This window comes from Elaeis guineensis, chromosome 4 (assembly GCF_000442705.2).
Source record: "Elaeis guineensis isolate ETL-2024a chromosome 4, EG11, whole genome shotgun sequence".
In the NCBI taxonomy this organism is placed as follows: Eukaryota; Viridiplantae; Streptophyta; class Magnoliopsida; order Arecales; family Arecaceae; genus Elaeis; species Elaeis guineensis.
In genome coordinates, this window is record NC_025996.2 from 38,237,981 (window position 1) to 38,310,069 (window position 72,089).

The 72,089-nt window shown below is 37.2% G+C and overlaps 3 protein-coding genes across 3 annotated transcripts in view; 2 read left to right on the forward strand and 1 right to left on the reverse strand.

The window, feature by feature from the left end:
- The first annotated feature begins 890 nt into the window (after positions 1–890).
- On the forward strand, positions 891–3,901 carry LOC105042937 (probable xyloglucan endotransglucosylase/hydrolase protein 32). Its single transcript, XM_010920309.3, has 4 exons — positions 891–1,166; positions 1,270–1,370; positions 1,498–1,715; positions 3,195–3,901. The coding sequence occupies exons 1-4, from the start codon at positions 971–973 to the stop codon at positions 3,556–3,558; spliced, it is 879 nt and encodes a 292-aa protein (XP_010918611.1). The 5' UTR covers positions 891–970; the 3' UTR covers positions 3,559–3,901.
- A 3,546-nt stretch (positions 3,902–7,447) lies between these two features.
- LOC105042936 (uncharacterized) lies at positions 7,448–47,849 on the reverse strand. The gene is given in 17 exon segments (XM_010920308.4): positions 7,448–8,532; positions 10,207–10,388; positions 10,495–10,557; positions 18,418–18,457; positions 18,555–18,688; positions 18,812–18,867; positions 18,870–18,893; positions 18,896–18,920; positions 24,129–24,193; positions 24,367–24,469; positions 24,596–24,631; positions 40,237–40,272; positions 45,941–45,985; positions 46,061–46,150; positions 46,239–46,317; positions 47,240–47,372; positions 47,375–47,849. Coding segments are annotated over 17 exon segments (2,013 nt in total). The 5' UTR covers positions 47,787–47,849; the 3' UTR covers positions 7,448–8,042.
- A 22,956-nt stretch (positions 47,850–70,805) lies between these two features.
- Positions 70,806–72,089, forward strand: part of LOC105042935 (arsenate reductase 2.2) — a 10,726-nt gene continuing 9,442 nt past the window's right edge. Inside the window, exons 1-2 of the mRNA XM_010920307.4 lie at positions 70,806–71,008; positions 71,113–71,251. Of these exons, the coding sequence (XP_010918609.1) occupies positions 70,926–71,008; positions 71,113–71,251 (222 nt within the window). The 5' untranslated portion in view covers positions 70,806–70,925. The remainder of the gene's footprint in view (positions 71,009–71,112; positions 71,252–72,089) is intronic.

Below are 72,089 nucleotides of genomic sequence, written 5' to 3' on the forward strand. Positions count from 1 at the left end.
AATGTAAAAATTTATATTCATATTTATTTTAAATAAATAAAGACGTAATTTAGATACCAAAAATATGGATATAATTATAGATATAAATTAGATAATTAAACTTTATGATTACGGAATCAAAGATATTACTAAATATATGATAAATCAAGATAATAGTATTTTTATATGATAGTAATTTTTTTTAAAAAAAATTAATGAATATTATATAAAATTATATAGGATTACACATAAATTCATATATTCGGATATAGATTGGACAATTGTCTATCCATATTCATATCTTTTTTTTTGTTATGGATATGGATATGGATAAGGATATTAATTAGATCCTTAAATTTTTATCCATATCTACATCAGTTTGAGATATGAAAATAGATCCGGATGGATATTATCAATACTACTTTCACTTCTAATTATGATAGACAGGCAGAGAAAATGATTGGAAGTGGGTTGGTAGTACTTACTACTTGCTACACTTTAATTATCTTTCATGAGAATTTGATATTTTGTTAACCAAGTTCTTCATAAGAATTAAATATATTCGCAATATTAGTGAATTGGAGATTGTTTCTATATCAACCTCTTCTATGTTAGGACTGAATGACCTCTTGTATCAATCCCTACAATCTAGAGAAATTTCTTGTATCAATCAATTCCATTAATCAATTATTATAATCTCACATGTTTATAGGGAGCACCATGCAATGCCAAAAGGATTTTTACAGTTTTCCTGGAGCCTTGAAATTTAATCCTTTTTTCCTCCCCATAGCTAGCCATTTTTTCGGTTTGTCTCAATATAACTTCCCATCAACATCCTTACAAGTTCCAACCTAGTGGGACCACTCAATCTTCCTATATATATCACAAATGCGCCCATTACACTCCCTCGCTCCCACCCACAGTCACATTTCTTTCCTCCTACTAATAAATTATCTAGTCCCTTGTTCCCTCTTGTTGTCCTCAGCCTCCAATGGCTCTTCTCCTCCCCTTTCTACTCCTCCTCATGTTCCACTCTACCTTTTCCCAGCCTTCTCCCGGATACTATCCAAGTTCCAAGTTCAGGCCTATAAGCTTCTATCAAGGTTTCAACAACCTTTGGGGTCCCCAGCATCAGTCTCTCTCCCAAGACCAATCCTCCTTAACAATTTGGCTTGATAGCACCTCAGGTCTGTTACTAACACTTCATCTCCTTTCACTTCTTCCCTTCTATCTTCATTTAAACTTCTAAATGTGAATTACTGACCCTCTTCATGCCTAATATGTATATAGGAAGTGGATTCAAGTCGATTCGTCCATTTCGAAATGGATACTTTGGTGCATCAGTCAAGCTCCAAACAGGCTACACTGCTGGTGTGATCACAGCTTTCTATGTGAGGAAACTCAAATCATTTGTCCGGTGTAACATATTGCAATCCTGCACTAATTAAATTAAGTCATGCAAATTTCTATCAGTTATCATGATGTTTAGCTTTTACTTGATGGTTTGGCGATCTGTAGCTTTCAAACAATGAAGCACACCCTGGATTCCACGACGAGGTCGACATCGAATTCTTAGGGACGACACCGGGGAAGCCATACACACTGCAGACTAATGTGTATGTGAGAGGGAGTGGAGATGGGAGGATCATTGGTAGAGAGATGAGGTTCCACCTATGGTTCGACCCCACTGCCGGCTTCCATCACTATGCAATATTGTGGAACCCTGATGAGATCATGTAAGTGATTGCAATCCAGTATTGGGTAATTAGGATAGTGATCTAATGGCACTACCTCAACAGCCCTTGCATCATGCTTTTTGGAAAGAAATAAATCACATAAAATATGAGATCCTCATATCTAGCAGTCCAAAGGGACCTACTTCTTTTACCAACAAAGGGTGGCAAGTTTGATAACATGTCACTCAAGGAATCTGATTTACTTGCATGTGTATTGTAAAAGGAAAGAGAAAGTTTAAAATTCTTTTGTTTACAGAAGAAAAGAAATGAATGATCATGGATTCATTGTAACTCTATGCATGATATCTACATATATCTTATATTATTATTTGGTATGATAGGTGCATGGGAATAGACTATTGGAGGGGCTAAGTTCAGGAAGTGTCATAAAAGAGTAATATGTCCCACAAAATAGAAGGTTATTAATTAAATAATCAAAATGGACTAAATTGAAAGATAATTAGTGCTTTTACAGTAGTACAGATGTGCATGGCAGAGAAGTCAATAAGAAGTTGAATTTTTTCATAGATTCACAGTAATATATCATAATCAGATCATGTGAATTGGGTTTTAGCCCAGTGGTGATTCCTCACCTCCAACAGAGCGTTTCCCTAGGTTTTTGACATGGCTGATTTTATCATATGGGTCCCACTAAATACGTCATTTAATTGAAATTACGAATAAAATTTTGTTTATATATAAAACTAATGAAATTTTTGCTAGAAACATGCAACTTGTTCAATGGCTTTTTTAAATATGCTAGAGAGCAAAATATCACATTATTTTAATCAGGACATTTTTCTCTGTGAACCATGCAAGCCATGGACCCACAGATATCAATCATGAAGGAATTATGACTTGCACGCCATTATAAAAACCATTGCTCTCTCTTTCTCTATTACAAAGAGTATACAGGTACATGCAAAGGACTTGATAGATGTGGGGACTCCAGCAATGTTACTCCTAAGACTGCTCAGTCCGAATTGCTGCGGTATTGTACGGAAAGTATAAATGAACAGGAAGGATGAGATACTGACAAAAATCTTTAACTTAGCAATAATATTGTTTGTCTGCTTTTAATCTTAGAATGAATGGTGCAAAGTGATAATGAAATAAATAACCAAGTTATATTCTTGGATTAGTTAACAGATAAATCTCTTTTGATGTTGCCAAATAAAGAAGAATAGAGGAGGAGCTCACTAGAACTCTGGGGACTTAGATAGGTAATTATTGTTAATCTCTATCTTGGAAAACATATGCTAAGCTATTTTTTTCAAGAAATGTCATCAATGATATGATACACATTTTAAATCTAACATTCATGGTCCAAGCTGATTTATATTAGCTTACCTACTGATCAATTTGCTAAAGACAATTTCACTTCATTGTACAGTCATGGCAAGTTTTCAGAACTTGACCATGATGAGTAGTCTTGCATGACTGCAAAGTGGACTCAGCTCGATATATTCATCTGTGCAGATTCTTTGTAGATGATGTGCCGATTAGGAGATATGCGAGGAAGGATGAAGCGACATTTCCGGTGCGGCCAATGTGGGTCTATGGATCCATCTGGGATGCGTCGTCATGGGCTACTGAAGACGGCAAATACAAGGCCGACTACCGCTACCAGCCATTTGTTGCAAGGTTCACCAAGTTCATGATTGGAGGGTGCTCAGCCTACGCGCCATCCAATTGCCGTCCGATCGCTGCATCACCATCTGGCTCTAGGCTCAGCTCTCAGCAGTATGCTGCAATGACATGGGCACAGAGCAATTATATGGTCTACTACTACTGCCAGGACTCCAGGAGGGACCATTCCCTCACGCCTGAGTGCTTCAATTGATGCAGCTTACCATCACTTGGCCTGCTCTTGACTCTTTGTGTGTGTCTGCTTTTCTTGCTCTTCTTTGATTTTTTTTGTTGTTTCCTCAAAGTGAGGGCTGCCCTACTACTACATAATTCAGTAGTTGAGGCGTTTGGGGTCTTAAAATTTTATCAATCATTGAGGTGCGGGTGTTGGTATTGTTGTATTTGTAACAAAACAAATAATGTTGGCTTGGTCTATGTTGCGATATGGGGAATAAAAATTAGTGAAAGAAAATTTCACTAGTTTGCAGCGGCAGTTTAAGCCCTCTGTAGCTGTAAGCATTGGAGAAATTTAGGTTGAATGTGAATGGATATACTAGAGTTTAAGAGTTTTAGAGGATTGGAAATCTATGTCATCATCATTATCATCATCCAGGTCTTCTCATGTCAAGAATAAGTTGAAATATGAAGCAAAATTCCAAGATGATGAGAGGATTGAAAAGATATCTTTGCAAGCTGTCAACCTCACATCAACTCCCTAACAGTGACATAAAATTATCTAATCACGAAATCTCATAATTCTAGTTCTCCTCTCAATACTATAATCTTTTGGCAACCATCAAACTTTCTGAAGCTCCTACTAGGAATTTTAATTTTGAGTTCGATTTGCATACAACTCTTCATTTGTAACATGCGTTACTTGGCAGATAAAAATATATGGTTTGTGGAGGGGTAATTTACTAATTTCGGCATTGTCATGTCATTATGCTCTCATATTTTTTAAATGTATGGAAGAAGTTAACATGCTTTTTTTCAAAATTAAAAAGAAATCTGGAATCACAATTAAACAATGTTTAACATTACCATGTAGTGTTCTTGGTTCTTAATCCCCTTGGCTTTTTCATCTATTCTATTAAAATATACAAATCATAGGCATCAACCACAACAGATTGACAAGTGCATCTGGAAATTGTGGAAACCATAAATCCATTTCTTAAGATGAAATCCATGCACATCTTGGTCCACGAGGCACAGAACAGTTTGGTCGAGATGCGAGGAACGTTGAGATCGATTGAACTTTAGAGCAAAATAAGAAAAGGTTCATGGGTAGGGGGTGATTGAATCACGTATTAATCTCTCGCTCCTCTACAAACATTTGTATGCTGTCCAGATCTTGGCCGTTAATTTATAGAAAATAAATATTTGTTTGCTGTCCAGATCTTGGCTGTTAATTTATAGAAAATGACCCCGGGTTGCAACTGCAAATTGAGGAAATCCATTGAGCAACCAAGAAAAATTAGCCAGGTCTTCACACCTTGGGCTACACCACACCCAAGACTCGAACTTGGAACCTCCCAAAAAAAAGGAGAACAATGACCACTAGGGAATTGTCTAGTTCACCACTTGACATGAGTACGCTTGGATGCCACAATGGATGGTAAAAAAAAAAAAAAGGTTATCCATAATAAAATTATATACATTGTAATAGCCATCTCAGTTTATCTTGACCAGATGCAGCCAAAATAGACAAGAACCTAAAATAATGGGTTATCAAACCTAAAAAATCCACTTATCCAGCTTTATTTAACTAAATGAAACCTACCAATAGAGTTGAAATAAGAAAAAATATTTTGGAAAGTCAGAATAAAATTGCCAATAAGCACTTTAGGGTACCTATTCCTCTTTAACCTGGTTAAAATTATTGATCCATTTTGATCTCTCTTGATTGAGTATTATGGGAGTGCAACCCCCTTGTAGATCAGAATACCCACAGGCGACCTTTTTTTTTTATTTTATTTTTTTTTCCTTTCTTTTTCAAAAGAAAGAAGAAGACGATGACTGGTGCAACAAACTTTTTGTTTGGCTTTTTTTCCATGTTCCTACAAGCATGTGGAAATGCAAGGCGGAGCTCCACTGTTGCAACTTCAGCTATACTTATCCTTTCTGAAAGGTCCATGCATGAATGCATCGCCTTGAACATGACAGGGTAGCTACCAATCATGCGAGCCACGCTAATGAATTATAAAAACAAAACGATAAAAGCAGGGATGGAATTCGTCGAGCTCTCTACTGATAAACATATTTTCCTATTCAAAATCACAAGCTTATGCATTGGTTGCGTGGCACCAAAATATACTGAACCTATGCATGGCCCTGCTCAAGATGTGCCGTGATCTTTCTTCCCTCTTTTTTTGGACTCCTTTGGGTGGTCCTGTGATGGGATGTATCATGCTATCTCTTTCTCCTTAACAATTGAATAGAAAAATTTGTCGAGAAATTTCATAAGGAGTCTTTCTTTAAACGAATATAGGAGAATTTCAATATCTTTATGGCACAAATCGACCCATACCGTGCAATTTCATCATTGAAACTATTGTATCAAAAATTCTGATACCATCTGCGACTATTAGAGTATTACTAGTACTCTCGATGATAAAATGTGCTCCACCAAAAGCACTTCTTTTCTTGTACATTGCTCTTAAAGTTAAACGTTTAGAATGCAGGAGGAATTTAGTACCCAACACATCATTTTAACAATTAAAATGACATCTCTATTAACCAACACATGATTGGGGAATCTAGGGTCTTCACGACTGACTTCCTAATGTCGTTTTTTGCGTTTTGGTTGTAGGGGTGGCAGAGAGGTCATAATGATGGTGGGCCAAGGGGATTGCACCGTCACAAACATCTCATCTATCTTTGTTACATGTGTTGACTTCTGACGCAGAGGCTACGATGGATATCTGAAGTCTCCTGTCCTGTCCCTGACAAGATTGAAACATGGCCTGCCTTGCGAGGAGCAATACCATTGGCAAACAACCTGGCTAAAGCGAGATGGTCCAGTATTTTTGATGTCTGGTCTCAAAAGTGCCTTGAAGTTTACAAACCTGCCAAATTTCTTCTGTAAGGTCCCAAAAGAATTTGCTTGGCTACGTCCATCTTTGTGGTTAATTGGAGAGTGAAATAAGTGGAAGTAGACACGTAGGAAGGAGCATGGTGGGCATGATCCTTTATTGGTTTCTCGGAAGGAAAGAGAATAACGTTCAACATTCCCTCTCCTTTGAGGATTTGTCAGGAAAACACTTCAAATAGAGTAGAAAACAATGTATTTACTTTTTCCTGGTTGGTTCCCTTGTAATTGCTTCTTGTTGTTCAATATCTTCATCTCATTTCTCATTCGAAATAGCTCTCTCTATCCTCTTATTTTCCTACTAAAACCATCAAGCGTGATCCCATCTATTTCAGGTCATCTTTGCTCTTGCCTTGAACTAAATCTCATGTAAGTTTTTATGCCCTTCCTGAACTTCCATCGACGTAGACAGGTCCTTACCTTCTTGCTTGGCTCCCACATTTTTAATTAGTTCCTTCTACTCATGGTGTGTCACACGGAAAAAACTTATAATAAGGATGTCTGCAAACGATGGAGTCTGATGGTCCCTAGGGGATCAAAACCTACAAAATGTCTAATCTTTAACTTTAATACGATATGAAAGCCTTTCCATCCAACAAGCATGGCTATGAACCTTACTAGTACCTCCGTGTAAAATATATGTAGGTATTCCCTAATGGTCATAATGTAACCTACTTATAGTCTGTTTTTTGCTCCTAAAAAGGGGAAACAATACAAGTGCACCAGCTAAAATGAGTATATTCGTCAACTAACATCAATAATCAAAAACCTCTGAAACCATATGGGTATATCACAGGCATTCTGTCTCCTCTCACATGCGGAGAGCTAGAACGCAAATTCTCCCGTCCCCTTCATTAAAGCATTAACAAAGCACAGTTGCATAATTTTACAGTTTCCCTACATCAGAATGAATACAGAATTCATCAAAAAGAATGAAGATCAATCGACCATAGTGTTGCCACAAGCAAAGACTTAATCTAGAATATAAGTAGAGATATAGAGAGAGAGAAGTGAATTGATAAAATTTTTCAAGTGCATATCAAAATTTTCTTTTATTTTGCTTTCAACAAAAACTTTCATATCACCCACTAGTTTTGGACGACGAAGTCCAGGTTTTCAGATGATTCCACATCAAGGTGTTGATTTTCAAAACCCGAGCTGAAAATAGGATTCTGTTCCCAAAAAATAGTAAGCTTGTCATCAGTTGCATTGCCACAGTTGCCATTTTCTTGTTACGCAAACTAGAAACACAACCCACCTTCACTTCTTAAAATTTGAACTAAAAATGAAAGAGAAGTGGTACGAACAATAATAAAGATTATCACAACAAGCCAGCATGGACCAGATAATACGCATGCTGCTAAAGTCCCATTAGAGCGACAAGTTAATTATACCCTTCTCATCAGTTATTACTGCACATATGTTGATTCTCTGCATGATTTAGCCCTCCCTCATACTCTGTACAGGTATAATCTCTATACTTTGTATAGCGCCACTTACAATTTGAGCAATAATAACATTAGACTATGCAAAACTTTTCCATGTAGTCTCGTGGTGAAGAGACCCCTGCAACAGCCTCAGCCACCAAAAAGAGTATAAGACATCATAGATCAATAACAAGTGAATAACTGCAACCTGTCCTCACTTATGCAGCCAAGAAATCCAGGGCCTGTGGAGTTTCGTTGATACTTCAAATCAAGAATTGGGTGCTGATGTGGCTTCAGACGGGTATGGACTTGGAAAGAAGGTAAATCCCAAATGCACACCCCATAAGTTGACTCATCCCCATAAGCAAACAACGGGTTCTTGCCATCTCTGCATATGATGGCAGATTTTGACATCCGAAGTTCACTTACATTTCCATAGCCAATCTCATGTCTCCGAAAGGATGAACCATCAACCCTTTTCATGAGGACATGAGAACCTAACTTTCCTGAATTAGAAAGAGTGGGTGAAGGTGACAGTGAGGTCTGAGAAGCGATGCTATCACTAGGGAGCTCAACCTTGGGGCGAAATGAAGCAACTATGTCATTACATGAACTGCCACAAGCAAGAGATATGCATACACCTTGATTCTCCATTTCAGGTAACAAAGTTGGTCTGCAGCAAAAATTTAGTAAGGGATCATAATCAAGTATAATTTAATGAAAGCAGCAAATTAAGTTTTCAAAACTTTGCTGCTTTAGCTTGTCAAAAATATTATATCCTATAAAGATGGGAAAAGGTAAAATATTCTGACAAAGCGCATTAGCAAATGTCAACACAAATTAGAAAACAATAGTTAAAATATATTCAGTTATCAAAATCAAATCTAAGTCAACTTCTTCAATTCAATTAACTTGCATGATACAAAAAGCATTAGGAGAACACCAAAGCACATAAACTAGTAGTATATATGCTTTTCCCAATCAAGAGAATAGCACATCTAATTTGGTCTTGCCATGTTCCTCATGAATTTGCATAATTAAAAGGTCAGGCTGATCCTGATGCAGCCATTTTTAGAGCTTAGATGGAGTTGTTCAGTTTGGGCATCAGGCCAAGATTAGGTAAAAGACCAGTAGAATTAGAGCAGGTCCAGTAGTATATCATAGCCTGAAGGGCATTTGAAATAAATGTTTGAGAGATCAAAGATCATTGAATTTATTTAGCGTTGGGCGAAGAAGAAAAATCATCCTGGTCTGCTAAAGAGATGTTTTTCTGAAGAAAAGAGATTCAGGCAAGGAAAATAATACCAAACAACACCATTTGTTCAATGATGTTTTAATTTTGTCATACCTGGCCAACAATTTTCAGATTCAAGTATGATTATATCTTGAATGAATAATGAAAGTATGAGTTATTCCTGTAGGTGTTCTAACTGTCATTAGATCCCCATCTTTTAATATGTTCTTCATGTTTTTCTACTCTCTCTCTTTTTGTTTCTTGAGAATTTTGCCACAAAAATTTTATAATTGGACTTAAAGTGCTTAGCCTGGACAACAATACCAATACACCTATATATATATACCATTCGAAGTTGAATTATAATGAAAATTTGAAACAGGTTATAATAGACTTGGACTGGCTGTTGTATGCTGTTCTTTTGCTATTTAACTACAATAATGATACAAAAGAAAACAGCACCACTTTTAGAATGTAATGAATTCAGGAGACAGATGAGTTAATGCATTAAAGAATTTTCAGATTAATATTACATTCATGTTATTATATTTAACGAAAAAATCTTGATCTGGAAGAACAAAAAAACAATGTATCGACAATGAAAATAAACAATAATGGAATTGGGAAGCATAATATCATCTAAATCAAGTTGCCGAAGGAAAGACGAGTCAGAACCTGTGGATGCTGTTAGTTTTGCAACACTAGTGATCTGCAGAAGTTCAATTGATTTGAGCATGGTAACATAGTAAGAGTCAAGGATCATACTTGGCAAGAGATGGAACTAATATGGACAGCACATGAAGAACAGAAGAGGTCGAGAAAAAGAAAAATGTGAAAATAAGATCAATTATCGAACGAATGAATCTGCACAAGCAATTCTATATTTTGCTGCCATATATGGGAGGGCTTCCTAACTGAAAAATCAAAATAAAGTTTGCAATAGATGCAGAGCAATAAGCATGATAACAGAACAATTTGATTTATTTGGGAAGGAAAAAATATAACTAATGGCATTATAGCAAATGAAACTCAAAAGAAAGCATTCTCAAAAGCAATAGCAAACTAAAGAGATTGCACACATCAGATAAATGTATCAAGTGCACTACTACTGACCTTCCACTGCCAGCAACATTTTCCCATGTACAGGGACCTAATGATGAAGCAGTGAGCACTCTCTTGGCTCCATTATCAAGACCAATAGAGTGCACAGTATGAACTGGTTGCCTGGACAGGCCCTCTATAGAGTTCATTGGTTGTGCAGTTTGACGAACATCAAACACTAAAAGCATGCCATTCTGTGATGAGTAAAGAAATCAATCACTTTAAATTTACAACTTAAAACATGCTGCAAACAAAAGCAAAAGCTTATAAAGGAAGAACAAGGTTATAAAGGAATAAGACCTGCAATCCAGCGTAAATATGATATGGACTGTTGATATCCCTTGAGCATGACCAGGCAGGACCCTACAAAATATTAACATTGATATGTAAGTTTTTTGTTACAATGCTATGTGATTTGACAAAGAAGTGCAGAATGTTTTAAGTCCATTGTAGTGGATCAAAAGTAACTAGAATTTTGTTAGTTCCAGAAAGTACAATTTATCAAGTTATCTTTAGATGCAGTGAAAAGCCATCCCTAATGAAATGAGAAAAAGGGTGGAAAAGGCAGCAAAATTTTCTCAACGGAGCTCAATAAACCCATATGATAAATCTGTAGATACCAAACCTGAATCCAATATGAAGAAGAACCATGAACTGAAAATTGTTTTGGTATCTGTTAGTCCAACCAAAGCTTGGAATGTCTTGGTAGTTGGTATGATTCATACAAAACTTCATGTTGGTTTTTGTTTTATTTTCACATCTCTTGTGATTTGTTTGAGGGATAAAAATCAGGGAAAGTGTTCAGAGAAACTTGACCGGTCTAAAACTATAACTATAGAACTCGACCAGAAAATCCTTTTAATCAGGAAAGTTAATATTTCAGCTAAAAATTTGGTTAGTTCATTTCTGTGAACAGAGTCTAAGTATGATAATAGGCTGGATTAGGGTTCTGAATAGATAAAGATTGCCCATTAGTTTCAACTAGGTCAGATTCTATAAAGAAATATGAGACCGGCTTTAGAACTTCCACAGAGGAATTTAAGTAGCAGGAAACTTCTAGTTAGGGTGCTGTACCCACTTCATGAATTCATCCCAGCACCTGCTTCTTAAGTATTATCTTATTCCCTTTTTTTTTTTTTGGGGAGCCATTTGCATACTGCATCCACACCTGCATCCATTACTGCATCCACTACCGCTTCCACTAATTGTGGATTCCATCTCCCCATCATTCTCATTTCTTCTTCAATGTCTCCCATTCATATCTTTTCCCCTTTCTTCTTAGTTTGGAACCTTGAACCCTGTCCTTGGGTTTGCATCATTTGAATTATCACTTATGTCTTTCATGCAGTGAACAAGATGGTCATCCATGTAGGGAACATGGAAGACCAACCTAGGGATGCTCAGAAAAGATCTCCCAAATACAATGAGATCTTCATGATGTCATGTTGAAATAGATCTAAATGCCATTTTTGGTTACTCCATGCCTTCAAGAAAAGCTCTGTTGGTAACTCTAGAGAATTAGCTAATCAAGAAGAGACTAGTATTCAGGCAGATAATGAAACAAAGGAATCAAATGTGGCATTCAAAACCTCATACTCACAGAGTTGGCCATGACAATCCCATCACAACAAATGGACAGTCACAGATGCAACAATTGCAAATCCACTAGATGAATGTTCTTGCCATCAGACTCACACACAAGCCATGGATTTTATGGTTAGAGTCTTAAAGATTCATCAATTAAAGATCCAGAGCTTGAAAACATTATGAAAGAAGAGCTGCCAATTGTGGAGATAATATTCATTTCAGAACTAATCACTGATTCAAAAGGGTACCTGTCACAAGATTCAACAATTGAGGGCCATATGCTTGAGGCAAAACTGACCTGAACCACCCAGGGCATACCATACTGAACCAGTGCGGAACTAGGTTAGTTTGCATGTTCAGTTCAGATTTGATGGGAATCAGTCAGAACAAAGTGGAACCACCTGTTTCTACTGAGTATGAGTCAATTTGAGTTGCATCTGAGCCTCCAGTGATTAAAAATGGAGGAGAAGGTATCCTGCTTTCTTTTTCCTCTCTTTTCTGCTAAGAGCATGGAGGATGGGAAAGCAAGGAAAACCAGGGGAGAAAGATGTTTTCATGGTTTTGAGATCCAATCCAAGCTAAGATCAAGCATAATCTCCTCCCTTCTCTTCATTCTCCTCTTTTTTTAATACCTAAAAAATAGGATAAAAAGTGGTAAAATAAGGGACAATCACGCCAAGATTTTGTATTTTGGAATGATGTCATCATATACTATAGGTCAAAGGACAATCTACCATGGAAGAAGAAATCATAATTTTTCATGGACCATGTAACTTTTTAGATTAAAAGTATATTTACAGTTAAAAATAATTAAGAAAAATAATGTTTGAAAACTAAAAAATGGTAACATGTTTGAGGATGGGCATAATACTTGCTGTGTTTTTTTCTGGTAGTAATTTGCTTAGATCTTGAGCATAATTATGACTATCTAAACCTAAGCCCAATTCAAATAAATTTCAAAATAAGTGGTGATTAAGACATACTCATGGACTATAAAAATATATGTAATATTTTTGGTAGGATTCTAAATTAATTCAAATTAAAACTTTATATATTTCTAATTAAAAATAATTTTAATTAACTAACTAAATATTAAAAAATAGAAAAAAAATCAGAAGTTAGTACTCTGTATAGATAATTAGAAGTATTTTCTAAAGTAATTGAGCCATTTTTTAATGTAAATTATCAAATTTTTAAGTGTTTATCACTTAAAAAATCATTACCTCAACAAAAATAATGAAAACAATGGCAATGTGTATGGGTAATTCAGCCATATTTTCAGGAAAACACACATAATATTTACATTATTTTGTACATTACCATAGTTATTAAGTGAAATTAGATTATAAAGTCAATAATATGTCTAAAATACATGTTTTTAAAAAGTATAGATCCACTCATGTAATTCGTAGTAATGAATGAGATGGTTTACGAAGTGCACTATCAAACTTGTAGAAATAGATTCAAGAATGAACCATAAGGATGCAAACATTGATTGGTTGCATGGTATCATAATCTCAGTCCAGCATCATTGGAGGTGCAAGCAGTACACTGCAAAGTGGAGAGTGAGTGGGATAACTAGATTAAGGCAGTATTTGGCTGGCCGTCATCCCAATGTGACTACGAGCAAAAGATGTCTCCAAGAGGTTCAATGTTTGATGAAGAAGCACTTTCATGACCTTAAAGAGGCCAAGAAGAAAAACATCGAGAACAAGAAAAGATTGATCATCATGTAACTAGGTTATCATTATATCACTCCAGGGCTTAGGAGGTCTATGAGGTATCGGATCCAAATGACATGGCGAAGGCCCAGAGTCAAGTTGCCTTACTGAATGATCCAAATAATCAGTGGCAGAGGAAGAAGGCTACCACACACAGGATACAGTATAGGCCCCCATAGATGAGAGGGTTCTAGCTTCAAGTCCACCAAGGCTCCAGGCTACATAAGGAGCCAATCAGCGAAAAATTGCTGGTATGGGTGACAACCAGATAGCATTTAGTTTGGGACTTCTAACAAGAAGAAGAGAAAGAAGCCCAAAGATATACAAGCAGTATTCATGACTTAGATTCACATGCCTTATCAGCTAAGATTCAAAGCAATAGAAAATTAACTTCATACTCATCAAAGGTTGAGAAAAGAGGCGTGTGGAGAGGAATTGCTTCTTAGTTCCATTACAGCCACATTCCTGTAAATACTACAGACCACTCCTACCACCATTTTATCTCTATTCGTTAAACCAGTCAAGGAGTTGATCCTCCTGTATTGTCGGAGACTTACGGTGAGTTGCCTGATCATAATAAGGGAGAGTTGGAGAGATGGATAGCCTCCTAATGAAACAAGTGGAGCACATACAAGTTGGCATTGATATGTGATGGCTCGACAGGGCCCAGCAGGCGAGCATCATCAAGTTTTTAACATTCGTGATAAGAAGAAATTGTTCCATAATTCAGTTGATTCTTCTAACAAGGCACACAATGCCCGGTACATCTTAAGCTTGATGGAGCAAGTCATTAATCAAATGAAAAAACGGCATGTTGTACAGGTGGTTACTGGAAATGGATTATAGTATAAGGCTGTTGGAGATATTAAGATGATCAAGAGGCTACCATTATCTACAGCCCATATACGGCCCATTGCTTAAACCTGACACTGAATGATATAGGAACAAGGTGAAGCAGGTGCTGGAGATAGCCCAGAGGCCCCAATTCTCTTTCTTTCCTCAATCGTTCCAATCATTTCTCCATTTCATTCCCCTTTGGTTGGGGGCCCTGGGTTGGTTCGTTTCCTCCTCCTATCTACGCAATTCTCTGTCTTCATTCGTGATCATGTTAGGCGTAGTTGATATCCGATCTTTCTTTTAACTGTCTTCAAGCTTGTTGGATAAGTGAACTGGGACCTATTCTCTTAATAGGCGGCAAGCAAAGCTGAATAGGAAAGGGGGCGAATGGGATGTGCTTGAGATATAGAAAGTGTACCGGGGAAGGTAATGCCAAAGGTTCGAATCGGATTTCGTTAGCTCTTATTCAGACCCGATCGAAGATCGAGAAAGAAGACCAAAGAGATGCTTCCTATACCGGACATCCAAAGACGTAAGCCCTCATTGCACGAAATTGCTTTCATCGACCAGAGTGATGGCAGTGGGAATGGTATCGCCTCTTTTCTTTCTGCAATGGAATCGGCTTAAGCTCGACCTTTTCTTTCAATCGTTGGAGGGAAGACAAAGCTCATTCCATGCAACTCCACAGAAGAGTATGCCGCTATAAAATGCAGCCAACTTAAAAACACATGGTGTTGGCTTTAATGAGAAAGCACACCAGGAGGTAAGATACTGAGACCAGCAGTTACCCACTTCACCACAAACTACATTACACTTGATAGCCTCATTGAGAAGATGGCGGGCTTGTGCCTAATATTCATGAGTACAAAGTGGCAGCAAAGCAATATGCCCATAGTAACATGAAAGCGAGCCATGTGGAGGGGCCAGTAACAAGCTAGCAGTTTTGGAAGCCGGCCAAGAGAGTAGATAGGTGGCTCTCACACCTCTGTATCGAGGACTCGGTGTTGTGGATAGCAAAAAGTATTCCCAAATGGGCTTTTTGTGTCATATGATGATGACTGCTAAGGTCAAGATTAGGGAAGTATATCCAAAGCATGTTGATGAGTAAATTAACATCATTGAGAAGAGAAGGGATTATCAGATGGACTGGGAGTTGCATCCAATAGATTGTCCAAGTACAATCCTCTTGTTGATCCTTATAAAATATTATCTTGCAATCCTTTGTTTGCCAATTAAATTCCCTGCATGCCCTGGCAGCCTATTATCTTAATGCAAGGTTCTAATATAGTATCCTAGGCAAGGTTTCAAAAACCGGTACCAAGGTCCGTAACGGTTCCTAGTCAGTACGGTACCATACCATACCATACCGATAATAAAAAAATACAAAAAAAAACCCACCCAACGGCAAAACAAAAGAAATAGAAAAAAAAAATCAAGCCGAATCGAACCGGTACCGTACCGGACCAAACCATCCGATATCAGGCAATTCGGACTGATACCGTACCAAATTGATTGGTTCGATCCGGTTCAGACCATTTTTCAAAAAATCGGCCTGAACCGAACCGGTTTCTCGCCAGTATGATATGGTACGGGATGTATCGGTCGGTTCGAATCGGTAGGGAATACCATGAACCCAGGAATATATCTAGATTATAAACTACTGACTACCTGCTCAATATTATCCACAAGATGGAGCTTGAAACCACAATTGCCGCCAGATGCCTAGAGATAAATTTAATATGAATAATACTTTATCAAATCAACCAAAGATTTGATGCCATAAATGGTGTATGTTTCACAAATTAAAGCTTGTAGGGAGGGCTCCCATAGCTTCGGTGAGTAGGTAGATGTGGCAAACAAAGACAATATGAAACCATATAATTTTGGACACAAATTCTAACTGATCTAATATTTTATGAAAAATTGTGCCCAATTTGAAGTTTACTTGATTGCATTTGCAGCTGAATGGTGGTTTCATTTTAGGTTATTATCCAAAAATTTTATGATTTTAGCAATCCAGAACATCTTACAAATGGTCTCTTCCAATGGCTGCAAGTGCAACTGGTCAACCTTCTCTTATATACAATAACAAATTGAGGAACTGCCTAACAATGAAGAGACTTAACGATTTAGTATACACGCATTGCAATCTACAACTCAAATTAAAATGCATCCATGCGAAAGTAGAGCTGAAAAATGATGAATGGCTTCATAATAAATTTACATAAGATGACAAGGATCAATGATTGGTTTGAGGGTCATGACAGCCACAGCTTAATGAGCCAAGATCATATCCTCAACCAGCTAGTGTCATAGCAAAGGAGGCTAGGGTGAATGCAAAGCACCAGCCAGAGCAACGCATGTCACACTGACAACTGCCTACGCCTAGCAGTAAGAGCAATCATAGAAATCAGATGGGAGCTGATCAGGATCACAAGGATCTATACTTGAGACCATGCAGATGCCGAGGAGAGGTCATCACGGCACTCGACCCCATTAAGAAGGTAAGGCTAGTCAGGTTGGTGGACTTGTCAAGCCATCACGCAAAGCCAGTCAGTCAAGGTCAGCCATGGAACGAAAGCACACAAGGTAAGATGTAGATCCACTGGAGAGGGTTGGTAAGGAGCCCCTTCACACAAATTCTAAAGCCACCAAGCTCTCAGATGACCAGGTGCCTCACAATACAAGTGATGATGCTAATGGCAGTTCAAGCGATGATGTATTTGGTAACCAGGGAGGTAGTAGTGAACATGGCAGGGGTGCACACAACTCAGCCATATGGTATGGATCTACTCATCGATGAGTCGTTTAATTCATGCCATGCAAGATGCAAACAACAATGCATGATGTAAAGCCTACAAAGATATGATAACATATAGGAGATGGGCCCCTCAAGGTGGTTTAGGATCTGATACTGCTACAGATAATGATATGGCATGCAAAATAAGATCCTTGGTCATATCTAGATCGTCATCTTACATCGTATCGTATTCTAAATAGCGGCATATGACTCATGTGTATACCGTTCAACAGATGTGTCGTATTCAAGTGTCTCCTACTCTCCATAGCCTCAGCAAGATTACGGGTCAAATTTTGTTTATGCAATCTTCTCTCAGGTGGGATGGTTAGCCCAATATCAGATAAAGCATCAATATCAGGGTGGTTGTCAAAGAAGACTGGATTATTGAATGCAAGGGTCGATACAGCGCCTAGTCTAAAGTCAAGTCCAAGGCCCTGACCACAAATGAGATCCTGACATCTACAATCAGCATAGACATTCCATGAAGGACTGGATGGTGGTATGCATTTTTTAATTCAAATTTATGTGATATGTATTTTCAATATAAAAACTATTCATTAACCACTTTTACTTATTACAAGTTCCCAGGACTATTTGATATGTATTTATGTGACCATCCATTTATAGTTATCATATATCTTGACCGTCACATGCTTAGTATCAAGTATGTAAGCAAGTTTTTTTTTTCTCGAATCTTTCAGAATTTGGCAATACATCGTATCATCAAACATTGCCGTGTTCTTTAGCTACTAAACCATAATAAAGGAAAATTTGCTTCTGAAGAAGCTATATATATAACATTCAACAGAAGCCATGTAAAATAACAAACCATAACCCTCTAGGATGTAGAAATAGAACATAACTAAATTCTTCTACTATTATGATGAGCAAGCAAAGGCAATTGCTAGAATGGTTTGGAACAGCTTGTGTGGCAAAACTGTACATTTAGTACTCCAAAAGGCATGTTAGAATTTCTGACACAGAGAAAGTATAACACTACAATTGACAAAATCACATAGGCAAGATTCTTCTTGAATAATAATAGTGATGGTGACAAGCTCAGAACAAGTCCCTGCTATATCAGCACAGAGTTCACCTTTGCTAGAATTAGTCTACCTTCTTAAAATGCAAACGTTTCTTCTGGTCAACTAGCATTTCAAAAAAAGAAAAAAAATCTCCAAAGGTCATTCAATCAAAATTCTAATAAGCATTGTATGTGAAGGTACTTAAAAAGGATTACATCATATAAACAATATATCTATTGAGGTTAAAAAATACCGGTAGGTCATATTTGAGGACAACATTGTTGCTTGCTACACTGCAATGAACAGCACCTATTGTGTGAATTGATTTTCAGGAAAAATTACCACACAGAGCATTCTAGTAAAAGACTGTTAAATAAAAAGTATATGGACCTGAAAAGTGATAACTTCTTGCCAAGTGATGCAAGAAGTGCAAGTCCATTAGGAAGGAAGCACAGATCCCTAATAGCTTTGGTATCAGGAGGAAGATGGATTTCATCAATTCCATTCGGAACTAACATGCTAATCTGCAGAAAGAAGGAAAAGTATTAGAATATAAAGCATAAAATAAGCAATGAACAAGTTTGATCTTTGACGTAATCACTGTTATAGCCTGTAAGTGGTTTTTAATTCCAATATTTATGGCATACCTTACTTAAAACATGCTCTCCTCCTACTCCAGGTGCCTTCCCTGAGACAATTAAATTTGTCTAGAAACATCTATTCCCATTATCGAGCACCAGTTAGCGCTAATTCATTCTGTAAACACGAGCAAAATGTGACATGGATGTATGTAGCACTTAGCTTTATAAAAGCCTAGATTCTCAGCTCGAAATTATTAAATGTAAAAAATTAGTTCAAATGAAAAGCTTGGCATTCAACACAGAAGACATGCAATGCATATCTAAATAATCATATATTAAAAGCTACAATAACCTTATGACTGCAAATACCTAACCTATTAGGAGGCATCGATCTGAAAATTGCCGCTTTAGCAGTCTAAACTCTAAACATTTTGATATGGAAGAGTTCCTCTCCAGCCTCACAAATTAATCCCTAATGGTCTGGAATGTGATAAGGCAAATATCAACTTATGAAAATAAAATAACATAAATTACAACATGCATCTCATGGGGTAATAGAAGCCCACAGTTAACAGCCGAAGGGACTACTGATAATATCAGCTTGCCAGAATATAATATGACCTAGCAGTCAAGCCATGTCCTGATTATTTGGGGCTGGCAGCTAACCACTAATATGCCAACAAATCAATAGCCAATATGTTACAGATTTAAGCAGTATGTGGTAAAAGTGGGACAAGAGAGAGAGGGGAAAAGAGAGGAGGGGGGAGGGGGGTGTTAATTCCCCAATTATCACAAGCGAACCAACATTCTGGACAATTAACCCAACACCCGCAGACAATTTTTACCTTAAACTTAAAAAGTGCTTCTATGTCCTTTCAAATGAGAGCACAATGAAAAGGCACATTGGTCAGATACCTTTCTTCTTTATGAACTGGTGTCCAATCTATCATAAACATAATCAACAGGTAAAAAAACTCATGGGAATTACCTAAACTGATCAATTGGATATACAATTAATGAAAAGACAATAAGTACTGCTTCTAACTCTTTCAAAAAATGCAGACCAACCAAGACTAAAGCAGGTGCCAATATAGTCATAAATAGCACCTTATCTAATGATCAACAAAAGAAAGCAAACTTCAGGTCTTAAAGTATAAAAAACCAAGCATCTTCTTATAAAGAGCACCGTGCAAGTATATAACTAGTCAATGAGAAGTTTCCATCATCTACAATCTCCAAGATACGACCTTCCCAGTTCCCAATCCCAAGCAATGCCATTGGCAAGTTCCTTACGATCCATGCGAAAAATTAGCAATAGTCACAAAGACTTCATATTTTCCAATAGAAATTGCACTTACTTCAATAACATATTTCATAATCCTGAACTACATAGACCTACAAAACCACCAATGTTTTAAAAAATCTATATATGTAGCTGCATAGTAGGAGGTGGTCTGCTGGCTGCACCAAATCCCCTCTTTGCAGTTAACTTATGTGGCTGGGCCATTGCAATATTATAATGGAGTTCCTAAGGCTGGAAGTTTATAGGAAAGCAGATATTATCAGGGAAGTAAGGCAGCAAGAGGTATTGCTTGGTGAATGCTTGGTGCCAGCAAGCTTTAGAAAAAATTGGGATGATATACAGGTAGCTTGCAAGCATCCTGCATGTCATGGGATGTCAGCCTATGGAAATGATCACAGCAGGAAGAAGACACACAATAATCAGTAAGGAAAGAATGAACAAGGAGTTAATTTAGCCTAAATCAACATCATTTCAATAATATGGATGATGTTAACTAAGTATACAAATACTATATATCGAATTCAACTAACTGACTAAAGTCCATTGTCAGCCAAACTATATTCGAAACCTAAAAATCTAGGACGACCCAAAGCTAAAATTTACTCAGCTAAAATGCCAACTAAAGAAGCACCATTGTCAAAGGTGCTCTAGGCACTCGACTTGATGCTTGGCCGAGGCAACGATGCCCCTAAGCACCTCAACAATCATCAAGAGAAGTAGGCTCACTATGGCAAGCACCTAAGACTAAGCGATAGGCATCTAGGCAAGCACCTATCTGATGTCCAGCATGATTCTTCCTATCCTTTTTGCCCATTCTTTTAAAGCTTTGCTAGCTTTATTTCGATGTTGATTTTGGTCTAATAGACATCTTATAAACAAAGGCTACTCAAGGATATCAAGTGGTTTATTGTTTTGTGTTATGTGTTATGTGTTGTTTAGAAGCATGTAACATGTATGGGAAGTGGAAGCTTACCATCATATTTGAATATTGAAGCTAGTTAGGCTGTCCAGTGGTTTTCTTTTGCCAACTTTTATATAGAACCACATTATGGAAGTGATATTTTGATTCCTTGTTTCATAAGATGTGAAACATGATATCCAATGCTCAAGATGATCATGATTTAGGAATCTTGAAACATGAATAATTAATTTCATGATGTTTATATTATTTTCAGTCTCAGATATAAATAACATTTGTTTCTAATGCAGTTCTTGGAAGTTTCCTATATTAGCACGTTTCTTTCTTCAGGCAAACTCCTTTTTGGTGCGTAGCATCTCGGCCTATACAGAGGTCTTGTCACCTCGAGGAAAACTTCCGCTTTTGACAACGTTGTAAACAAGGACAACTAGATAGTGTTTGACCAACACAGGCCCGTTTTAATCATTTGCACCCATTGAATGTCTCATTTCTCATAAACAAGAATTAATCTGTCCACTTCTTAACTAGCAATTCCATTATCCAAGAGCAAAAATCAAGCACTTGTAAGTATGACACTCTTCACAACTTCAATCTTTTCCTTAGTAATGTCTTGACGCAGGGCAACAACCATAACCATTATTAAGGATATTCATGAAGCTTAGCAGATGTATCATCAAATTCTCATCCCCTCAATGTAGGGTAGGTTCCATCCAGGTACAAAATAACCAACAAGATCAAGGCTTGTTTCGGTGGCTTGTTTGAGTGGACAAGACTCTTTAGTAGCTTGTGGCTTCCATAAAACACAAACCAACAAGATTGGATTCCATAGTTGGATTCCATAACTAGGGTGATGATGATCTCTAAGAATTCATGATTGATATTCTTGTCAAATAATACCATTCTATCTGCAATCATCTATAGGTCTAACAAACCTCTATCGATGTTTATTTCCCTCGCCCTTCTTTGATGGACACAACCAAAACTTATATGGCTAATTCAGATGCTTCTATTAAATTTCCCTCAATAATAATAACCCCAAGGAAACAACAGTCATGGTCATGCTTTCTTAAATTGTAACGCTTTATGCAACACCATGGTTCTTTTTCCAGTAATGGCCTGATTTTACTTAAAGTGAAATATCTGGCACTTGTTTCAGATGGTTAGGTATCTCACTTTTCCAAGTTCTTAATGTTAAGGGTCTTAACCATATGAAAAGTGCAACTCATCCAGCAATCATGCAAATCTATCATCCAAGGATCATTGTACTGGTGTGTGCCACCCCATCCTATGCTGTTGTACTACACCAATACTGAAACAAAACTCAGTACGCCCTTCATATCGAGTCTCCATATACCGAACCAACCCCACACCGGGCAAACCAATACTATATCAGCATGGCACCACTGATCTGGGGTTAAAGCTTCACCCATAGTTTCATGCAGATGATGGGTCTTACCTCTGGGATCTCACTTGGAAACATTACATATAACCGCCTCTTTGGCATCATGTAAATTTGGCATTTGGCAAGTCACATGCTTTTTCACAATTCACTATGCAATTATCAATACATTTTCATATCTAAAAGAAACCATCATTTGCTCTCCCTCTTCTTCTAGTATTGTTCTACACCTATTGATTGAATTGATTGGACATGTTGCTCATCAAAATCCTAATACTAGATCACAAAACCTCCTTTAAGGCATCCTCTTTTGGAAAAGCAAGCAACACAATATAACCTTTAACAACAATATTAAGGGTGTGTTTCGTTCGCGATAAGAATCAGAATGAAATTTAAATATTAGGAAAGAGTAGGGATTGGGTTTTGAGATATTGGGGCATTCCCATTCCCCCTTGGAATTGGGATGGAAATGGGACTCCCCCCAATGGCTGGAATGGGACTCACTCATTCCCCTTTACATTCCTGAGTCCAACTCCCCCCGAACCAAACATGCCCTAAGGTTTGATGGCCCAAGATTTAATGGATGTTTTCTGAGTTCTAACTTTATCACTTTATAATATACTTATACAGCAGATTCACAAACCTACACTTGCAAACAAGTATTAGTTTAGATTTTTGTTGGCAGAAGAACCACAACAAGATCAATTATCAGTTTGTAATTATTATCTACACATTTGGATGCCTCCCAATTTCCATTGCATTAAGCACCTCAGAAACACTTCCGTAGGCTCTTAACATCTCATGGATTCCAATATCCATTGATATACCACCAAATTTAAGGGGTTATCAGAGATGTAAGAAGTATATCATTGTTTCATGTGTGTAGATAACATAAACCAATGTTTTAAGTCTCAGTATTTGGCCTTGTTCTGGTACCTTATTGGGCCTTATTGGTACAATTGGGTACAGCACATCCCTTATAACAAGACATGGTACATCTTGGCATAGATTCGTACATGTAAAATGCCAGGTCTGCCTATTATAAGCATACTTAATGGAAAACTGACAAGGATTGGTTGCTTTGTTAAATTTTTTGCAGCTTGAAAACAGTCATTAACATAAATGAACAATTATTTAAATGGGTTACACAAACCACTAACAGACCATCTCCACAGCCAGATTTTTTGAGCCACAATTTCAGCTTTTCATGAAACTTTACCTACTATTTTCCTATTATAAATCAGCTTTGTAAAAATATATAGGGACATTGCAAGAGATATGGCAATGATAATCTTTTTGAAGTGCTTTAAATATTCAATTCCACATGATGATATGCATAAATCTTGATGTTCCATATTTCATAATGCATGATTAACAAATCCACACAATAGAAGATATTTTTCATTACTTCTTTTCCCTTTTCGACGAAAACTGTTGGAAGCACCACCAATTCAAATTCATGACGATCTGAACCTGGAACCTCCCCCATAGAGCATGGCATCAAGGAGGGGCCAAATCATCAGACTAAGCACCATTGGTCTTTGATCCTTTTCAATTTCATTTTTCTGTATGATTGTATGTGTACTAAAATATGCATTTGAGTCCATCATTCAGAATTTTGTCAATACAAAAAAAGAAAATCATGCATGAAATAAATTTAAAAATGCAAAAATTAACTAGAATTGCTCTGAAATCAAATGCAATGGAGAATCATCTCCACATCATCATCAAATATATATGCATGTACGTATGTATGACAAACCTGTAAGACAAAGCTGGACCGACGAAGTCCACTACCACAAAAACTTCCAGAGGCATGGATGTTTTCTACAATCACAAAACTCATTATCATTAATGACTTGCTGTGACTTCAGATGAACTGTGTCCAAATACCATAATATGTCTTGTCAACCGCAAGTATAGACCAATCTAAGACCACATTGGTGAAGACCACTAAGCAGTACGTGATAAAGCAGTTGAGATATCAGAATAAGAATTACCCGATGAGGTCAGTGCTGAAGCAGCACTCAATGTTACATCAATATTTTCAAAGAGCCTCCTCGGTACACCTCCTGATGATGAATGCTCTAGGCATGCCATTTTCTGCATAACCAGAACTCAAGCCAAGCTTAACAAAGATTTTTTTTTTTTTTTGGGTATATCACAAAGCATACAGTTTAATTGATTGTAGCTATAAATTCAAGAATGAAAGATCCAGCACTTTCTTACCTGTCTCTCAATACCCTCTCTATCCATTGTACGCTTCTGCAAACCATAAAGCAGAAGCTAAAAGATGCCAAGTTGAACAGAGAAACTAAACTAAAATCTGCTGGATGAGGAAACAACCTTTTTTGTCCAGTAAAAGAGACCAAAAATAGACATGACTAACTTGGAGGTAATACCATACTCAAAGCCATACTATTTCACATCACCAACAATATATACATATATCTCAGAGAAGACAAACTATAGTTTATCAGAATGGAAGACGCTACTTGCATGTTTACAATGCAATCAGCATTGTCATCAACAATATAAAAATTATGCAGGTATACAGCAGCCAATGTTTGCTGTAACGAGCTGTACTGCCCAGCACCATGCAAACCTTAATATACCAGTAAGCACAGTAAAAAATTTCAGTGTTCAAGAATTATTCACCTAATGATAATGGTCCAATAAACAATATGGGAAATTTGTCAAAAGTTCAGAAAGAGTTTGGATACCAAGAATTTGAAGAAAAAAAAGTAAAACTACGAAAATGTGTTTTCTATAATATCTGTAACATTCAATTAAAAAAAACATCAAAGAGCAAGAATCTTACAATACATGAAAGGAAGTTCAGAGCCTCCCCCTTTGCAACACGTTGCAGCTTCTGAACTCCCCTATGCACAGTTTAAAAAAAAAAAAACAAAAAAGAATGGTGGGATTTTTTCCCCTTTGGCAAGATACAGGAGAACCATGACTTGAAAATTTTGCAGCCAAAGAAGAATCTTTTCAATGGAAAATCCCCAAACCCTACAAAATATCATGCTTCTTCCAAGATTAAGCTCTGAAAACCTCAAGGAACCAACTCACACCGCCACAACTCACAAAAAACCCATGTGCTTGAGATAAAACCCCAACCGGAACCTAAGAAACCCCTCCGATCTCCCTCAGGTATCCTTCTTCCCCACAGATCTCCAAAAAAGAGAATGAAATGGAAAGAAAAAAGAAGCGAAAAGAAAAAAAATATCAATCTACGTGGGAAAAGGTCTTACCTTTCAATTTTTTCCATCTTTCCTTTTTTCGTTGATTTTTCCTATGGTTTTCGCTCTATCTTTTTTCCTCCTCAGGAGTTTCAATCGGGTGGGAGGCTTGGAGTGACCAAATAGGGAAGCTTAGATGATGGCTTGGGTTTTGTGTTGGGTATTTATATATAAGAGTCCAAAGGGTATTAATATTATCAATTCATTTAAAAATAGATTAAGATAGTGGTTACCCGGTTTTTCCATCGTCTTGGGTATAGTGTTGGGTATTTATATATAAGAGTCTAAAGGGGGATAAATATATTATTAATTAATTTAAAAATAGATACAACTTTATTGATAAAGGTAGTGGTTCACCATCCAAAGATTTGGAGCTCAAACCCTCTCATCCTCCAATTATTTACATATTTTTATAAAAAATTATAATATATATATATATATATAATAACGAGTTCTAACAGCATGCACCTGAGGGGCAAATCCCAAATCCTAATAGATGTTAATTTCAAATTCCAAATCAATCCCAAACTCTACAGATCCTATTTGGATTTAGGATGGATCGGGTACCCAAAAAAATCCACCCGACTACCATCCCTAGCTCCATTATAGCATTAGATGGGAGATTGGTTTATTGCACTTTCAAACCCATGCGTTATATTTTAATATGATTTTTTTCGGATTTTTCAAATGGATTTTAATAACTTATCTCGAGTGTGTGAAATAGTTGGATTTATTACATGTGGGTAAAGAATATTGAAAAATTAAAAAAATAAAGTTGATTGTATTAATTGGACGACACTACTTCATCAGAAAAAAATATTCTTTTAGATTTTTAAGATTAGTCTTAGGATCCTATATTGAAACGTATAGAAATATTTAAACTATCATATATGGTCCAAAAAAAAATCCAAAGATCGGCATAAATAAAATTGATAGTTTTGATTGTATGAATTTATAATATATATAGATATTTGGCTTAGCAATCGATATCTAGAAAGATAATTTTAAAATTATGGATTATATTTGCCGATTGATTTTAAGATTTAAAATTTAATAAGAAATAATCTGTTTATAGGCTTGGGTCTGCTCAAGATATATTGGGCCAGTTCGGTTTTTATGTTATATCAGACACTAGGCTCGAAAAGTTGGTGGCCAAAGTTGGATTAAAATATAGAGTTCGTTTATTTTTTTTCAAATTGGGTTTGAGTATATTGCTGGTTCAACTAGGGTTAGTTTAGAGTTGGGTTAGTAATATTTCGGGTACGCGATGATATTTCATTATGTCCAATAACTTGCATACGTTAAAAAATTAAAATTATTTAATAATTTTTTGGGAGATAAAATCACTTGCCAGATAAGTTTAAAATCAATTGACACTTCCTATTGTGGTAACATAAAACATGTTATAGTTTTGCAGAGCTGTAGTAGAGATTATGGTGATACTTTTTGATACAATCAATATGGTAAAAATGAACAGCCCCTTGTACAACGGTAAACTTGCAATACATTTTTTAATGCTATATTTTATTTGCTAAAAATGAATATATTTTTTATTCAAAAAACTTAATATATCTATTATCTCAACGTATAAATTAAACAGTACTATTGAAGATGAAACTAATATAGTGATCTTTATAATTTTTGGAAAATTAGCTTAGCAACTAACTAATTGGTGTCCCAACACTTAATCTTACAACGGATACAAAATGTGACAGATTTAGTCTAATAGTTATTATCGAAAACATCCTCAATGATACTTATATGTTTTAGATTATATTTGATTTATAAAGTTTCAACGATAGCATATACAATTTCAAGGTCACCACATATTTTTAGAAAGTGAATCTAGACTTGATAATTTGCCAAAAAATTCTAGCTTCGAACCTCCGTCATTTCTTATTCAACAAAAATTATTGTTTCAACTGCTGAAAAACAAATTCATACTGAACTTTTCAGAAAACACCTCCTAAAAAACATCTAACACAACCGATAACATACCACAATTATTAATCTTTTCTCCTTTCTTTTTATTTCCCTGGAGATAATTTAATTTCAAATATTATGATTTATTTCTTCAATCATTTTGATTCATATTTTGTTATGGATCTTCTCAGTCCTTTGATAAATTTTTTGATATTTGCATCATCAATTTAAATGAAGAGGTTATGGAAGACGAAGATTAATATGGATATCAATTTGTCAGTTAATAAAAATACTATATATTATATTGTATGAAAAATCTATGGTTGATGAAATATTTCAAATTTTATCTTGATTTCAGCTATACCCTGCCACTGCTGCAAAGCATGGGTTATATGCTGGTAACAAATGATAGTAAAAAAATATCAGCAGTAGCAACAATATATTGTATCATCAATTTGTTATGCGTAATCATGGTTTTCAGAATCGTCCCGAACCGAACAGTTCAGAATGTGCCAAACCGAACTAGAGGGAAACTGAGCGGCACACACCGGCGCTGTGGGAGAAAGAGGGAGAAGAGAGGAAGAGAGAGAAAAGGGGAGGAAAATACTGGACGACACCGTCGAAGGGCGACGCTGGCCCATCGAGGCCGTCGGAGGGCCGCGCCGCGCTCAGTATCGCCTGATAGGGGCTTTAACCCGGAGAGAGAGAAAGAGAGGAAACGGATAAAGATTTTCAGAACCGTCCCAAATCAGGCGTGCTGAATTGGACCGACAGGGAACCGAGATGGTTTTGGCTGGGAAAGCGGCACATGCCGACACCGAGAAAAAGAGGAAAGAGAGGAAGAGAGAGAGGAGGAGAAGAAGAGAGAGGAGGATGCCGATGAAGGATTTTTTTTTAAAATATTCCTTTTTTAAAACTTATTTCCCAATCTACCCTAGGTCGAACTTATTTCTCAATCTACCCTAGTTCGGTTGCCTAGGATGCCATGTGTTGAAATCGCATGTTGGAAATATGATTTATTTTTGAAATCGCATGTCCAACATGCGATTTCATGCTAACGTGGCCACCCACGTCGGCTAAGAGCCGTTTGAATTTAAAATCGAAACTGCAAGTCCCACATGCAATTTTTGTCCTCGATTCCCCAAACCCTCTTGTGGTCCTCCGTGATCTGCCTCACCCCACCCGACAGGCGCCTTCCGTGATCCCCCACCCCTGCGATCGGCCTCCTCCCACCCGACATCTTTCGATCCCACCTTGCAGCGACCGGCATCCGCCCCCACAACCGGCGTCCGCCCCTTTCCTACTTCCCCTCCCCAAGTGGCCTGCTCTAGCGACCGGCTCGGGCTCTGCTCCTCCCCGACCGGGCTGCTCCCCCTCCTAACCGACCGGGATCCTCTCCCTCTTGCCCTGGCCCCCCCATTCCTCCTCGACCGGCCTGCTCCCCCTCCCCGATCGGCCCCATTCCTCTCCCTCTTGCCCTGCCACCCACACCCCCCCCAACCCCCCCAAAAAAAAAACAGCCGTCATGGCCCCCTCCTCCCCTCGAACGGTGTCCCCCACCTCCGACCGGCCCTCCTCTTTCGGTGCTCTCAGGCCCATCTCCTCTACCTGATAAATTTATTAAATATTTTATTTATCCTTTAATGCTTAAAGAATTAAAATAAATTTTTAAAATCTCTAATGATTTTTTCTTTGGTGTTATGTTAATTTAGAAGCATGCTTAATATATTTATTTAATTTCCTACATGAATCAATACAATGCTCATAATCACATTTAGATTATCATCGGATATATCCAAGCTATATTCATATGTATGTATGCATGTATGTATGTATACATGTAAGTTGATGCAAGTTTATTTGTCATTTATTTTCCTTTTTTTTTGATAGCATTGCTAAATTTACCCTTTTTATTGTATATATGGTGAAACATGACGGAAACTATCATAGCCTTGTGTTACATTAATGGCTCAATAGTTAACGGACCGTATGGCATTGAGTACACTGAGCGACCGCAAAAAGCCATTAGAATTAAATTTGGAATGAATATGAGTTGGAGGATAAATTTTACAAGCCTTTCGTATTGATAGAAGACAAAATAAAATATTAATAATATATAGATATTCACAAATTGTGCAACCATTGCTGATTAAGTATGAAGCTGTTTCGATTACCAATAACGATGATCTGGAGATAATCTTTTCAACAATAAGTTCCCATCCATGTTTATCTGGTGCAGAGTTGTACATAAACGTGCAACCGATAGAAGACGCTGGAGATATTCGTGATCAAGATAGTTTGGAGTAGGTGACCAAGATTTCGGAATGACAACGCAGATCGGAGAGCAAATTGTTTACTCTAGTCCGTACATTATAGATAATGTCCCAGCGGTTCTAGACATATCAAGCAACTTGGTGCAGTAGACGGTGATGTGACACAGAATATCATTAGACAAGCATCAGTATATACACTTGCTAATGATACGGTTTATGCGGATAATCGGCTTTTTCAGGAAGATGATGTACCAAGCAAAGATGAAATGGAAGAGGATGCTCAGCAAACTGGCACATCCCATGACGCGAGAAGTCCACATGATATTGGAAGATCACGTGAAACAGGAGTCTCAAATTTTTCGAAACATTTAGTCAATTTGATTGGGCAGCTGCTAATGTACCAGTGTGTTCTGCTTTGCAACCAATGTAATACATGGGAAAGAGGTGAAGAGTTATGTAAGGGGCTCCATTTTGCAGATAAGATAGAAGTGCAAATGGCGATAAAACAATATTCAATTGATACATATCATGAATTCACGGTCGTTAAGTCGCAGCCAGAATTGTGGGTTGTTAAATGTAAGAACAGGTAGTCAAGATGTCAATAGATGCTTCGAGCAATAAAACAGCATGATAATTTTGAAATCACACGATATACTGGTCCGCATACATGTTTATCTGCTATGCTTTCTCAGAATCATTGTGGGCTAGACTCTAATTTTATCGTCAATGAAATACGAGATCTAGTAAAAGAAGTACCTACAATTTCCATTACTGGCATTGGTGCGGTATGTAAAAATAGATTTAACTATACACTGGCTATAGAAAGTTATGGTAGGCCAAGCAAAAAGCAATGGCTATGGTATTTGGTGATTGGGACAAGTCATATGAATTGTTGCCGAAGTGGTTGCATGTTGTAGAGGAATTCAATCCCGATACTTGGATTAAATTCATTAGCATTCCTACATGTCATTCAACATGTGCTACATTCAATCGTGTTTTTTGGGCATTTGGACCTTCCATTGAAGGGTTCAAATATTGTCGACCAGTGATTAGTATCGATGCTATATTCTTATATGAAAAGTACCGAGAGAAGATGATAATTGCAACAGCTATGGATGGAAATAATCAAATTTTTCCACTTGCATTTGCCATAGTTGATGAGGAGTCTGCGGATACCTGAGGTTGGTTTTTAGCTTGCATGAGAACTTTTGTTACTACATGACAGAATATTTGTCTGATTTCAGATAGGCATGCTGGCAGTTTATCTCAGTAAAGAATCAATTTCTTAATTGGCAACCACCACATGCATTCCACATATATTGCTTGCGACATGTAGCAAGTAATTTTAATACGCGATTCCAAGATTCAAAGCTAAGGGATATGGTTAAGAAAGCTGGCATGCAAACACAGATCAGAAAGTTTGAGAAATATATGAGAAAGATTGAAAAACTTAAACCGGAAGCGGTTTAAGAAATATATGAGAAAGATTGGAAAACTTAAATCAGAAGTGGTTCCATGGTTAAATGAAATTTCTTTAGATAAATGGACTCTAGCATATGACGGTGGCCGACGATATGGAACAATGACTACTAATTTGTCTAAGTGTTTTAATGAAGTACTTAAAAATGCTCGTTTTCTGCCAATAACTGCATTGGCACAATTGACATTCTTCTGTCTTGTATCATATTTTGATGGTCGTCGTGCTCAGACAGTTGATGCATTAGAAGGGGTGAAAGATTTACTCCATTTGTTATGAATCGTATCATCGCCATTCAATCCAAAGCTACATCACACAGTGTTACAAGATTTGATAGGGCTAGTGGTGTGTTCCAAGTCCAGACGGTGTTGCGTGGCCCTTATATGAACAAAGGCAACAATACGCAGGTGACCAGTATTGCTCATATTTATTAAATTCTTATTTGGTTGTATTTAACAAATACATAACGTTATTAGGATATACGATGCAGATAGTCAAACTCTCAGAGCGTACGTGTACGCATCAGAAATGGCAGTCCTACCATTTGCCTTGTTGCATGTCATGTCTACTGTGCTCATGTTGCAATTGATTTTTGGCGATATATTGATCAGTGCTACACTCTAAACGATTATCGTCACAGTTATGCTCATCAATTTTATCCCATTCCACATCAAGAATATTGGTCATAAATAAACAATGAGTGTATCATTATACCAGTGCAAGAACGATTACGATAGAAGGGCAGATCACGCTCCTCAAGACTACGAAATAAAATGATTGGAGGGAATCTGGCAACAGACCTACGTGTCGAGTCTGTGGCGAGGCAGGTCATGACAAACGAATGTGTCCAAGAATAAGAAATGATCAATGAAACTTGCAATTACATATGTTGCATTGAGCTGAATTGTACTAAAACTATTGCTTTATGATAGGCATCTAGATGCCAGACATAGATATGTTGTATTAAATAGAGTTGTAATGAAAGTATTTCTTCTAAGAGTAGCACTATATTGCAATGCATCTAATTGAGGATATTAGACTGAATTTACTGAACCAAAAAATTACAGTAATAATTGTTCTATTTATGCTTGCAACATATCGTATACATGATCCAGGGCCAGTAGTTGATTCTGCATTAACAAAGCAGGCGTCTCATCGATCATCGCAGTATGGGATGGTGAGGTACATATGTATAACACTATAACAATCAGAAAAAAATTTTATTATATTAAATTAATTTTCATTTCTCACTTATCGTCGGAGGAATCTAGCATTGCACAGGTCGATGTGACTTGATGGTCGCATTATGCCATATTTATGCCAAATCAGATTCTATGGATTATGTCACGTCGGATTCATACAGCTTGACTGGCACTTGATCACGACATTCGTAGAGTGATGGCGGTCAGAGACTCATACGTTTCATCTACCTCAAGGAGAGTGCACCATCACATTGCAGGATGTCTCTATCCAGCTTGGACTGCCCGTTGGACTACCAATGACTGCAGCAAACAACAGGATTGACGTCAAGTTTGTCTGGATCTATTAGATGTTGTCCCACCTCCGGATAGACTACAAAGGTTGCGGTTGAGTATGGTCTGGGTGGGAGAGCAGTTTCCTGAGTTATCCCCGATGCCGATGAGTTAGCGATACGGTGTTATGCTAGGGCATATATTCTGCAGCTCATAGATGGATGTCTATTCAGAGACAAATCTAATAATTTGGTACATCTTATGTTTTTACCTTTGCTTGAGGACTTTGAGACCGCGGACACTATAGTTGGGGTAGTGCCGGCCTTGCATGTTATACAGAGAAATGTGCAGGACGTGCCGAAAAGATATATATGAAATGCTGGACCTCTGATATTATTGCAGTTGTGGGCATGGGATAGATTTCCCTTTATCGCACCACAGAGATTAGGTCGGCCTCTTGTAGATCCTATTATGGATCTAGTGATGGTGGTGCATTGCCAGCTAGTCCTTTAGGAATGAGGTAAACAATATGACTGATCAAATTTTTTTTGTATGTACAAGTCATATCCAGCTCACATATTCTATTATATATACAGATAGAGAGATTTTTTTTTGATCAAGGATGTATTGACCCATATTCTCATTGCATACTGATACCATCTTAATCGACAGAGTACTGGCCAGGTACGCATTACATATGTGTCTCTTATTTGTTAGGCGTACGTAAATTACTTAATGCTTCATCTTTTTTATACACAGATGATATGGCAGCCTTATACTCTTGATGTCCTCGCACAGTTACCAGATTACTGCTTTGACGGACAGGACATATGGCGTAGTCGAGTGCCACTTATTTGTTTTCACATTGTAGAGCGGCAATTTCCTGATAGAGTGTTGTGCCAATTTGGAATCGAGCAGCCCGTTCCAAACGATTGTGATACGGATGCCAGACTGCATCGAATCGACCTTAAAGAACGAGTCGATCAGGATTGGCATTCACACATCAGCATTTCATTGATTTATGGGAGAGCCGTCGAGACTACGTTGTAGATGGGCCTCCAGTTGAAGGTACTATGGACTTCAATCATCCATAATGGTGTGGTATCAACGCATCACTCAGCGGTTCATTAGTCGTAGTGGTGCCATGTTTGATTATTTGGTACGCCATTAACCTAATTTCCTTATACTTTCTGGATCGTATCTATTTTTTTTTGTATTGGTTAGCGGTTGATTTTATGCTATGGCAGAGCGACGGCTTGGTGAGGATACATGATCTTGCTCATCCAGAGTTGATATCCACATCCTCGCACACCATTCAGGATATTTGCACATCCGTGCTACATGCTGTGGACCAGCAAAGCCGTATCTCCATGCGTGTGCATCCTCATAATCTCGGGACACATCAGGAGACTCCTCCAGCTTTCGGACATTCTGCATCATCCAGACCACCTCCAGCCCGACATAGATGAGGTAGTCGACGACATGCTACCTCTCCATTCCTGATGGCAGAGTTCCCTTCATATTCTCCATACATATCATCAGCTGCATATACACATGATGTTATGAGCCAATTCGACATTGTTTCAGAGGCAGCTATGCAATTTGAGTATACGGCGGACCACATGGAGGATGAGGGACCTTCATATTATGTTGACTGTACAGGTGAGGGAGTTGCACAGGAGCCTCCAACGCACAATCACCACAATATAGAGGAGGATGTGGGACCAAGTGAACTAGAACCAACGTGTCATCGGAAGCAACCTGTACGGACAAGGAGACAGCCGCTATGTGGGACATGACTCATGTATTAGATGAATCCGTCATGGTTTATGTCACTATCATGACTCATGTACCGAACTGATCTGTATGGATCCAATGTATAAAACTTTATGCATTTTCAATGAGCACATTTCCCTTTATATGCAAATGTTGTCTCGTAATTCCGAAATCAAATTAATTTATAATATCATATTAAATTTCATTGTTAATAAAATTATAAAAATTAATTATTAATATGATAATATGAATTCTAAGTCCTTAAATCCTAAGGGTGTAAATCTTAAATCCTAAGCACAAATTTAGAATACTAATCCGAAATCAAAACCCCACATTTAAAATTGGAATTTCGCATATGGGAAGTCCGATCGACCGGCCCATCAAACCGATCGATCGGTTTGGAACGACATGCTGACCTGGACAATTCCACACAATCGATCGGTGGTCTAGACCAGGCATGACCATTCTTCTCGGTTTAAGTGCGATTGACTGCACTGCTCCCGATCGACCTGTGCGGAACGGCACAGCCGGTCGACCGACCTATTTTGACCGCGAACGATCGGTGCTCTCGCCTGGTACTTCTGCCAGTTATTCAAGTGGGTCTTGGGCGGGCCAGCTCCGATCAACCACGATCGACCGCACAGTAGCCGGTCGACCGAATTGAAACCTTTTATGCACAGGGCCTAAAACCTTTAAATATTCCTTATTAAAATTAATTAATTTTTTTAATTTATTTCGAACTAATTTCATATCACAGCTCGATCTGTCAAAACAAAGAACACGTGCAGAAAAATATCAAAGTCATAATTCAAGATATAGATGATACATAAGTCATAATTCCAATTACAAACAATACATAAATAAAAAGTCCAAATACAAACGATACATGCGTCTGTCTTACAAATACAAAAGATACATCTGTCATAATTTCAAATACAAACAAAAAAAAAAATCGAAGATCATGGATCAAAGCATCATATACTGCAATCAAAAGCCGAGGGCTAAGCATCCACTAGAGGATCCTGTGATGGCGAAGGAAACTGACGATAAAAGTACTGTACGAATTGATTAAATCGTGCAAATCCTTCGTCCAGACGTCTGGTTAGAGATATCTTCAGTGTATCTATTCGAGCAGACAATGCTCGTAGATCGGATGACTACTGATCAGACTGTGTAGATTGGCCAAGCTAAGCGGCAAGGATAGATTGTGTACTTTAAACATGATGCATAGGCTGATCTCTGTCGGTAGGCTCACCTTCTTCTGCACCTTCATCCATATCATCTACACATCTCCATACCCCATCAAAAAAAATATACCCCATACATCTCAAGGACGAATGATTGTAGATATCAGTGTGTTTAAGCTTAATAATTTCATCATCATCACCGATAGGGACATCCTATGCCTCGAAGATAGCAGTCACGACAGCTCTATAGGGTAAACAGGATTTTTACTTTGAAAGCATTCACTCATATAATGCATCATCATATATGGCAAATTAACCCTGCTACCCGAAAGCATCATGTGCAGAAGATAAACATCTAGGAACGATACATTGTCTCTATGACCCCCTCGAGATAGGAAATTAAATGTGAAAATATGATAAATAAGCTGGTTCAACAAAGGCAATGCACGTGCACTAGGTTTAGCGGTACCCACTAAACCATTATCCTCATAAATATTTCGGGCAGAGGGAAGATATTTTAAAACTCGATGACTCCAACAAGTAATATTAAAATATTTATCACCATCTGATGGAATGCTTAATATTTGACCAAGCATGTTACAGTCAAACTCGATACTCTTTTCTTTGATATAAGACGAAATAGAACAACTCGATCTGTCAAAACTAAAATTACTATGAAAAATATTTCACTAAAGTGGGATAGGTTGACTTGTTAAGAGTAATCATTGATAACCAATCCATTCTTTCAAATAAAAATCTAATTTGAAAATCACTAAATTGATCTAGATCTACTATCCTTCCCCCCACAACTTTTCTACGAGAAAAATTAGATCTAAATTTTTCCATATTCATAATTCAAAAATAAATCTTCTTCATACCTACGCGTCCGTTGTTTTCCTTTTTCTATACGAGCTTTCTTTGTTCTCGACGTAGCACCTCTTTTTGAAGCCATAGATTGATTTTAGAATGGTAGAGGATTAGATTTCAGATTAGACCAGAGTGGTAATAAAGGATTAGATGGGGTACAAGAGGGAAGAGGGTATAAGAGGGAGGCAATATGGAGGGAGGAGGGGGCCACCGTAAGAGGGAAGAAAAAGAGGTGTGGGGAGGTTAAGGGCCACGGCAAGGGGAACCAAAAAAAAAAGGGGAAGGATGGGGAAGATGAAGACACACATGAAAGCGCATGTTTAACATGCGTTTACATAGTGAAAATGCGTATTCAACAGTGGGTTCACAAAACTCGCATCCTCAACATGCGTGTTCCATGTGCGCCTGCGCGGGTAGGTCTCCAAAAAATCGCATGTTGGAGAGGCATTTTGATTATGAAAATGCATCTTCAAGATGCGAGTTTGGAACTCGCACCTTCAAGATGCGAGTTATATTTAAAAATTCAAGCCAACGTGGGTGGCCAAGTCAACCTAAAATCGCATTTTGGACATGCAATTTCAAGACTAAAGTGCATCTCCAACATGCATTTCCACACATGGCATCCTAGTTATCCGAACTAGGGTAGATTGGGAAATAAGTTCGGACTAAGGGTAGATTGGGAAATAAATTTTAAAAAATGAATATTTTAAAAAAAAATGCTGCTAATGGAAGCCGGCCATGGCATACTGCAGCCGTTGGATGGCCACGGAAGCCTCCACGGCTCAACCATCGTCTGATAGGACTTTTAAACGAGCAAGAAAGAGAGAGGATAAACGACGTACCAGAGGGAGAAGCCGTCGGTAGAGGGGCTGCTGGAGCTTATCGGATGGTTGCCATGGCTATCGGACAGCGGAAATCATGCGGGTGAAGCCGCGGCTGTAGAACAAGGGCTACCACCTCTGTTCCTTCATCACGTTTTTTTTAAAACTCGATGAATAGTGAAGTCAGCAATCGGTTTGCCAGCTGTCGGCTTCACTTAACTGAAGCCTACAAACCCACTGCCGACTTCATTTTTTTGATTTTTTTAAAAAAAGCAAAAACAGTGAAGCCGACAAACTAGCTGCTGGCTCATTTTTTTGAATTTTTTTAAAAAAATCAAAAACAGTGAAGCAAGCAAATGATTTGCTGACTTCACTTAAGTTCGGATGTTTTAAAAAAAAAACTCATGAAACAAGGGCGTCACCCCTATTTCATCCCACAGCGCCGCGCGCATGGACTGCAACATCTAGTGGCCATAGCGGTCAGCTGGAGGCCGTCCAACGGCTCCTCCAATTTCTTCCCCTCCCTCCTTTTCTTTCTCCCCCCCTCTCTCTCTATTTCTCTCTCTTTTCCTCCTCCCGATTTCCTTCCTTTTCCTATGTCAGTTTGTGCCTATCGATCCGATATGGATCCATACCAATTCATACCGCCGTTCGGCCGACACGAGCTCCGATACCGAGTCTGCAAATCTTAGAAGGGATGCTATCAGACGACGGCAATGGAGAGGGATCTTCGACGCCATTGGGTGACCACCATGGCCACCGAATGGCAAAAAACACATGGACGGAGCTACAGCTACGGAACAGGGGCAACCATCCCTATTTCTCACATCGTATTTTTTAAAAACGATGATAAATAGTGAAGTCAGTAGTGGATTTGCCAGCGAAACCGGTAGTGGAGCAAATCCATTGCCGGCTTCAGTATTTCAAATTTTTTTAAAAAAAGTTAAAATATAGTGAAGCCGACAATGGATTGTTGGCTTCACTATTTCAATATTTTTTAAAAAAAATTCAAAAATAGTGAAACCGACAATGGGTTTGCCGGCTTCATTCTTGTCGGACTTTTTTAAAACAGCCCGTGAAATAGGGGCGATCGCTTTTGTTTCATGGCTGCGAAGCCGCAAGTGGCGTTTACGTTGTCCGACGGCCACGGCGACCAACCAAAGGCCCTTCGGCAGCCTTTCCACTGGACCCCCCTCGATCCTTTTCTCCCTCCCCCCTCTTCTCTCTTTCTCCCACAGACGATGTGGAGCCGCAGTGGCCGTGGACAGCCCTCTGGTGGCCACCAAAGGCATCTCCGCCACTTCAACCTACTTCCCCCCTCCTCTCTTTCTCTTCCTCTCTTTTCCTCCTCCTTAGTTCTCCATTTGTCAGTTCGCGCCAACCTGGTCTGGTACGGCACCGTACCGATTCATGCCATCACCCAATCAAAATAGTATCCGGTACCAGTTTTGAAAATCTTATGTATATTTTTTTTAGTAACTCAAGTAAATTGTAAAATTCAAGGTTTGCTGAACCGGTACCGCCGGCCGTTTCGGCGGCCAACGTACGGTTCGATATGATTTCATACCGTACCGAACCGACGACCCGAATCGGAAGAAAAAAGAGAGAAATTGAGAGAAATAAAGAGAGAGAGGAAAAAAAAAAAGAGAGAGGGGAAGGAGCCAGCGGGGCCGTCGGACGGCCTCCGACTGGCCGTCGTGGCCGTCGAAGGGCGCCGTCCATGCAGGCGGCGCCGCAGGCGTGAAACAGGGGCATCGCCCTGTTTCGCAAATTTTTTTAAAAACATGGTTTTAAGTGAAGTCGGCAAACGATTTGCCGGCTTCACGATTTTTATTTTTTTTTTAATTCTTAAGTCGGCAACCCAGTTGCCGACTTCATAAGTTTAAAAAAAAAAAAAAAAAAGAAAAAATCGAAACAGACGTCGTCCATCGGGGAGCCGCGGAGGGGCTCCGCCCGCTCGACCGCCCTCAGGCCGTCGGCGTTGGCTCGTCGGCCATCGGGAGCCTCGCAACGAGGCACCGTCTATCAGGTAGGTTCTCCGCCCCCCTCCGAGCGCTCTCTCTCTCTCTTTTTTGCTCTCTTGAAAGCCCTATCAGACGATACGGGGCTCGAAAGCCCTCCGACGGCCACAGCCGGCCTCCAACGGCTCCCACCTCCCTCCCTTCCCTCCCCTCTCTCTCTTTCTCACTTTCCATTCTTTATTCTTCGGTACCGCCGATGTATCGATTTTACCGATCGAATCGTGCCGGTTCCCCACCAGTCCGGTACAAGATGGGATGTACCGGCCGGTTCGGCACGGTATGGCAAACCTTGGTAAAATTCATGTAGAATTCGGAAATAATTGTATAGTCCTTAATTGATTCATTTTTGGAGAATAACCTTAAGAATCATTTAGCTAAGAGAAAAACTAAGAATAATTTGACAACTTTTCAAAAATTCAGAAAATAAAATTCATGTAGAATTCGGAAATAATTGTATAGTCCTTAATTGATTCATTTTTGGAGAATAACCTTGAGATCATTTAGCTAAGAGAAAAACTAAGAATAATTTGACAACTTTTCAAAAATTCAGAAAATATTGTCACGATGTTGGTAACATACCAATATGATTAGAGGCTCGATAAGACACTATATCAACAAATGGCAGAAGTGCTATCTCACCACGAGCAGCTACCATTTGCCAATATGGGGGCATTATCGTACCAACCTGTACCCTACAGATAAGCTACCGGTATGTTGCCTAGTACAAAAAAATCCTTGACAATAGCATAAGAAATTTGGCAAGATAATTTAAAATGCTTGTTGATAAAAAAAGGGGGTTCCAGTATACCTTATGCTTGCTTATCTCCTCAAGCAATTGAGCTTTCTGCACACACACACACACCCCAAAAGGAAAAATAGATCAATGTTATTTAGATATTGAAAAAGTTATTGTGAAATGTTCAAAATTACATACCAGACACTAGCCTCCTATTCTTACTGGAGAAGTAATGACAACTTGCTTAGATGCTAGTCAATGTACTGGTATATTGCAGCAAAACAAATAGCAGACAGAATAAATGCGATGGCCTTATATAACTTAATCTAGAATTACTTAATACAACTTATGATTCCAACAAGAAATCATTTTCACATAATCATGATCAGAAGCTTATAGTTTGGAATGACTAAGGAGCTCGTGGTTGCATGTAATTGAATTTGCTGCAGCTCCAGTTATTGCAATTAGCTCAAACCTATAATTTGGGTTCATGTACTTATGATACCTGACATGCAATTGGAACTATATATTTGGGCCCCAATGCATCATTTTTTTCTACAACCAAAGGTTGAACTATAGTATTTGGCCACATGCCAAATAACAAATCAAAGACATGAGAATTTGTTCAATGTAGTATCATAATATTGCATGACAATAAACAAATGTCATGATGTAATATAATATAACAATAATATATTATTATTGTAGTAATATGCAACATTATAATGACAATTGACTATTATAATACTGTTACTAACGATATCATATCATCAACATATAAAAACATAATAACATATCAAACTTACACTTATCATACTTACATTACATATAACAAGTATTATTATATCTGTAATGCATGCTACAGTATTATCCCAAGTTTAATGGCAAAGTATGTTAAAATAGTGTAAGAATATTAAGTGACAATATTAACATGGTTACATAGTATATAACATAAGATATGAAGTTTTCATATTGTAGCAATTTTTTTACGTCTGACATATATCAAATATGTTATATAATGTACACCATAATACTACCATAATATATTATATTGTTAGAAGATAAAATTATCGAGTATTGTTCAATATATACATACGACATTATATGCATTGTGTAATGCACACACACAAACACGCATATCTATATGTATTACTACAATTTTATGTCAGTTTAATTCTTTGATGTATTACTAATTTATTACCTAATATTTTTGTAATAAGTTTTAAGTCATTAGTTACAGCAACAATGATATCATTATAATAATGAGACAAAGTAATGGCATATTATCATATATTACAAAGATTAGAAAAAAATGGCACATGCAATGCATGTTTTAGAAAATCAATAAACGTAAACCTAATATAATTACAGACATTTTTATTATTTTATTTCTTTTACTTTTAAAGTTAATATTATTAGCAAATGGAACGTATTAAGCAATATAACCCAAATCTTACACTCTTATACAGGATTGTACTTTGAATCTAGATTTGAACCTAATACAGATACCATGGTTTTGGGTATGTGTATCGGCCAAACTTTACTCTCTGATTTATTTACCCTGTAACAACTAGCAACAATCTTACATTGTGATAGTTATATATAATCAAAGACAAACATTAGGACTAACATCATCCTGAGATAAATCTTTAAATTCCAAGAATTAATAGTCTACCCTTTTCTTTGTAATGTAAGAATAGTAGATGGGGGACAAAATATTAGACCAGTAATAATCCTGAAAAAAGAAGTCCAAAAGATTATATCACAATCATTACTTCTGTTAAAAAATAGTAGTTTTCAAATACTAAAACATGTATAATGTCACTATTGTAGTTTAGTTATAACAAGTAATATTATCATTGTACATACAGCTTAAAATATATAAAAAATACCTACAAAGTCTTGAAGTTTCAAGCCACTGTACATTAATGGCGTTATCAATAAAGACTTATTATTAAAATATGCAAAAATTAGTTTCTTTTTTAACAAAATACTCATAATGTTATAATTTAATATATGATGGGACTATAGTTATAATCCATAAAAGCCTCATTTTTTTGAATAACTTCTACTTCCAAAAAAGGAGGCCCAAAAGTCCATCTGGATCAAGCATGTCAATCCGGCATCTCCAAATCAAGCAATGGAAGGACTATCTACAATTGTGATGCAATGACGTCCGTTGTAAGTGCTCAATAGAGAAATTATTGGGGGAACAGAAAGGAGGTGAGAGTTGAAAGAAGGCACATCAGTCATTGCCTTACCATCCTTGGATTACATTTGGAAGTTGTCTAGCATATGTCTTAGTGGTTTGTGTAATAACTAAAAAGAATAAAATAATTACCCAACCCCAGCAAGATCAAAAGTCTGGCTGGGATGAGGAATCGGGAAGGCAAAATTCCCTTCTCATTTTCAGTGTACATAGTAGTCTAATAGATGAGCATCAGATAAAACTCAACTAATTATATCTATTCATCACAATGTGAACATCCATTAAATTATCTAATATTCCCTTCTTATTTGTCAGTGTACAAAATAGATGAGCATCAGATAAAACTCAACTAATTATATCTATTCATCACAACAGGAACATCCATTAAATTATCTAATGAATTATTAACATCAGATCCATCAACTCCAATTAGATCCATAAGTCTGCTATATGCACTAATTTTATCATCTATTCATCTCAACGTGAGCATCCATTAAATTATCGAATGCATTATTAACATCAGATCCATCACATCCAATTAGATCTGCGAGTCTGCTATATGCACTGATCTCAATGGACAAGCTTGGACCATAGACCTTGAAATCAATATCAAATCATATAGATTTGATGAGGTAAGTTATTATGATCTGGGCCAACATCAACAAACAAGATAAGACAATACTTTGCAATCCACATCAGATCCAACAGATCAAAAGCAATCAAATGATCTTGATTCACTCCATTAGGTGCAGAACAAACTAGCAAAATCATGCAGGTTCAATTTGGATACACATCATGGTGCGAAAACCACCAAAGCAGGCAAGTTTGGTCACATGGAAAAGTCCAAAGTGCCAATGTGAACTTGGCCTTCCAATTTCAGAATAGTCCATCAAACAGCTATATGTGAAGCTTAAACAAGCTCATGCTCCTCCTAAGGAATAGGAAACAGAATTTTTTGGAGAAAAAATGGATAAAAAGGGGCTTCTAAATTTCAATGTTTAAAGGTCCTCGAGCTCCTTCTTCTCCTATCTTTCTTATCTTCTCTCTTCTTTCCTCTCCACATTCTTCCCTTATGCCCTCTCCCTCATTGTTGTTTTGGTTAGCCAACAAAAGGGAGAATTCACAGTTTATATTATTGGTTTCGATTCCTATCCTGGTACATGCTACTAGAGTAATTAGTATGAATTGGTTCTAAGCACTGATGCCCAATACACCCCCGGTATCGAATATTGATTCACTACCAGTATAGTCTCATGTGACGAAACATGGGTCTACAATAACTCTTTGATGGTACAAGATGAGCTCCCTTGGAGCTCTTGATCAGCCCATTGAAGGCTCAATTGGTATAATGTCATGGGGAGGGGCCAGAGGCCGGCCCCTCCACTCTTTATCCCTTATCAGTAAGGGTGGCATGGAGTGTTTTCCTCTCTCCTCTCCATGTCTAACAAGAGAGCTATAGACGGGATGAGGTAACATCCACAAATATATATACATATATATCAAGAAAAAAAAGAGAAGCAATTGCATGCAAATCCCCAAAATGCCCCCACACAAATCAAAGGAGACATAAAAAGCAAAACAGAAATTCTTCACAAATCATTCCCTAAAAGCCCTCGTGTCCAATTTAAGGAAAAGTGAAGGGCAGAAATGTAAATTACTTGCAGATCCACAAATAGTTCATGAAAGAGAAGGGGCAAGTCAATTACTAAAAGTTTAAAACAACCACGAGCCTGAACCAACCAAAATAAGAGAGCGAGCCAAGTCGTAGGGGGTTGATCACAATATAGCACAACACACTCCCAGACTGGCTACAAACACAAGTAGGGTCAAAATAAGATCAGATCCAAAGAATGACTTCCGTGCCTGTGTTTCGAACGAGCCAACAAGAACAAGTTTGAAGATGGTGGGTCATGACTAACTCCATACATAGACAAAAATAGGCCTACAGACTCAAGGACTCAATGCCCGACATCAACTAAATCATGGCTCAAATCCAGTTTGCATCAGAACACAAACTAATGTGGGAAATTATGTTTGAACAAAAACAACTTGCAACTAAAAGTAATGATTAAAAAAAACAAGTCAATTCTTGTCATGTTTAAAACATTAAAAGGAAGCATTTTATTACTACTATAAAAACAAAACACCAACATGGCCTAGGAGCGAGATTATACAAACATAAGCAACAAAAATCTAAGGAAGCTATAATAAGAAAATTTGCTCAAAATTGGATGCCAGAGGGTTGTCAAAGCATGGAAGTCTGAGGATACCATGGATTAAAGTTGCAAGGAAGGATTTAGAAAAGGAATGTGATGGCATAGGATATAAAATCTTAATTTTATTGAGTGGCACATAATGATCAATGAGGCTAATCCAAACAATTAGAACAAGTCTTCATGGAAATCATCATAGCAAATTATTCTTTACAACAGGCATTTATCACATCAAAATCTTTCAATAGCACTAGACAACAATTAAATCATCATTGACACTAAACAAATTGTTAAAATAATGAGAAGCAAATTTCTAGTAGTCACTTCTTCAGAAAAAACTCTTTCAACCGAAGGACAAATAAAGCAGGAAAACATGGCCAAAGGTTTCAATAGCATGCCAAATCATCGAAATCAACCTCATAATAGAATGTAGAAGAAAAACATCTTTGACTTATAGTTCAAAGATAATATATAAACTTATGGAGGCATAAGTTCGCCAATAAAGTAATAAGCCTAAAGCAAGGCGGGTTATATGGCCTTCTTCTATATGATACCATCAACCAATGCACATTTCAAGTCTTGTTCGATAGAAGACAAGAGGGATGAAGCAAGTGATCTACTCCAAAGAAAAGTTTGTAATATGATGTTCTTAAACAACAAACAAATGAAAGAATAGCTCCTATTACCTTAGTTATTAATCAACTTATTTAAAGCTGATTGGGAAGTGGAACTCGAAATTTTTGCATTATGCAACTAGAAACACTAATATTTGGATTATTTCTAACTACCATGTGATTCTATCACTCCGGTGAACCAATAGGTTTCACAAAAATCCCATCAATGCCCATAAACAATGGACTATAGAAACGTGTGAAGGTAGCTTGATAATATTGCAATAAATTAATATCAATGGTGCGCGAGAAGAAGCGCCAGAAATATTTTGGGCCTCAAGAAATTACTCAAAGTTTCTCTAAGATTCTAATTAAGCTTTTCTTCTTGGTCTAGAAAAAATCGCAATCAAGATCTAAAATAATGTTGAAATGCATAATTACGTAATTTGGGTGAGAAGAAGAAATCCATGAGGACTTCTGCAGTGTTCGCAACTGAAGAATTAGCACATTATAGCCAACTATTTTTGTCCTTGTCTATAATATGACTAACAAAAGTAACTTTATCACAAGACCCACCCATAAGTTGATGGGAGACCACATGATTACTAGAATGCTAGAGACAAAAGATATGCAAATGAAGAAAATTAAGAATTCCCATGATCTCTAAAATGTAAGTGACACATGGTTCATAAAACAACAACCATACAAAGCAATTCCCATGTGCACGTGCATCAGTAGCGTACCTCGAATTTGAGGAATTTATTTTTCTCTCTCAGAGAATGCAATTCCTGCATAAACCAGAGTCATTAGGCAGTTAAACATCATTGATGTTTCTAGAGAACATTGCAGGAACAAGAAAAAACCTTTCGTAGATCATCATTCGGTACAACAATAAGTGGTGCATACACATTAATAATCTCCTTCCGCTTAAAGTTCCTATTACATTGTGGACACTGAAAAATTATAAAGTTAAGTGAGCAATGAAATTATAACATAAAATAGCTCGGTGGAGCTCTGTTAGGATAGAACGGTGATGTGTACCTTTCCAGTTTTCTTTCCACATTGATCAAGCCATCTCTCTAAGCAAGATCTACCATATACATGTCCACAAGGAATACAACTGCATCCGAAATACTTAATAAGTTCAGTCATTCAGATATTAAAATTCATATTCACAAAATCAAACAATTAATTCAAGGTCAATAACATGCGCCTTTTAAAATAGTCTCGTATTCTACCAAAAATATAGTCTGGTAGCTGGTCTTCTTGAAATCAAAATGAAGTCAGCTTTTGGATTTCCACAATTTTACCATAATGAAGCATCACTCATGCTCGTCTCTGTCAATACATTTATTCCTGCAATCAACAAGAAAACTTCTTGCTTGTCCACCCTTTCTTCCATGCTATACTTAAGTTTAATTAGTTAGAAGACTAAGATTACCTCATCGCTACCATAGGTTTTTCACCTCAGCCAGTATCCGATCCAGTAAAAGGTTTGTAATCTCATTAAACCCTAATTCTTTTTCTTTTTTTGTTGGTAAACCAGAAATTTAGATTAATTGAGTGTGAATGCATCCCAGAGTGTCCGTCCATACAGAATTTCTAAGCTGACTATATACATCAATATTCACCAGAAAAGTGTATTCCATCATCTGAAGCATAATTGGTCGTCCAGTTTTCCGGTCTGTTGGCCTTTCCATAGACAGGATTAAAGCCCAATTTCTTTTCTGGTGAACATTAAAGCGCACAGAAACTCCTGGCCCTTAAAAAACCTCCATTGTTCCTTCTTCTTCTTGAATACACAACGTTGACAAAATATGAAACCCTAAACATCTCTTGGTTCTTAACTGGTAGTTCTTGATAAAAGGGCATTCCTACAACGCCAAACCCTAGTACATTAATTTCCACAAAGAAAGGATTTTATTTGAAAAATAAAGGGAATTCATCAAACATACAGCTCAATCCATAAAACATTAACGGAAATAAAAAAAGTACACAGAAGGGAGAAAGAAGAACAGCATCAGAACACGATCTTTCCTTACCTGACTCGGTGAGGCCCATCAGAAGTCCACATATCGAAGCAAATAGGGCAATTGGGGGAAATCGACCGATCCACCTCGATCCCATTCGTCTTCCCCGTATCAATGCGCTCCCCACACTCTCCTCTTCCGCCCCATCTTTTTCCACCCCATCACCTCCCTCCTCCTCCCCCTCATCCTCCTCTTCTTCCCCCTCATTTCCTCCATCGCCCCCTCCACTCGCCCTTTCCACGCTCGATCCAACCTCCACTACTTCCAGCGACACCTCGAACAAATCGGTCGACGTTGCCGTGGCTACTTCGTCGACCGTGGTTCTATCTTCTGCCATAGATGCAATCACTGCCGCGGCTTCGGGTATGTACGCATGTGCTTCGTCCTCCTCCGGTACAAGGGATGCCGCCATGGCCTCCTCCTCCTCCTCGTCGGAGTCGAGGACCTCAAGATAAGGTTCGTAGTCTTCGTCGTCCTCGTCCTCGGTGTCTTCCGCGCGCTCTCCTCGCTCCTCCGGCTGGACTCTGGGGGGACTGGGAAGAGGGTTGTTCGACGCCATCGGCGGAGCCGAGAGAGAGTGTGAGAGAGTGAAAGAGAAGGGGAAAGACGAAACCCCCGCCGAGTCTATCCGATCGTCTATAGAATAAATAAATAAAAACTAAAAGTGCACTTTTGACACTAACAAAAGCTTGATTGAGCTTAAGACTCAAGGAAGACTCGAATTTGACCATCCTGATAGTTCGGTCGTGAAATTTATTTATTTTGATATTTTTAAAATATAAATATATGATCATTATAATTGATCCTATTAATAATGACCTGTCAATATAATTCTACTTATTAGATATTTATTTTAATATTTAAAATATAAAATATATAAAATAATCAAAAAAAATAAATATTTAAATTATGATTCATACTTATTATTTACTATTTAGACTTCGCAATCGGATTCAAAAAAAAAAATTCAAATAGATATTTTTACGATGAATCTTGGTTTGAATTTAGGCTTGAACTTTGTTCGGGCTTGATTTATTTATTCGTGCGAACTTTCCAAGCAAAGAGTCTATTCTGTTGGCTCGACAATTTAAATTAAGCTAAAATCAATTTAAGATTGTATGAACTGTTATCTAAGCTTGAATAAATCTTAATCCATGATTTGTTTAGCATAAAAAGGAGCTTGATTCAAATTTTCTTGGCATCTTAACCTTTAAAAATTTAAGGGACATTTGGTTAATTCAAATCTATATTTTTTATATGAATATATATTAAAAAGTATAATAAATTATTATGATCTCTCGAGGTTTGGAATAATTACATAATCTCATTCAATATTTTAAAATATATACATAATTTTTAATCGAATATAAAAATTTAAATTTTAAAATATCAAAATATAAAATATAAGATATTTTAAGAATCAAATCAGTTGGAAACTGATATATCAATAAGAACATTAGTTTATTCAACCAAAGATATGATAGAAAGTTATGTATCATGCATATACAAAAGTTAAATAATAAAATATATATTTTTAAAATATTGGATGGAGAATCTATAATTATCTCAAATCTTGAGGAAGATTATGGTAATTTATTCTAAAAAATAAACTAAAAAGCCACCAGACGGGAGGCAACATGTGAAGATTCTTTTTTAAATATTATTTTTTAAAAAACTTATTTTCAAATCTATCTCTGAACCCAACTTATTTTTAAAACTACAGCAGTTGTGGTGACTGGATAGTAACGTGGCGGACTTGAAATCACATGTGGAACATGAGATTTCAAGATGAGATGGTAGATTTAAAAAAAATTAAAAAATAAAATCGCATGTTGAACATGCGATTTTTTCATTCTTTTTTTTTCTTTTCTTTCACTCCGGACGTGGACGAAGGACGAAAGGGGCCACAAGCGAAGGCTGGGGGGGTGGTGGGGGCATCGAGACCAAAGGGTGGGGTGGCAGGGCGCCGTGGGTGAGGGAGGGGGGCACAGAGCAAGCGGGGGGGTGGAGAGGGGAGAGTGGTTGGCACAAGTGCTCGAGCAGAGGGGGAGGTTTCGCACCAGGGGCCGGGGAGGGGGGGGTTCGGGGGGGGGGTCTGTGTTGAGGCTTGGGGGGGTTCGTGAGGGGATCCGCATCGAGGCTTGGGGGGTGGCAGAGGCACTGTGGGTGAGGGAGGGGGATGCGATGGCGGAGCGAGCAATCGGTGGGGGAGACGAAAGGGAAGATGACGGGGAGGGGAGGGGTCAGCACGAGCGCCCAGGTAGAGGGGGTGGTTCGTGGGGGGGCAAGCACCGTCCGAGGCCACAAGAGGTTATAACACCCTCTGTAATGAATCATAGCATAAGAGATACGAAGAGCATCAAAAAATCTACATATCATATCTACAGATTCCAACAAAGAAACTACAACCCTAGATGATAGTTAGGGTTTGGAACAGTGGGGAAGAAGGAGAAGAGTTGGACAGAAAGGAGTCTAGGGATTCCGGAAGGATCAACTGACCAACCAACCAATAAAAATATCTGGTGTCATGGGTAGCGGGTAAAATTCATATCCGTAATCCGCTAAATTATTAAGAAGCAAGCAAGTACAGTCCAGGCTTAAGCCGGCAAAAGCCATCCAGATCTTTTTTTTACTATAGTCAGCTTAACAGCTGAAGTATAAATAGTTGTAACAGAATGTTAAGATATTTCAAGTAATGATATGAAGAAATTCCTTTTTCTCTTAAATTTTCTTCTCCTTCTCCCAATCTCACTATCAGATCCCATCTGCTCTCTCCCAAACTCTTCTAAACTCCTCTCCTCCTTTCTATTTTCCATCAGATCATCCTCAATTTTCCTCTCAATTAACCTGAAATACCTCCCCAATTTATAACTTTCATTCAAATCTCATTCCAAACACATGGATCTGCTTAGATCTGGGCACAATTGGTAAGAAATCTTATCTCAGAGCATCTGGGTCATTACAAATTTTGGTATCAGATAGAAGAAATTGAATCTAAGGCATGAAATCTGCTACAAATGAACTACCACTTCCTATATTACTGCAGCAGATCAGATCGGTAGCAGAACAGATTGGTAACAGATCAGATCAGCAGTAGACCATATTTGCAACAGATCAGGCTGGCAGTTGAGTAGTTCAACATCAGGTAAATAATTGATTTCTAAAATTTCATATATAGTAGATAGTAGTAGCATAGATCTATATAGTAGCAGTCTAGATCTGAACATTATTAGTATTGATCTAATCTGTACCAAGATCTAGGAGTGATTACCATTTCAAAAGGTTAGAAATAGCAATTAGGCTTCAAGGTCATCATGACCATCTTGGTTGAAGTTTTTCTGTAGTCAGGAGTAAAGAAAAATAGTATATAACGGTGTTGTATAATCTTACTCAAAATCAATTTTAAAGCATTCAAAATAGGGGTGAACATATAAATAAGTATAAAAGCTACAGTCAGTTACAAATAGTAGAAGAGAATATGACAAAAGGAACCAGATTGAAAGAAATAAATAAAATATTATAATCTTAGAAGAAAAATACAGAAACTCACCACTGAATACCATAACCAGCTAGAAGACAGGTTACAGTAGATTACAATTCCAAAATTGAAATCCAAGCAAGGCAACTGGATGAAATGCAACTGGAGAAAAAATAGAGATATGAAGCACTACAGATTGAAGAGCCAAGAGGTATGAGATTATGATGCAAGAAAAAACTATAGACATGAGCAGTTGCTGAAACTATTGGATCCTCAGTCATCAGTATCCCAATCTATGATCAATTTTCTACACACAATACTCCTATCCATATCAAAGAAAAAATAAATGCATTTGAATATCCTGCACTAGTACCTCTGTAATATCCATTGGAGAAAGGGCAAAGACTATTATCCACTCCACCCAACCAACCGAAAGCATAGAGAAAAATCAAAACAGAACAAACTTTTATATATCATTTTCAAAGCTAGACTTTCTAACCTTTAATGGAGAGGAACCTAGAGAATGGAACAAAAAATGTGAACAATATTTTAAATTTACTAAATATCTGTTGTCCATTGGGTGAAATAGCCACAATGCATTTCACCGGGAAGGCACATAGATGGAAAAAAGGTACTTATTGATAAACAAAATGTAAACCGAAAGAATTGGTAGAGGCTGTGTGTAGGAGATTTGATGGTAATAACATGAAGCAGCTAGTCAGGGAGTTTAATAAACTTATGCAAACAGAAACTGTGGAGAAGTATCAAGAGAATTTGAAGATTTAAGAGTTAGAATATTGTACCATAATCCAAATCTCACTGAACAATATTTTATAGAAAGTTACATCAGTGGATTAAAAGAAGAATTGATACCATTTATTGATTTAGCTTATCCTACCACATTGAAAAAGTATATGAACAGATTAAATTACATGAACAAGCACTGACGGTAATGTGGAGGAAGAATAAAGTAACCAATAAAAAATTCTCTCACAATCTATTGGGCATCATGCTCCCAGATTTGCTGTCTAAGGAAAGTCCAAAAGCTCTAGAATACTAGAATCACAAACTTACCTCAAAGAGCTAGAAGGTAGTAATGGGAACAAAGGAAGGCAGCAGGCTTATGCTACAGATGTGGGAAGAAGTATCATATTGGCCACCAATATACTCAGAAATCCACCTACTCTATCAATGCCATAGTAAAAGCAAATGAAATAATTGATGAGCAACTTCTACATGAGGAAGAGAAGAAGAGGAAACTATGTTGGAAGATGAAAAAGAGAATAATATAAAAACTGTCGTTTATACTTTAGTTAGACAGAATTAGCATGAAACCATCAAAATACAAGGAGAAGCAGGTAAAAAGATAGTTGTCATCCTAATTGACACTGGTAGCACTCATAGTTTCATTGATTTTTAGGTAGCCAAAGAGGTGAAGGCTAACCTAACCCCTACAACCCTTCTTATTGTGACTGTAGCTATGGACATAAGGTTCTTAGCAAATTAAAGTGTGCCAACTTTCGATGGACTATGCAAGGAGAACCATATCAGGCTGAATTAAGAGTAATCAGATTGGATGGGTTTAGTATCATCTTAGGAATAGATTGGTTGAGAGCTTATAGGAAGGTGACCTTTGATTACAAAATAATTTTGTGATTTTACTAAAGATGGAAGATAGATGAACTCAAAAACAAAATGAAGGGTCAAAACTGAAGTATATCAAGATTAAACTTCAAATGATCACAGTTACACAGTGGTACAAGGTTGGACTACTGGATAATTGTTGTGCTATTGGGCACATGGCGAACAATTAAAAAAGTAAAGAAGAAGTAGAAATACCTATTGCAGTAAAGAAGTCTCAAAATAATATTCAATATGTTCCAAGAATCCAAGGGACTACCATCCAGCAGACCACAGGACTATAAAATATCCCTGTTGTCTGGTACTATCCCTGTTAACATTAGACCCTACAGATATACTTTTGAACGAAAGGATGAGATAGAGAGGCAGATACAAGAGATGCTAAAATCATCACTTACCCAGCCCAGTACCAGTCGCTATGCTTCTCCAGTTCTCCTAGTTAAAAAAGGACAACAGTTGGAGATTCTGTATGGACTACAGACAACTGAACAAGGCAATAATGAAGGATAAGTACCCATATCCCTAATTGATGATCTTTTGGATGAATTAGAAGGGTCTCAGTATTATTTCAATATGGACTTGAGATCCAGTTACCATCAAGTAAGGATGAATTTAGAAGATGTACATAAAACTACCTTTAGGATTTATATAGGGCACTATGAGTTTTTGGTTATGCCTTTCGGGCTAACCAATGCACTGCAATATTCCAAGCCATTATGAATGAGATTTTTTTTTCTACCTCAGAAAATTTGTATTAGTTTTCTTTGATGATATTCTTTGTACAGCAAAATATTAGAAGAGCATATAGAACATCTCAAGAAGTCCTGAACCTACTGAGGAAGAACCAACTATTTGCTAAAAGGTCCAAGTGCTTCTTCGACAGCAGCAGGTGGAGTACCTTGGGCACATAATTACAAGAGGAGTGGCCATTAATCCTAACAAGGTGGCAGCAATGAGAAGATGGCCTACACCAACTACACTCAAGGAACTGAGAGGATTTTTGGGTCTCACAGGATACTACAAGAGATTCATAAAAGGGTAAAGAACCATCAGTAAATCCTTGATTGAACTCCTTAAGAAAGATATTTTCATTGGAATGAAGAAGCTTAAGAAGCCATTGAGAAATTAAAGAAAGTAATGACAACTGCCTTAGTCCTAGCAATGCCCATCTACGCCTTACCATGCATATTGAAAGTGGATGCGAGTGGATATGGAATTGGAGCAGTGCTCACCCAGTAAGGGAGATCCATAGCTTACCTTAGCAAAGGACTGAGTGTAAGGCACAGAGGGCTATCCACCTATGAAAAGGAGTTTTCAGCCATATTGATGGCAGACTCTAAATAGAAGCATTACATCAGTCCGAAACCTTTCATCATTAAAACTGATCACCAAAGCCTAAAATATCTATTGAAACAAATTAAAGATCATTACAACCATTCAGTAGAAAGAGATGCTAAAGCTGCTAGGGTTGGATTATTCATACAGTACAAGAAAGGAAAAAAAAAATTGGCAGAGATGCCTTATCCAGATTGGGATTAAAGGAAGGAAGTATAAAGACTATCACTGCAGTAATACTCACCTGGAATAGTGAATAACATATAGCTATGAAGAGAATCAGCAAACCCAATGAATTATTGCAGAGATACTGATCCAACCCGAATCCCAACCTAATTATTCTTATAATCAAGGAGTGCTTAAATTTAAAGGAAGAATTTATGTTAGAAGCATAGGAGGATTAAGACAGAAATTATCAGAAGTTATGCATGCATCATCTTTAGAAGGACATTCTAGAATGAGTCACACCTACAGGAGAATTAAGCAGCTATTCTATTAGTCTAGAATGAAAAGAGAAGTGAAGAAAATGTGAAGGAATGTGAAGTCTGTATCAAAAATAAAACTATTGAAACTCCTTATACCGATTTGTTACAATCTCTACAAATCCCAACTCAAGCCTGGTAAGAGATCAGTATGGATTTCATAGAGGCCTTATCCAAGTTTGAAGGGAAGGGCACCATACTGGTGGTAATGGACAGGCTTACCAAGTATGCTCATTTCATTCTCCTAAAACTTCTTACTCAACCTAGGAGGTAGCAAGAGCTTTCCTTGACTCTATGTACAAATTACAATGGAATGCCTAAGGGTATAGTATCAGACAGGGATATGGTGTTTATCAATCAAGTTGGCAAGATTTGTTCAAGTTGATGGGGGATCAAGCTATAGTTGAATACTGCATACCACCACAGATTGATAGACAAATTAAAGGATAACAGATGTTTGGAGACATACTTACATTGTCTATGTTTTCAGAACCCCCACAAATGGTCATCTCTAACTGAGTGATGGTACAACACCAACCACCACTCCTTCTCAGGAATGATCCCATATCAAGCACTATACAGTCATCCTCCAGCTCTGTACCCAGTGGTTAATCTAGGAGTGGATATGCACACCACAGTAGCAGACTGGAACAGAGAAAGGGACAACATGATTCAAACACTAAGGGATAGACTCAAAAAAGCTCAAAACCATATGAAGTAAAATGCAGATAAGAGAAGGATGGATAAGAAATACAGAGAAGAAGAGATGGTATACCTCAAGCTCCTACCATATAGGCAGAGCATAGTAGCAGTCTGCAAAAACCTCAAGCTCACCTCACGATATCATGGCCCTTTTAAGATATTAGAAAGGATTGGTCCGATGGCTTACAGACTGCAATTGCCGAAAGGATCCCAGATACCCCTAGTATTCCATGTATCCCTGCTCAAAAGAGGTATTAGTAAACCACGCAAGCTTCACCTACAGTGCCACTTACTGGAGAAGAAGAGAAACTTTTAGCTCAATCAGAAAGATACTGGATCGTAGGATGGTACAGTAAGAGAACAAGATAGCCACATAGGTGTTAGTCAAATGGAGCAACCTCAGTGAAGAGGAAGCCACTTGGGAGGACTATAAAGCCCTCACGAGCCAATTTTCTGACTTTAATCCTTGAGGACAAAGATCCCTTGGAGTAGGAGGGGATGTAACACCCCCTACAATAAAAGAATAAGTTTTAGCCATAGAAAGGAGGAAATAGCTAAAAAAATAAAGGGAAAGAAGCACTTATTTGTAATAAATCACCAGCATAAGGGATGTGAAGAACATCAAAAACCATCTGAAGATCAGATCTACAGATTCCAATAAAAAAACTACAACCCTCGATGACAGCTAGGATTTGGAATAGAGGAGAAGAAGGAGAAGAGTCGGATAGAAGGGAGTCTAGGGGATTCTAGAAGGATCGACCGACCCATCAATCAACCAAAATATCTGATATCAGTGGTGAAGAGAAGCATGACGATTTTGTACATGCATTTTTAAAATTTTATAGTAGAACATACATAGATTAAATAATTTAATCTATAATATATGTATAGATTAAATCTAAAACTACTATACAGGATCTATGATATGAACTAATATGCATGTATATAAATCTGAAATCTAAAATTCAGCAAACATAGATCTTATCGATATTATATTTAGATCATATCTAAAAATAAATTGAGTTCAAAACTTGATATCTGAGCATGGATACTAGATCACCATATCTAAAATCTGTGATAGTTGATTCTTCATGATGCTCAGCAGCCGCACATACATCCGATCTCTACGGATATCCACACGAAGCTCTTTTGCTGATCGATCTCTCCAGGAGTGCTAGCTCACGAAGACACCTTTTGTTGGCTGATCAAAAAAAATATGAAGAAGATGAAGAATAAGAAGATCCTCTCTTTTTTTCTAGATCACGCATCAGATCTCTACGATAGAGATTAAGAGAAAATCCTTTCTTCTTAATTCTCTCACACATAAGAGAGAACCTTTCTCTCTTCCTTTCACACCTTCAAAAAGAAATTTTTTTCACTGATTTTTTATGATAAAAATCAGATCTAATCTGATTTCTCATATAGAAAATTACATAAAATCATAATTCCTAAAGAGCTAAAAAAATCCAAGAAAAGAACTATTTTTTCTTTTCTTCTCTCTTTTTTTTAATGATCTAGAGCCTTAGAAAGCCCCCAATGCCCAACCAAATTTTTTTTATATTTTTTCTCTAAATTCTCATGTTAAAAATCGAATCTAATTTGATTTTCATACTAGAAAAAAAAAACTCAGAGAGAAAAACTTCTTCTCCAAGGCTATGCACTAGATAGAAGACCTTTCTTCTTCCTTCTCTTCCTCTCGTTGGGAAGAATTTTTTCTCCCATTTTTTTACTGTCAATACTATAACTTTGATGGTGTTCTAGACAACCATACTATAATTTGATGAAATCTTTTGACAATCAAAAAAATTTTATAGGTCTCCACCTTTCTGTCCGCACTTCTTATCCATTTGAAAATCCACCTACACCTTATGGGTTTATCCCTTCAGGTGAATTAATGAATGTTCATATATCGTTGATCTTCATGGATTTTATTTCAGATTTAATAGCTCCAAGCTATTTCTCAAAGTTAGATCTCTATATGACATCCGTATGGGAGATCAAATCTCCATCTCGAACCTAGAAACTGAAGTATCTGTCTGGCGAACATGGTACTCTACCGTATCTCCTCAAGGATGCCTTTACATCAGGTTTTAGATTTGATATAATCAAATCTGGTTCTATTGATTTATATGCTAGAGTTGGTTCTTCTACCTATCAAGCTTCACTAAGCTTGTTCTTAATGACATCAGTTCTTTCATCAAGGAACTTCTTTTCCAAAAAGAATAATTTAAGATTCACGAACATCTAATGTCTATTGAGAAGGTAGAAAAAATATCCCTAATTTTTTTAGGATATCCTAAAATAATATTTGTCAGACTAGAATCCAAACTAGTCAGTTTGTAAACATTTTACATAAGTCCAAAATTCCAAATCCTAAGATAAGAGAGCATCAAATTGTTGGATGTATGTTTTAGAAGCCAATCTTGTCTGACACATCATATCTTTAGGACATAATTTTATACTTATTGAGCATTTATATTATCATTCATGTTTATGTGTCTATGAATCATTCAAAGAATTAACAAGATGATGACACATATTCTCAAAGAGTTGAGAATTTGAGACATATCTTATTGATGGTTGATTTCTAAATTGCTCCTGATCATAAGATCATCATGAAGATGGTGATTGATCTGGACAGATCAGTGCATAGATCGCTTCTTTCGGACGGATAGATCTCGAGTCTGTAGTGTAGAGATACTGGAATAAGAGTGCAGGTGGTTGTTAGAGAATAACTAGCACTGAGCGTGACCAACACCAGAAGTACATGGATGTCTGCTTACTCTTTAGTGATCTTCTCGATGCTGCAGTTGTATGACTGATCTTTTGACTTGAGATGGCACTACTACTCGCAGTAAGGCTGCTGAAGTTTGACTGACACATCAACATGGATCTCAATGAGTCCTTGTAGTGAATGTTGGTGACAGTTGGTCCACTGTAGAAGTGGGGTATGCATCAAGATGAGATCTATCGATCCTAGTAGAAGGGAGTAGTCCTATGGGATTTAAGAAACTGAATCTTTAAGTCTATGACTATTACAGTGTGATTAATGAAAAAAAATTTCATAAAAATTACATATGGACTTGAGCTGATTGAATCTATCATATGACTGATGATGAGGTTTGACGATTCATCCATGACCTGCTATCCAGTTGAGACTCACGACAGAGAGACTGTATCATGCGTTAACTGCACCTAGAGGTTTATCACATTTTATTCTGTTGGATTGCCACTACATACTGCTAGATGTTACTGGTGGATTGTAAGATCTACGAGCATCATCTTGATGATCAATGATCCTTGATGGACAGAATTAGAACGGTTCTAATCTATTGAAAAGAGTTTCAATGATATTGTGATAGAGATCACAATATATCTCACTACCAGACAGAATAGAACCTATGGGTTACACACAAAAGAGACTTTTAACTGATCAGATGGTTGAATTACGATTATGAATCGTAACAGAAATTGATTATCAATTTGATTGATGATTGATCAAATACAAACCTTACATTATGTAATTCGCTAAAGAGTTAGTGAGTTAAAGGATGATTAATTAGCAATTGGATTACTAATTGGCTCAATATGATTGAGCCATGGAGTTTGTATCAAGTCTAATTAAATTGAATTTAATTTAACTTGATATGAATTTGATTTGATCAACCCCAATTGGGTTATAAGATAATCGAATAAGGATCGGAGGATTAGTCCCAGTTGAATTAAGATTTGGATTTGACTCAATTTCTAATTAGACTAGGATGTATGAGTTCCTATTTGGACTAGAAATAGGGTTGGAACTGAGCTCGGACCGGGCCGACTTCGGATTGGGCTTTGGGCTTGGCCCGAAGAAATTCAGGCTGGGTCTGGGCTTAAATTTAGAGCTTGTTTGTATTTCGGACCGGGCTCAGGTATATCTTTGGCCTGGCTTGAATCCGGGCCCAAATGTTAGCTCGAAATTCAACCCGATAATTTCTACATGAGGCATGTGCCTAGTTCTTCCCCTCTTAACTCTTAAATCCATTTAGCCCGACTACCCAAGCCAAATAAACTGTTCCCTTCTTAACTTCCCCGTTCCCTTCTTAAATTCGTCTTCCTGTTCCCTTCTCAACTTTCCTCATTCGATGCCCTAGCTCATGGGACCATGGTCCGTCGACCATCCATCTACCATCACCATCTTCCATCACCATCCGTGGTTTGTGTTCGTCCGTCGGCCATCACTCGATGAGCCGTGGAGGTAGGTTTTTGCCCCTCGCGCTTCTCCCTGGATGCGCAGATACTCTCCTCTCCTCCCACCCACTCTTGAGGTACCAGGGTCCGATTCAAGGTCGCCTTCGCCCTTTCTCGCAGAGTCTTTGTGAGGGCATCCTCTCTTAGCAGCACCTTTATTGCTCCTTTCATCGAAGGAAGCATTTTCGGTGACTTCTCTGGTCAGAAGTTGAGGATCCCCTCGCTAAGCCCATCTCCATCCGACCGTCGAGGCAAGAGGGGCATCATTACCATGGTAATCTACGCATGATGGCCTTCTGCATTCTTTTTTTAATTTTTTCTCCATCCACTCATCACCATGGCTTCTCCACAACTATCATAGAGGAAGCGTCGGATCAGGCAGCAGGCTGCCCTGAAGGAATCGCCGCCAGGACCAGACTATGGAGGATGACGACAGCGATGACACAATCGATGCTGCAGCAAGAGCATACGGTGGAGGTGGAGTAGATGAATGGGCCAGGAAGGATGGGAGCTATTTGCCATCGGCGGTGGATGAAGCGTCGAATCTTTGGCCGCAGTCCATGGAGGAGCCGGAGGTTAGAGGTTAGGATTTTTTTTCTTTTGTTTTTTTCTTTTAAGAGGGGAAGAGAACTGTCAAAAATTGGATTGGGCTCGGGCCGACCTCAGGCTCGGGCTTGGGCCTGTATTTTTTCAAAAAAATTGGGCTTAAGCCCAACTCGAAGCCCGAAAAATTATTTCGGACTGGGCTCGGGCAAGGGTAGGACTCGATTTGGCCTGACTTATTTTTAGCTCTAACTAAAAATTCTCATTTTCATGGGTGCATCAAATCCTAATTGGATTAGGATTAAATTGAGTTTGACTCAAGCGTCAAGCAAGAGTCCAAAAGGACTAAGACTCCTTCTCCAATTAGGTGACATCTAATCTAAATAGTTTGAACTCCAAATCAGATTTGGTTTTCATCTATTTGAATCTAATCTGGTCCTAATATGATTAGGATTGATTGGTGTTTTACTTGACCTAAAACAGCCACCTTATCTAAGAGTCCCATGGGATTAAACTACCTCCTTTCATGCGCCAAATTAAAACCCACGCCAATCAGGTTTGGATGCCACATCTCCACCCAATTTTAGCATGTAAGAAAGAAAGAAAATCTCCTTGAATTATCGTGTAATTTGGGCACAAAAGATTTGGTTTTGGGCGGATGAAAAATTAAGTATATGGGCGGCATAAAAAGGATAGAGTCCAAGGCTCTTTGGACTCTCATCTCCTATTCAAATTATAACTCCTCTTCACCTATTTAAACACCAGCATATGGGATGGTTTGTGAGGGGATAAGCATCAGGTCTTCATGTCCAAAAGGGGAGGAATGTGCGTGAGAAAAATTCCAAGGAGAGGGCACGGCGTGAAGGGTGGAGACATGAGGTAAGTTGAAAACATATCTCTTCTTTCTTACACAACCAAATGTTGGTTGTTAGGACATCCTCTTCTCTATTTTTTGTCCATATTTGGATATGGATATCTTCTCTTTTTTTTGTCCAAAAATTGGATGAAATTTTTATATCTTTATTATAGAGATTTGGTGCATGGACTTTAAGAAGAAAGGAGAAGAAAAGGTTCTTCTCATGATATCTAGCGTAAAAATCAAGATCCTCCTGCCTCTTCTTCTTCTCTAAGAGTGTCTTAAGAAAAAAAAAATTTTCAACCGTCAAGATGCGATCTCTATAAGGGAGCTAGCACCCCGATGAGATCAAAAAATTTCTGATCAGATCAGAGTCTCGTGTGAATATTCGTAGAGGTCGGATACTTGTGCGGCTATAGGGGACCTTCAAAAGATATCCATGATCATCAGTTCGTGATGAAAATTGATCCATGCCAAGGTATATTTTTATTTTTTTATTTTTTATTTAATTTTTGTATTTGAATCTTATCTCACATATGATGATCCTGTTTATGGTTTGAAAATTTGATCTTATGTATGCTTAGATTAAATTAGATTTAATCTGAAAAAAAATTTAAAATTCTGTTGCATACTTGTTTTGAAAAAATATGCATGCATGAAATCATGCAATTCCTCAAGGATGTCTTTACATCGAGCTCAAGATTTGATCTAATCAAATCTAATTCTGTTGGTTTATATGTTAGAGTTCGTTCCTCTACCTGTCAAGCTTCACCAAGCTTGTCCTTAATGACATCAGTTTCTTTATCAAGAAACTTCTTTTCCAAAAAAAATACTTTAAGATTTACGAATATCTAATGTCTATTAAGAAGATAGAAGTAATATCTCTAATTTCTTTGGGATATCTTAAAATAATATTTGTCAGACCAAAATCCAAGCTAGTCAGTTTGTGAATATTTTACATAAGCCCAAAATTTCAAACCCTAAAATAAGAGAGCATCGAATTACCCAAATCCATATCTCATGTGAAAATTTGGTGACCGATTTGCTCGAAATATTCTCGAGCACATATCAGACAGTCTCTAAAACATAACCTCAGGCAAACTAGCAAACCCAACAGTGGACTGAACCATATCTGACAAAGTTCAATTCTTCTTTTCAAATATCTTTTTAAATTATGGTGTCCTAGGAGAGGTGTATTGAGCGGGAATCCAATTCTCTTCAAGACTTGTCAAAAACTTACCGCAAAGGTATTCATTTCATCAATCTAATTGATGAGTTCAATACTCTTTGCAGTTTTTTTTTCTATCTCATTACAGAATCGTTTGAACATTTTAATCGATTTAAACTTATGCTTCATAAGCAAGATGCACCCATACCAAGATAGGTTGTCTAAGATTTTAATAAAGTAGTAAAGTCTTCTTCTAGCACTTATGTTCATGAGTGCAAATACATCAATATGTATCAAATTTAGAATATTACTGGCTCATTCACCCTTTCTAATAAAAGGCGATTAAGTCAACTATACCAAAGATAGGCTTCAGTGATATTATCTAATTTAGGGTGCTAGTTAGATGTGTATATTATACTCACAGGCTGTGATATTAGGTATATGATATTTTAACTTGTCCATCCATTATTGTGGTATCATTCACAATGATATCACAATAATCATACTTATTGACACCATCAATAAGATTGGACAATAGTGACAATCACTTAAAATGACATCATCATGGTTAAAAATAAGCTCGACGATTCTTAATGTTAGGACTGGAACAGACTTCTATCTCCTATGTTCAGGAGTCTCTCATCATTTTCAAACCTTCTACTATCCTGAAGTCTTTGCAACTAATTACAAATATGACTTGCACAGTCGGTATCCAATATCCAGGTAGTAGTATTACCAATAGAGAAATTTGAAGGAGTTATCATATAACGATCTTGACCGGTAATCATTTACTGATTTCTCTTTTAGGCATATTTGGGTTAGTCTTAGACTTCTTGATCAGGTCAAGCTCAAGAATTATGCTTAACTTCTGATATTGACTATCAAAATTCTGTCTGATAACATTGTCACAATCTAATAGTGAACAGAGTGACAATATTCTAGTCATTTCTGAAAAGAAAATAATTAACCTACTAGTATATGAATTATTTTAAGTCTAAAGACTTAAATTTTAGTGTAAAAGTTTTCTCATTATTTTATACGAATTGGTAGCCTTTACTTCTAATTCAAAAAATTACCTTAATTCTTTAGTGGGTACTAAAATTCACACAGACTACATACAGATCCGAGTATGGCTTGGCCAACCCATATGCATCTATGGGTAGGTTTTCAATCAATTATTTTTTCAAAAAATTTTTAGTAATTAATTTTGTCTCATATTTCATTTCAATAGACGATGGGCCTCCACTGAAAGTCTTGATTTGGTTAAACCATTAACATGAACTTACTCAGTGATTTTAACTAATGAATGATCAGGCCCAAGTATAGCTCGGCCAATCCAATCATTCATCAGATAGTACAACAGAGTCATCATATGATGAATAATAATTTCATCATTCAGAGAAACACCAGACAAATGGCACCTACAATGTCAATCAGAAAAAATAGACCCATTACCATCCACTTTAATGGAAAGCTATGATCCAGTTATCCTTATAACTAGCTCATTTTATGGATTTAATAATTTAGAAGATTTGATTAATATATTTTATAAAATATCAGTTGACCTACAAGTCATAAATCCTCGCACTGATTTTATCAAGTCATGAAAAGGACTAAAGACTTGCTGGTCTAACCGGCAAGTCATAAAACCTCCCACTGACTTCAATAAGTCATGAGAAAGACTAAGACAAGCTGGTCCAGGGTACCTAGATCAGTCATACTGATTAATTTTAATGACATAGATCAACTCGAATCATTCAGTGATCTAATCAGCCTAATGACTTGGGCTCGACTATTGAGCTATAATCAAGATCCATTTGATTTAATCAAAAATGTAAACTCGACCAACTATAACTATTGTATTTGATCTAGAGTATATGTGACCTAATCTAAATCTTTTTTTTTAACTATTGGTTAGATTTGATTAACTACTCTTTTTAGTCCATTAAGTCTTTGAATCTAATTTTAGATCTAATCTAATTAAAAGGAACTCATTTGAGCTAATCCATACCCCATATTTTATGCAATATCATTAGATCTTTAATCACAATTCTAGATCTAAAATATATTTTTTAATTCTTAATTAAGTATAGTGTTAATATGGGTTAAGATTATTAATTAAAATCATTTTAATTTTGTAAAATAATTTTACATTATTTTTATGCAAAATCTTCTTGTTCCAAAAATTAGGTCAGCTCATCTCTAAACTGAGTCGGCTCATTTTAGTGGGTCGACTAAGTCTGATACTTGATCGACTAACTGATTATGAATAGTAATTATTACTGTTCGATCCGAGATAATTGGATCAACTCAGTCAGCACTGAGCCAACTAAGTCAAGGGATTGGGTTGACTAAGTTTAAAACTGAGTCGGCTCAGTAGGCATGCCAGTGGGTATCATATAGTTTCGGATCTAAAAATTCTCATATAAACTGAAATAAAATCAATCATAAAAAAAGTTTAGATTATATCTAAACTTTTTATGATTCTAAATTTTATTTTTTATGATTAAAATAATTTTAATTCTATAGATTAGATGTTTTACTTTTCATACAACTCGTGCTTTGAATACATAAAATAATTCTTAAGGTTTCAACGTCTAGGATTTTGCAGAAAAATAAATTCTTTCTTTTGCATTCTTCTTCGTAGGATTAAATCACATGGCATCTCTACATGCCATAAGAGTATCTTATCGAATAGGAAGAGAGAGTCTTTAAATCCTTCTTGCTCCTATGATTGGACGGTTTGGTGATCAACCCAATTCAAGTACTTGCTAATCGGATCATCTAATCTATTGACATATCATATATGCAAAAGATTTAGATCCAATCTAAATTATTTTAGATCTAATTTTTACATTAGATCATATCTAAAATCAGATCATAATACATCTCATGTATTACCAAATCTAGATTTCAGCTCTACATGCATATATGTTAATGTCATAATTAACCTTCGCTTTGATACCAGTTGAAGGGAAGCATGATGATTTTGTGCATGTATTTTTAAAATTTTATAGCAGAATATTCATAGATTAAATAATTTAATCTACAATATATGTATAGATCAAATCTAAAATTATCACACAGGATCTATGATATGAACTAATATGCATGTATGTAAATCTGAAATCTAAAATTCAGCAAACATAGATCTTATCTATATTATATTCAAATCATATTTAAATATGAATTGAGTTCAAAACTCGATATCTGAGTATGGATAGTAGATCACTACATCCAAAATTTATGATAGTTGGTTCTTCATGATGCTCAACAATCGCATACGCGTCTGACCTCTATAGATATCCACACGAAGTCTTTATGCTGATCGACCTCCTCGAAAGTGCTAGCTCGTGAAGACATCTTTTATTGGCTGATCTAAAAAGAACATGAAAAAGATGAAGAACACGGAGATCTTCTCCTTTTCTTATCTCCTTTTCTTTCTAAATCCACGTATCAGATCTCTACAATTGAGATCAAGAGAAGAACCCTTTCTTCTCAATTCTCCAACGTATAAGAGAGAATCTTTCTCTCTTCCTTTCATGCCTTCAAGAAGAATTTTTCTTCTTTAATTTTTTATGATAAAAATTAGATCTAATAAGATTTTTCATGTAAAAAATTATATAAAATCTTAAGTCCTAAAAAAATCAAAAAAGAAAGACCCAAGAGAATAACTGTTCTTTTCTTTTCTTCTCTCTTTTTCTTCATTATCTAGAGCCTTAGAAAGCCTCCAATGCCCAACTAGATTTTTTTTGATATTTCTTCTCTAAATCTTCATATTAAAAATCAAATCTAATCTAATTTTTATATTAAAAAAATCAAAAAAAAGAACTTCTTCTCCAAAGCTGCTCACTAGAAAGAAGAATTTTCTTCTTCCTTTTCTTTCTCTCATTGGGAAGAACTTTTCTTTCCTATTTTCTACTGTAAAACCAGTAAGAGAGCTTCTCTTTGATGCTTTAGAACCAGCAGCAAACTCTCACAAAAATTTCTTCAGAAGGAGTTGGAGAATAGGTTTGATGTGAAAAAATATGGGGCGTCCAACCCTTAGATGCCCCATCCTAAAAGGTAGGTGACAAGGGAGAGAAGGGAGTGCCAAATTTCTTCACGGAAGAGAGGGGGGTGTGGCTCTTCTTTGGGCATGGATATCTTATGGTGAAAGGAGTGGGGCATGGAAAGTAAATAGGCACATGGGGTTAGAAAGTTAGTTAGCCAAGTTTGGTTGAGTCCTAATCCAAATTGGACTCTTGATTTTTGGTCCAACTCTAATTATTTGTTGGACTCAATCCTAACTAACTTAAGATTTAGTTATAACAAACTAACTAATTAGGTCCTAACTCAATTAAAAAATTAATTAGATCCTAATCTAATTAAAAAATTAGTTAGATAAAAACTCTATCAATCTAGGAATTGATTTCTTGGATATAAGATCATGTCATAATCAATAGGGCTTGATTCAATCAAGTTTATTATCCAACAGGATTTGATCTAATCAAATTAAATTGAGCCTTTTTCAATTAAATCTGATTTATATCTCTAAGATTAATTAGAACAAACTCCATTATCCATTAAGACTTGATCCAATCAATTGAAACTAAATCTAATTGAATCCAATTCAATTAGATTTGATCCAATCCTCATTACTCAATCAAATTGAGCCAATTAACGATCAATTGTTAATTAATTCTTCCTCTAATTTATCAATCTTTAGTAAATAATTTATTGCAATCTTTGCACATGATTAATTATCAATCATATTGATAATTAAATCCTTCAACGATTCATAATCGTCGATCAGTCATTTGATCAGACAGGTACTTCTATATGTGTGACTCCATAGGTTTGAATCTAAGCCGGTAGCACAAAAATATTTTTTATACGAATTGATATAACTATCTAGCAATGGAATTTGATATCTGGATGGGCCGAATGTATGCTCAGTAACACTCAAAAATCTATGTGGATATAGTTACTGTATAATTCATCTCTTTGACTCTTGATGCTCAAGAATGACTTAGGATTAAACTGTCAATCCTAGATGAGTGGTCCATATTGTGTCTCAATCTCAAAAATTTTGTGACTCATCACTAGGACTACTCTGATAAGAATTTTGTTGAATTAAAATACAGTGATGCATCATCTCTAATTTTACTTGGAGTGGTCAATCCCATCTTGACTCGTACTTAGACTTCACAAATACTTGACTGTATCAAGAAACCTTCCGTCATCGAATTAGAAATTCGGATAATCCGGCTTCAAAACATAGTAAGTTACTTGTAAGTCACCGAGGTAATCTCAGATCAGAGGGATACTTATACTCATATCCCATCAGAGCAACCTTTGATAACAGAGTGCCCCAAAATTGATCATGTTCAGTGAAACATATTTCTATATTTCATCCGTATGCCATATCTCTGTCTTTACACATCTTGGTTTAGAGGACAACTAACTAATATGGCACACAACGATCAATACTTGATACAATTATCGTTCAAGTAATAATTGTATAGTTTGGTCACGAGCAGGATTTAAGAACTACATGATAAATCCTCTTTTATTTTTTTGGAAGTAGTTCTAAGGACTTCATCATTACACATGAGTTTTATTTAGGAAGATGTATTCTTTATGATGAATCTGCTAGATAACATTTATCAATTTATAATTCATATACATACATAGAGCGCAATCATCTACAATCTGGATGATTGGCTTTAAGACATGTTTTCCAACAAGTGGGTAGCGGATAAAATTTGAATCCGTAACCCACTAAACCATTAAGAAGCAATCAAGTGCAGCCCAAGCCCAAGCTGGCAGAAGCCCATTCAGATTTTTTTTTTTACGATAATCAGCTTAACAGCTGAAGTATAAATAGTTGTAACAGAATGTTAAGATTTTTCAAGTAATGATATGAAGGAATTTCTTTTTCTTCCTAAATTTTCTTTTTCTTCTCCTAGATCTCACTCCCGGATTCCACCTGCTCTCTCCTAAACTCTTCTAAACTCCTCTCCTCCTCTCTATTTTCTCTCAGACCATCCTTAATTTTTCTCTTAATTTACCTGAAATCCCTCTCCAACTTATAACTTTCTTTCAAATCTCATTCTAAACACCTAGATTTGCTCAGATCTGGGCACAATTGGTAAAAAATCTTACCTCAAAATATTTGGGTCATTACAGAGGTTTTGTGGGTGGGGGTGGTGGGAGGGGAGAGAGGGAGAGAAGGGAAATTTTTTTTTTGGATGTCGATTTTTTTTAGGGTGCCAAGGGTTTTTTTTTTTTTTTTGATGCCATGTCGTGGTGTTTTTAGGGGAGGGGTTTGGGTTTTTTTTTTTTCTTTTTTTTTTCTGTGGGGGTGGGATAGTTTTTTTTTTTTTTGCTGGTGCCAAAGGTTGGAGCACATGATGAAGAGGGGATAGGTGTGGGCCTACCACCGACAAAGGTGGAGAAGGAGGGGAGAGGAAGGAAAAAGAGGGATGGCCATAGCGATGTGGCGAAACGGGGCATGGGGCTTAAGGGATGGTGCAGAGGAGCAATGGCTGGACAGAGGTATCGTGGGTGGCATGCTAGAGAGGGATGGGTGTGGGTCAGCTACTGGTAGAGGAAAGCGGAGGATCGGCCCCTAGGGGGAGAGAAAGGAGAGAAAAAAAAGAAGAAGATTAATATAAATATTATTATTTGATTAATAATAAAATATTATTATTTGATTAATAATAATATATTATTATTTTATTAATAATAAAATATTAATATTTTATTAATAATAAATATTAATATTTTATTAATAATTAAAAATTATTAAAATTGTATTGATAAAATTATATTAATATATCACTTGTATTAATTTATCAAGATTAATTTTAATTATATTGATAAAATTAATAAAAAAGTGATATATTAATAATATACTAATAAAATTTTTATTAAGAAAAAGGGGCATTAGCATACTTTTTTGGGTTGACACACAAAAAAAAAAGACCCATAGGATATAATTATTTATTATATCCTTATTTTAAAAATAATATATATATTATTATATAAAATTTTTATTTTAGTAATAAATATATTTATTGGTTTTTAATGAAATATCATAATTTTAATGCATTAATGTCATAATACCTTTTATTGTTAATAAAATAATAATATTTTATTATTAATCAAATAATAATATTTTATTATTAAATTTGTTTTTCCTCCTTTTTCTCCCCCCTCTATGGGTCGATCCTCCGCCTTCTTCTATCTGGGACATGGGTGATGAAGGATGGGGGTTCAAACCACTAAGCTAATTAAGATTTTTTATTTTATAGAGGTTCAAAAAAAAATATATAAATAAATATATATATATATATATATATATATATATATATATATATATATATATAGAGGTAATATTTACATACCCCTGAGGATATTATACCAATACTTGGGGATTCAATTAAACCCCCAACCTAAAACGTAGCTCCGCCCGTGGCACCTCCATCCAACCACCGCTCCACACCGTCCCCCGACACACCACCTGCGGCACCTCCGCTTAGCTATCGCTTCTCTGCGCCATCCCTCAGGCCCCATGCTCTGTTTTGCTGCGCTATCATGGTCGCCTCTCTTTTTCCTTCCTTCCCCCCTCCCTTACCGATCCTCCACCTTCTCTACTGATGGCCAGCCAGCACCGATCCCCCCATGCGCTTCAACCTTTGGCACCAAAAAGAAATAAATAACTACCCCACCCCCACCAGAAAAAAAAAACCAACCCCACTTCCTCCCCCATCACAAAAAAAAAAAAAAAAAGCCTCGGCACCACCCCACCCCCCAAAAAAAAACCTCCCCCACCCCCCGACCTCGACCCCGACCCCACCCCACTCCCGGGTGGCCCCGAACCGCACCCTCCCTCCCCCTCTCCCCACCCCCAACACCCCCCGCCCCCCTCGAAGAACCACCCCCCTCCACCTAGGCGCTTGTGCCAGCCGCTTCTCTCCCCCATCGGTCTTCCCTTCCCTCTCCCCCTCCGCTTGCTCGGCTCCACCACCACGCCCCTCCTTCGCCTATGGTGCCCCCACTATTGCACTCGTCCTGCCCCAATGCAGATCCCCCCACGAACCCCATACCTCCTCTGGCCCCGACATGAAAATCTTCCTTCTGCTTGAGCTCCACGGCCCTCTTTGTCCTCCATTCGTTCATGGAGCGAAAGAAAAAAAAGAAAAAAAATAAAGAAATCACATGTTGAACATGTCATTCATCATAAAATCGCATTCATGAGGTTTTATGTTTTAATTTTTTTTTGATAAAATTTGTCATTTCATATTGAAATCGCATGTTGAATATACGTCCGAAATTATATGTTCAATATGCAATTTTGCCACGTCACTATCCAATCACCACAACTATCGTAGTTTCGAAAATAAGTTAGATTCGGAGATTGGTTTGAAAATAAATTTTTAAAAAATAATATTTTAAAAAAATCCCAACATGTGATACATTCCCAGAGAGGTTTAGGACCGCAGGCCTGTTGACGTTGGTCACCCACGTCAAGAGGGGGCCAGCCAGGTTGACTTTAACGTCCAAGGTCACAAGTAAAAAGCACCAGCCAAGTCCTGTTTCCATGAAGCTTGGACTGGCTCGAAAAAAAATTTTGGACTGCAGGTTAAGGCCTAATTTTTTTAAAAAGAAATTTCTGGCTCGACCCCAACTTGAGCACCAACCTAATCGGGCCAGCTCAGAGAGTGAGAGTGAACAGAGAGATGAGGCGGGGGGAGAGAGCAGATAGTGAGAATACACGGGAGGCAGGGAGCGAAGAGGGGATAGACAACTTGTGCGGATCCGCGGGAGAACGAAGAGTGAGGAGACAGAGATCGAGTACTCGGCTTGGAGCTCGTACTGGGCCCGTATTTTGAGTCGGGCCCAAGCAGGCCGACTCAGTCTGACCTCGGTCCAAATTTATTTTGGGCGCTATTTCTAGGCCCAATGGGTCTTGAGCCGGCTCAGCCCTTCTAAAAATTTATCGTATTTCTTTCGTATTCTACGTTCTTTTTGACCGTTTAACTTATTTGTTTCGTATTTTACAATCTGCGTAAACTGTTGACACCCTAGACAACATAAACGCTTCATGTGCAAGTTCCCACGTAGCTCCCCAGTTCTGCCGCCTACCAAAATCCCCCCAATACCGGTGTCTGACTGGTTCGTATAAATATCTTGGCGTCGCCGAAAGAGCCAGAAGGGAATCGGCCAGCGGAGACGAGGAAAAGAGACGCGGAGGAGGAGGAGAAAAAATAGCAGAGATGGCAAGAAGCCTCTCCTACATCGCTCCCTCTCAGCTCATCTCAATGTCTCGGAATCCAAGGGTGGCTATAGTGGACGTCAGGTATCATGATGCCACATTAATCCACCTCCAATTATTTCGGATTCATAGATAGAGCTAAGGAATACATTGAGATTTATTGGCATTTGTTCGGTTAATTAATTAAGGGACGAGGAGAGGAGCTACGACGCGCACATAGCGGGGTCGCACCACTACGCGAGCGACACCTTCTCGGAGAAAATCCCCGATCTCCTGCAAGCCGTCAAGGGCAAGGACACCCTCGTCTTCCATTGCGCCCTCAGCAAGGTCCCTCTTTGGAATCTGATTTTTTTTGTTTATTTCTTTGTTTTGTTGGATTGGTTTGGTTGATTGTGCCTGTGGTCAGGCAGATGTTTGGAAGAAAATTGGACGATTTCTTGAATTTGTTGTTCTTTTTTTTTTTTTTTTCTGGAATTTGATATTCTATTTCCTTTTTTCTGGTTGGGTGCTTGGATTAATTTGGTTGATCTTGGATGATTTCTTGAATTGATTGTTTAATTTGTTTTTTTTTTCTTTTGTGTTTTTGTGTGTGTTGGTGCGCGCGCTGTGCGTTGGTTTCACAAGAACATAATGTTGTCCAAGAAAAGAGGGGAGGGGGGGGGGGGGGGTCCACTTTTTGGCCAGTGTTTCTTATTATTGTTTCTTCATTTTTCATGAAGTGCTAATTAGAGAGAAACTTGATGGAGATCTAGAATGGTTTGCTCAAATTTGAGAGGAAAATTTTCCCCTTGCAAAATGATTTCTGGAGAATAAATAATACTAAAGGCATTGGGATTCATGAAAAGAAGTAAAAAGAGAATGAGAATGTTTATTGGAATAATAGATGGTTATTCTTTACCATCATTTAAGAAGAGAATTTGAAGTTCAAAATCAGGGGTTGCATTTCATGGAAATTGATAGGAGGAAGCAAGAGAAGGCGTTAGTCATTGATATCTTCTTACCATATTTTTCAAAGCATTGCGGTGCTTCTTTTAAGTTAACTTGGCTGCTGGAACATTGAGCATGACTTGATTATGAATTAGATTACGCCTTGTTTCTACATCTAGAGGTCAAGGTCCTGCTTATTTTCTGAGCCCATCATGGAAACGGAATACACTTGATACAT

Bases quoted from the DNA above. Each gene is read 5' to 3' on its own strand.
- LOC105042937 (XM_010920309.3), top strand. From the start codon at position 971: ATGGCTCTTCTCCTCCCCTTTCTACTCCTCCTCATGTTCCACTCTACC. The intron at 1,167-1,269 runs GTCTGTTACTAA...ATATGTATATAG, and splicing joins TTGGCTTGATAGCACCTCAG to GAAGTGGATTCAAGTCGATT. The intron at 1,371-1,497 runs GTGAGGAAACTC...GGCGATCTGTAG, and splicing joins GTGTGATCACAGCTTTCTAT to CTTTCAAACAATGAAGCACA.